Genomic DNA, 70,798 nt, shown 5'->3' on the forward strand with positions numbered 1-70,798 from the left:
GTATAAACGATCTCGGAGACGGCAGACAGGCGAAAGCCGGCGGCTAAATGGTTTAGGTGAGCCCAGCTGTGAGGACTAACGAGGTAGGGGAGGGATCTTGGCCGCGGGGGGGGGGGGGGAGGGTAATATTTCACTTATTTTCCTGGCTGGTCGAACAATTTACCTGAAAGAGGAGTTATACTTTAGTTCAATTTGATCACAAACAATATAGCAGCTTCGTTTTCGACCAATTCCGACACCAAACAAAAAAGTCCCCTTTTTCCCCCATCTGGCAGGTCCCTCGATAGAAAACAGATTCCGCTGCCTTTCTCCCATTCTTTTTTTTTTTTCCTTGAATTTATAACGGAGCCGCTTGGGAACCGGGAAGCCGATGACCGCGCACCGGGGACGCCAGCAGACCCGGGCCGCAGGATCCCGGCAAAGCCGCGACCGGGGCGGCTGCGGTGTCCTTTACGGCGCTGAAACACGGAGAGATCGCAGACGCGCGGTAATCGGAATCAAGTTTTCCATACGGATCGTCAGAATGGTTTTCGGAGAAGCCGATGCCATCATTAAAATGATATATTTCACTGGGAAACACAGCCAAAAAGAAAGGGGGAGGGGGTGGGGCGCATCTGTGAGAGAGAGTGAAAGAATGAAAGAGAGACAGAGAAAGAGAGTGGGGCCAGGGTCACATGGCATTAAACAGCCAGGAGAATCTGACAAAGGCTCCATCCCACCATTTAGGCAGCTATTAACAGAAGATGCACAATGTCCATTTGGGGACAAGTTTAAAGCACCTTTGGATTTTTTAACATTTCGAGTTTTTATTCATGTGACAAAAAATAGGCCGAAGCGCACAAGTGACTGTGGAACCCCGAGGACCGGATTGGGAAACTCTGCTTTAAAACCACTAAAAGCAGCTAATATTAGCTTAGCATCATTCGCAGTGCTAAATGTAACCCCTGCGCGGGGTTGGATATGTCGGCGGATGCAGGTAAGGCTAAGGGCCGCACTTTGGGGAGGGGGACAGTGGTGGGGTTATTGCTGCTATATAGCTACCCCCCCCCCCCCCCCGTCCTGGCAGAGAGATGCACCGTGAGCTATAAGACATAGATGTATTGTACCTGACTGCTACCGGCAGGGAATGAAATAAGTAGAGTCTGGGATTAGATGGCTGACATTTAAACAGGTAGGAGTGTGCCCCCCCCCCCCCCCCCACCTCCCCCCCCGACAGCCACTGGCGCAATGATACCAGGGGTTCGTACATTATTTACACTCCAACATACTTAACCAAGGAGATTTACACAGATCCAAAACATCACATGTCTGGGTGTGTTGATTCTCAGCCAGCGCCTCGAACCTGCGGCCGTGCTGGCTGTGAGCCCAGTGCCTTAACTGCCCCGACTTCGTGATGAGGCCCGATCTAAATCAGGCGCGTGGTAGAGATGATGAGAGGTCCGCCACCTACGTGAATCCATCACAGCGGGTGTTATTGTTTGGTAGGGTCTGTCAGGGTGAAATGTGGTAAACCCATGACAGTCGAAGGAGGTGTTGTTAATGAATGTGCGTGAGGCTGCACCTCAAAACTTCCTGTGGCATGGTGGGGGGCAGGGTTTTGGTGTGGAGGGAGGGGGTTTGATCAGTGGATTAAAGTTGATTCACTGCAGGCCTGATGAGAAGCAGGGAGCATGCCAAGAGACAGCTCTCGAACTGGGAGGGGCGGAGGGGGGCTGCAGGATTCGGGGGGGGGGGGGGCCGCAGGATTCGGGGGGGGGGGGGTTGCAGCAGCAGCATAAAACCAGCCTCTTGAGTGTAACGGTCACAGGGGCCTGGCTAGACAGCTGTGATCTTCAGCTGAAATTTATTTCCCCCTGAAGGATCCATCTCCGCATGGCCCGCGGCGAGATCCCGCACCCCGCCCGTCTGGTCCGCGCTATCGCCAGAAAAACCGCTGGGTCTCCGTGTGTGATTTGCATTTGTGAACCATCTCACGGCACCTTTTATTTCCGGCATGGGGCATACGGGTCCGCTACAAGCGTGACACTCAAACCCACGGGTCACAGTCGTCTTACGGAAAATGGTGACGTTTGACCGCAGCCTCAGTGCATGAGACAGTCAGCGAGAGGATTAATCCCTCATTTTGGTTCAGATACAGAAGGACATTTGTTATGGCTGCTGAAAATCTCTCCGCTGCGCAATTTAATAACATCCAGTTTCATCAGCTCGGTTAATGCATGGAGATGAGTGTAGCAACAGGGTACCTGGTAGACGGAAGGATACAAATACCCAGCATGGATGAGATCAGAGCGCTGGGTATATTTGACTGCCTTTAGGTGACGCTGCATATCGCAGAGAGGCTGCAAAGACCTTTCTGGAAACATAGCCTCTATTCCGTCACCTATTTTGGAGGCTGGTGTCACATCGTAAATGTTATCGGAAAACAATGCACAAATCGGTCACATGGGCCGGTCACCAACACGCCCCCATACAAGAACGAGGAGAACTTACAGTAAAGCCCCTCTGAAGCTATGTGGTCAGGGGGTGTGGGAGGGACTAGTGTAAGGGGCTAAAAGCCCGCTGGGGTAGACTGATGAACCGCTGATCTTCACCATCTCATTAAAGATGAGGTGCTACCTCCACATGGATGGCTGCTGCTTAATTGTGTAGGGGTGGAGGGTTGGAGTTGGGGGGACGTCCCCCCCCCCCCCTAGCCACAGAGCTTAGACTGACTTCCCATCAACTCCCAACAATTATCCAACACGGTAACATCAACATCGCCAGTCCCTCCAAAGCGAATCAATTAAAAACCTCATCCCCTGTCGACATCAGTTGGGGTAGTATGATCTTCAAAATGGCGTTGCAAACGCGGGAGACAATAGAGGAAAAAGCAGAAATGACACTTAAACAGATATGAGATGAAAGTCTTTGGTGGCCGACCAGCTGCGTACGGATGAAAAGGAGTTGAATAAAGTAGTTTGGACAAACACCGGGGTGAAGTAGCGGTCTGCAATTAGCTCAGCCGGAGACGGACAGCGGGTCGGCCCGTGCCTGTACTAACTGGGTCACCGCGGATCCCGAGTTCTGTGTGGCAGAACAGAAACCCTGGCAAAGCCGGTGTCTAGGTTGCAGAGGCTCATTCACTGCCCGTGGCGGACGCCCGTCCCCCTGTGGTTAAGTCTCTGGGCAGCAGACGACCTGCAGGACGTATCTGTGGACGATTGAGAGGGGCACTCGGTAAAAAGTAGGTTCGGGTAGAAGGAGTCACAACGACAAACGGTATCAGACAGGCTAAGGTCGGGGAGCGGCTAACGGCATCAACGTGGAAGAAAAATGTCAAAAACAGAGAGAATAAGACAAGAACACACAGACTAAGAGCCACAAATGAAACTACTAGGCTGAGCATAAGGACCGGTTGTTTCTGCGGTCGCACACCAGAAGTCAGCTAGCGAGTCAAATCGTAATTAGCTAAGCTGCTTAGCTGAACATGCAGCTTGGGCATCTCATTGCTCATTTAATACTCAGTGATCGTTTGTGGCCAGCAGGGGGTGCCACGCAAAGGAACGGTGTGTGAGTATTGCTGCTGCATTCTGGGGCAATGACCTTCTCTAAAGCCTTCTCCAAAGCACATATGAAAACAAGGAGGCATCTTCAGCTGTCCACACAGCCTTCCCAGTGCATTATGGGTGACAACCTCAATACCGCTGGCCCCCTGAAACAGCTTGCAACACAAAAAAAAAAACATTAATTCAAGATGGCACAAAATTTATACAACAAAGTAAATTAATGTCCCTGGAGCCCAGATGGTCAGAAAGACCCTTCTTATGTAATATCCCTAATGGTGCTGTTATGACGTGGGAACAACATGGAATTCCGGGCATCTGGGAATAAGGAACCACTATGTTTCACATTTTAAAATATTTTATCGGCTGGTGTTTGGCTGCCGTGCAATTTGCCGACGCGATCTGCTGTCTCCCGGCAGAGACGATACTGCTGACCAAGCCCAGGTCATCTCTTCCATGGCAGCACTCCAGATCCTCTCATGCCAGCTCCCGATCGGGCCGAGAGGAAGCCGCTCCATGCAGGCGAGCGTCACTGAGCCGTTTGTTCACGCTTAAATTACTCCTGCTTCCTGATACAATTCCTTTAGGTGCATTTTAAACAGCCCTTCAAGATTCCAATGCATAAAATTTTTTAAGGAGCTGAAGGCTTAGTCTTTGGGAAAAAAAAAACCGTCAAATTATTCGCATGAAATTAGCAGTCCGTCTCCGAACTCGTCTCCTTGTTTTTCTGCAGGCAAAACATGGTCAATGGATCTGAGAGGAACCAAATCAGTATTAATTTCTCTCCATCAGGTTAGAGGAGACTCTAGGCTTGAATATCTTTGTTCTTATATTCATATTTTGTCTCGTTAAAGTTATAAGTATTCATATCTGCGATTGTGTGTTGGTCTTGTGAGAAAATAGCAAGTAGTTAATGGTAACCTGCATATTCCAGTTAGTGAGCGACTGGGCCAATTGGAACCCATTTGAAGGAGCACTTAAAAAAAGAAGTTATCACCTTGTTAGTATACGAAACAAATTTCCGGGGATTTCCGAATAGATTGCACACACACCCCGCAAATTGACTGGGATAAAATCCGCAAAGGCCGCAGCCGCAAATCCAATCCCTACCTCCGCCGTGGAGGACACCGGCTGTCAGATCGATAGGAGGCTGATAAGCCATTCCTTGATTAGATGTGCAGTGAATAACTCAACAGGAAATTGAATCAGTAACCTTGCCCAATAACAGTCGCCACGAAGTTGCTCAAATTTCATTAGGGGGCCCCTTCACGGGGCTGCTACCTTTAAAGAGAGACGGTGGTGCTATGCAAGGCTCCGCCTACTGGGAACTTGTGAATAGGTCCACTGCTGACTGGGAGCAGGATTAGTTATCTGGACAAAAAAAGTAAACAAAACAGGTTTAGTGAGTTCTAGGTGTGGAGAGTGTGACTAGAAAAACAGCAAGCTGATAATAACTGAAGAGGTCTTCAGCTCCAAATTCCAAGGCTCGATTTCCTGCAAAGTGAGGAGAGCGAAGATGAGATCGATCGATCTCCCGGGATGTAAACGGCCGTCACGTCAAAGCGGTTCGGCTGGCGGCCGTGCACCAGTGTTGGGGGGTAATTAGGGAAAGCACACCCTCAATGAGAGATTATCAAGAGAACTGAGGGACTGGAGCTCTGCTAGCTCACATCTCTGGACGAGGGGTCAACATCTCCCCCTTTATCCTTTAATGAAGTATTCATATATTCATATGGAAAATATTATGTTTAAACTGGTTCTGTGGGTGAACTTGTTCAAGCTGAATCTCCTCCGGGCACTGATTATAGATCATATGAGGTTATTAGGTCAGCTGTTCAAGCTTTTGAAAGTATACAGATATAAAGATGTCCTGGATATGAACTGTTACTCACAAAGGCAGAATGGGCACATATTATAATGAAAAATTCACATAAGGAGTGAAAGAAATTTGGACATCCATTCAAATTTGTCCAGAAGCCCTTTAAACACATCTCTCTCTCTGTCTCTCTCTCTCTGTCTCTCTCTCTGTCTCTCTCTCTCTCTCTCTCTCCCTCTCTCTCTCTCTCTCTCTCCTCCCTCTCTATCTGTCTCTCTCTCTGTCTCTCTCCTCTCTATCTGTCTCTCTCCGTCTCTCTCTCCCTCTCTCTCTGTCTCTCTCTCTCCCTCTCTATCTGTCTCTCTCTCTCTCTCCCTCTCTATCTGTCTTTCTCTGTCTCTCTCTCTATCTGTCTCTCTCTCTCCCTCTCTATCTGTCTCTCTCTCTGTCTCTCTATCTGTCTCCCTCTCTGTCTCTCTCTCTCTCTCTCTGTCTCTCCCTCAATCCATCTGTCTATCTCTTTCTCCATCTCTGTCTCTCCAGTCAAGTTGTGAATTAAAAAAAAAAAAAGTTGGGGAACTTCAAATAATCCCTAAAACGTACAAGTAAATCAGAAGAGAATAAATATGTAATAAAATATTATCCAGGCCAAATATATTGTTCTTTTTTTTTATTGGGGGGCATGAAGAATGATGTGAGGGAATCGCAGATCCAAACGGTGCATTCATGGAGCCGTAATTCTGCTCTGAGCTCTACAGACGACACGCTGAAGATGCGTGCTGCAGAATCCCTCATTTTCTATTTTTTTTGTACAAAAAAAACTCTGTTCCCTAGCAACGGCAGTGACTAACCCCCAAGTGACAACCCTAAAATGTTTAATGAGGAGAACATGCACATCTCTCGCAGGACTAAAAGCGCCTGGCAATTTGACTTTCCTCAGGATGATGTAAAACACGCTCTCCTCCAGGAGAGAAACTGATGATGATTGTATTCCTGCAGTTTGATGGAACATCGTTCAGTCTATATAGTCGCACCACTCTCATCAAATTGCCGGATTTGCTCCCTGCTCGTGTCGTTGGTGCATCGGCCCTGTATACCATCCCGTCTTTAGATGAATGTCTCCACCTAGTGCCAGCTTCTTAAGGCAGGCCTGGGGATCTGCAGCCCCCTTGGAATTGAACGATGTTCACGGAGATAGCAGTCTGACGTTCCCCTGAGTGTTCCTCGACTGCTGTTTTTAGTGAATTTTCTGTCTTAATAAGACTCTGGTACATTCCGGGCTGTTCCTCTCAAACTGCAATCCTTTGTGGGTCCCCTGAATCGGCAAAGCTGTTGTGTGTTTTTAATATTTTTTTGGTCCATTGAACAGTGTGGGATGTCTTTTACGAGGAGATGTTTTGCAAGCTAGGCTATGGGGGTGGATGTTTCGGCATGAAAGATGGATGCTGGGGATGCGGTCCAGCACTTTCAGGACCCCTAGAGCATGCGGCAGTCCCCCATTTCTGGGAGATAGGGGATGCTACTCTTCGGTGTCATGTCGCATTTATCTCGTATCAGTCATCGGCACTGGGAGTGGACACTCTGTCGACCAGGAATCTCGCCAGGCACAACTCAGAGTCAAAACCCCTTTTATCAGATGGTTCATGTTCCCACATTCCTGTACACTTAGGGGCTCACTTGCTCCCAGTTCAGTTGTGGGGCTCCTTTCCTTCAGACATATTTCTGTCACCATTTGAAACACAAAAACATCAAATACATATTTAAACACATATTGTTAAAAACCTGGGGTTTGCATCAAAATGCAAATCGAAATCGATGTTTTACCATTTGAAAATGAATCACCTTACACCCAGAGCAGATGTGGAATTTCACAACTCTGATCCGTCCCACCCCTTTTTTGTCACCCTCCTGCTCATGGAAGCGAGGTAGGTAGGAGTGTAGATGTTAATGACAGCCGTCAGACGATTATCCGTGACAGCCTGGGCACCGGCGGTGCCTTCAGAGAACCAGAGAAGACCGCCTCAAACGGGTCCTTAAGTAACTCAAGTAACCTGAAGGCAGTTCCTGAGCATGTATCGCCAGGTCTCCTCATACAACGATGCTAGTTTTGAGGCAGCTCTCTTCAACTCTAACGAAATTTAGATCGACGTCACCCTATACTACTGCTCCTGGGCTCCCTACCAATTCACTTTTTTAGCAGGTGTTCTTGTTAACATACATGCTTAATTCCGCATCTACTTCAGCAAAGCCATATGTGCCTGACTCTTTATGGTTTTCTAGTTTACTTAACACTGAGTCGCTGGGACCTTGCCAGAGGAATTGTAGCCACGTGCTACACCCATGCTTACTTCAAGCTAAATGGGCAGAGTAATTTGATTATAACTCAGAGTTTTAATGCCGGACGTAAATGTTTTCCCCCTAGGATATGCAAGTTCCTTTTGCATAAATTAAAAATCTTATTTTTAAAAGCAATTTTGGTCGCTAACAACAGGCAGGTGTCCAATTCCGGCGGAATATATTAGGGGCAGATATTATCCCGGGAAGCAAGCAATCGACGGTTAGATCAGTCACTCGGATGATGGGTTTCAGGGAGTTGCAAACCACAGAGCTGGATGCCGGGCAGAATCAATAATTTGGTAATTCTTCTAATTGTCACGAGGCAAGGGATGGTGGAGAACGGCAGCTGAGGAACTGGACTTCTGGGTAAACAATTTGCTGGTTCGCTGTGGGAGTTTGGCCCGAACAGCTTTAATAGTTGAAAACTCTACTTCTAGAGCCAAAATAATCACGCTAGGCCGGAACTGTCCCATGTAACGCTTGGCCATTTTCCCATTTCTGATGTTTTAGTAGATTCATTCGACGATGTAGGCAGCCACCTAGAGCGCCTCTTCTGAGGGGGCATCAACTTAGCAAGTCGATTTCACTTTGTCTCACACCGAGGGCGCCTGTGGTGAAGCTTGCGTAGGGTGCCACATGAGCATCAAGCTCTACTGCTCCTGATCTTTGGTCTTAAAGAACACCTAATGGAACAAGCAATAAGCTTGTGGAAGCTTTACTTGTACATTAATGTTCTGCGGGCAGACGGAAAAATGATTGATGAGCAAACAGTGTCCAAAACTGGAAACCTGTAATAAACCAGCTTAAAATATCCAGATCCCATCATCACTCCCGTGATTCCGAGGGGCCAATTTTAACGCCGACGAAAGTGAATTTCAGATTTTTCTGTTTTGTTTTTGAACACATCATTGATGTTTTACAGACTGGACAAAAGAGAAGAAATTGAATGTAAAATCAGCTGGGGGGGGGGGGGGGGGGCTTTAGCTGAAAGAGAATTACACATTAAGTAGCGTTTAAAGTAATGACCCAGATATCATCCTGGATGGCCCCTCATTACAGCATCCATTAGACCCGTCCTGGTGATTTGTCATTCTCTTTCAGCCCCATCAAAGCCCCATGCAGAAGACTCCTCTGAGCCTCTTTCGTCCTTCATATGTTCTCAATCCCAGTGGTTGTGGTGAAATTTCATTCCCTTTTTTGAGGGGAAAAAAAGATGAGGAATATTGATGAACGGGGACCTTGGAGTGTTGACTGAATCTTCTGCAAACAATTTGGCATTTCGCGCACAGCTTTACAGCATCCTTGGTCGGGAATAAGGGCAAGAATTATGGAATCATCCATTATGGAATTTCATCGAGGATACTATCCATCCTTATGCCCGCTGTTAGCCTGTAGCCCCCCCCCCCTCCAATCTTGAACACGTGGCTATATAAGATGGACGGTGTTTAAATACTGTTTTTAATTTGATTGTGTTGGTTTTTTCATTAATTTCATCCTCGTGGTGCGATTGTAAATACAGTAATGTTATGTATCACCACAGTAACCAAGCTCTTGGGATTCCTTGCAATAAAATGCAAGGAGGGTGATCCCACTGTCCTGGCGTTGTTTGGTTTGGCCCTGTTCCCAGGGAGTTCATTAATGAGGACTTCGGTAGAGTTACACTCAGGCCTCCATGTCACCGTGGCGATGGAAGCGCAGGCGATGGGAGGGGTCCGTCCGTGTCGCCGTGGTCTTTCCGTGGGAGCCGGAGGTACCTGTGGGAGTACAATGTGCCACTTTGATCTCAGGCAGCGGGAACGAGCCTCTGGTACGAAATGTGGGCGAAACCGACAAACAGAATGCAGTAAGAGGGGTGGAGGGGGCTATTCGGGGCTGGGGAGGAGGGGACTTCAAGAGGCTGCCACTTCAGCGTCGGCACAAAGTCTCCAATCAGCCACACTCTGCTGTTTGCTCTCCTCCAGGGATTTCGGCCTCCTGAATCTGCCACCAATGAGAAGCGGTCACGCCAGGTCGACGACGCGTCTGCCACGGTGCGTGAAAGCGGCACGCGGAGCGAGCGCCCGTCGTGATTCTGTCACCTCCAGTACCCTCCTGTCACCTTGGATCCCTGCCGAATCGATACTTGATGAAAAAGAGAAGAAAGCATGGATGGGGTGGTGGGAGGGGGGGTCTTCACCTACCTACCTACGCTTCCATTCAGCTCGTCCACACCTTTTAATTTCACCCGGACCCTCCGTGTATTATTGCTTGGCGGCAGTATGGGTAACGCACCCTCCAGGGGTTGGTTTGCTGGTGATGGAAACAGAACACCTCTGTTATTACTTTGTACCTGTTGAGTCCAGGCCATCAGGAACGCGCTCGCCAGGGGGTGGGCGATCCCATGCCGGATCGATATCGGTGGGGGGGAAGGGGGCAGAGCTGACAGGCAGAGGAAACCAGGCACGGATCACGCCCGATGCAGATGGGGACCTGGATAATGCTCTCTCAGCTCGAGCCAGCTGGTTGTGGGGTCAAGCCCCACCGCAAGACGTTGGCATCCCTTTAATAAGAGCGGCCTCCCCCGGAGGACCCTCATTTTGAAAGGGGCAGAGAGATGCGAGGAGGGCAGGATATCTTCCCCCTCCTGGGTGGGGGCGGGGGAGTTAAAAATGAATCCGTCTGACCTCAGGAGCATCCGCACGACATACTCGATGAGGGAGGGGGCATTAACGGATGCTGTTAGGATGACCTTGTTGAACACGCTGCAAATGCGTAAAAACAAAGACATCTCTCACTCTGGCGAATCTCATATCTTCTTGAGATGCTCTGGATAAGAGGGGAAAGCGGGCGACGGCTGGTTACAGCTCACTAGCTACAAATTCATACATTTACTGTCTAACGGCACATGTCAGAACTGGTGCTGGGAGCCGTGATTTGGCCCCCCAGTCCCTGGGGAAATCTGACAGTGACAGTGACCCTCCCTCTACAATACACTGAATCAGCCAAAGAGGCAGGTGATGTCACATCTAGCCACAGAACATGTCTGTGAGGTAGGGGTAGATGAGGGATGCAGAGGGGGATTGTGGGATTTTGTACAATTTCCTGTTTGAATACAGCTGAGTCATTACATGCATCCTGGTTTTTAAAAATCTGTCTCAGACAGAGGTTACATGGTAACATTACCATATCTGTTATGAAGCATGGAACATGTCAGCTTCGGGTATGTTTATATATAATTTTTTTGCATAGTTTTTTTTATAACATCCTTGTCTTACAGTGGAACCTGTGTGTTCAATCATCAGTGTTAATCCACACCCAGGGCCCTTTTACAACACTGACTGAGTTGAACCTGATGTCCAGTGGACTGGGAATTGAGGGCAGGGCTGGTCACACTGTGAGTTGACCTTAGGTTTCTTGAACTTCTTGCTATTTTATGTTTTTCGTACGGATGTCCCCAGCCGCTTGACACCGGACCACAGGCCTCTGAAGCAATCATGTCATCCATTGTCACAGTACAAGTGACGGGTGACAAGTGACAGGTGACTAGTGACGGGTGACTAGTGACAGGTGACCAGTGACGTGCCACTTACCAGCCCAAAGGGTACCTGCCATTTTCCCACCTCAAGATTCGGTCGCATTTACAACCCGTTTCCAAAAAAAAACGGGTGGGGTGTGAAGTGTAAATAAAAACCGAATGCAACGATTTGCAAACCATATAAACCCACATTTAACTGAAAGTGGAAACAAAGGCAAGCATATCAAATATTGAAACAGAAATTTTTATTTTCAAAAGCTTTATGACAAATATATGCTCAATTTGAATTTGATGTCAGCAACACGTTTCAGAACAGTTGGACAACTTTTTATATGTTGTCTTTGTCCTATTTTTTAATTAAATATGAGTTATTATGATTTGTAAATGATTGTATTCTGTTATTTACATTTTACATAGCGCACCAAATTTGGAAACTGGGTTGTGTATTCCATATTTATAACTAATCTTTAAATACGCTACAGCAATCCAGTGTTACGCATAGATCTTTTCGGAAAGTTCAGGCCATTGGGTGCCCACTTCCATAATGGCAGCATTCAGAGGTGCACCCCCCCAAACAGGACCACTGCCCCCCTCCCCCCAATATACTGAGATGACTGCGGCGATATTATTTAAAGTGTAAATGGATAGAAACAGTGAGAAATCTCATTTATAAGCAGCAAGAGGGAAGCTGGTCTTGTAAACAAAATTCTATTTCACATTGTTAAAAAGTAATTGTCTTCCATCGAGCTTGGCAGAGCATTCATAAATAAAACAGTGATTACCTCAGGTGAGCGGTTCTCTCGTTTTTTTCGTCGGGCTTTGATTTCTCGCCTTCTCTGCATGTAAATCAGAGAACGAAGGTAGGAGATGAAAAGCGAGAATAGGGAGGAAGATCCGCAATCGCGTGCGTTATATAGTCAGCTTACACACTACATGCAGATGAATGTAAATATCCATTAAAGGGTTACATCTGATTATTCTGAAGGAGGATGAATGTACTTGTTCAAGCACTTAGCAAAAGAACATTAATCGCAGAATAGTCAAAGGAGGTAAGAACACTTCGCTGAATATGTAAAGCTCTCTTGGCACGGCCCTGAGGAAAATTTCTGTGAAAAGGCAGAGCCTGATGTATTTCCGTGTGTTACAACAAAGACGCGCTTCTTTGGGATCAAAACATCTTCCCGCCTTTGGTGGAACGTCGAAAGGTGGGATTCTAGATGCTTATGGAAGTCATCTAGTCGTCAAAGCCATGTATCAATGCCCACATTCGTTCCCCCGGGGGTCATGTTGCCGCTTTCTGTCGACGAGACAAATCTTCACGGCCAAGATGACCCTTTCCCACAGGGAACCCCCCCCCCCCCCCCCCAATGCTGACTTTCATGTCTATAATTTATTCTTTGTGAAATTGTCATTGGAACATAAAATGGGTTAAAACCCAGGTATCACGGGAGTTAGACAAGGACAAGGACCAGGATGGGGATGTGTAGCATCCTGAGGGAAGGTCAGGACCATCACAGGCAGCGGAGGGTTTGTGGTTTCAGGCCCCCCTCTCAGATGTTTCAAAAAAACTAAACTTAAACAGCCCATGAGTCAGAAGATGGTAGCTAGCTAGCTGGTTAGCAGAACATGTTGCTTCAGTGTCTCCTGAATAAGCAACCCCTTTATTTAATAATTAGTGTGGTGACTATTTGTGGCCAACAGTTTTGTGCCCCCCCCCCCAACACCGCCGCTGGTCATAGCTCTGGATATCACTGTGATAGCTGCACCTTCCGTGTCACCTACTGGTGCTCTGCTTTAGACCAGTGGTTCTCAAACCTGGCGCTCGGGATCCACCGCCCTGCTTGTTTTCCAGCTATCCCTGTCCTACACACTGCTGATTACCTGGATCAGGTGTGTTCAGTCAGGCACCTGGGACTTGTGTGTGGGGCAGGCATAGGTGGAAAACAAGCAGGGCAGCGGGGCCCGAGGACCAAGTTTGAGAACCATTGCTTTAGATCCATCTAAACCCTCTACAATATTTCCTACAATACCCCCCCCCCCCCCCCCATGAACGCTCAGCGCGGATATACAGAGTAAGCCTGAGCTTTGTGCTGCAGTGATGCTCTTTTAATACCACATATATCTCTGGATTTAGATGTCTGACTCCTGTTTTTATTTTTTTCTCGTTTTTATGTACATCTGTTCCATCCTTTTCATCCCTTCAATTTGATCCTGACCACCCACCTCCCCCCTCCCCCCGCCCACCCTGCCACCTGAATTATGTTTACTCACTTCCAACCCTCATTTCATGTTTTGTATACTTTTCGTCCGCTGGCTTCTTTCCTTCATCCCTTCCCTGCCCTGTAGCCCCGTGACACAAATAATCCAGTGTAGCCCCCGGCCCTACGGTTCAGCACGTCTGTTGTGTATTTGCATGGGGGCCGGCATCTTACTCAGAGGGTTAGACCGCTGAGAGTGCGATCATAAAGTCGCCGGTACGAGTCCCGCCGTCGGTAGACTGATTTCACACAAAGCAAGGCCCGGTCGCTCCCGGGAGGTTCTTGCGTTCTCAAAAATATAAATTCATTTTATGATGAACTGGACTCATATTGTCAGTGGAAGCTTATTGGAAATACATGAAACACATTGAATGCATGAGACCTAAGGCTCTCATGCCAGCATCTGGGCACTGATGGACATCCGTGTGTGTGTCCTTGTTTTCGGGAGACACTGACGAGCAGAACCGTCTGATCGGCGTGACGGGACATCTGACGGGCTCCATCCCGTCGACCCAAAAAAAATAATAAAATGTCGACGTGAAAAAGAACGCACAGCGCCTTCACAAGGATCTGCAGATCAAACAGGCCCCCTCTCGGTATCTGTGCTGACAGGGGAGCGACAAGCTTTACTCTGTGAGGGATTTTCATGCAATTTGCTTGAGCTTATTTTCTCGACAGCGCCCCCACATGTGGCATGTGTGTAATAACGGGTGCTGAAACATCTAAAGGAGGACCACATTTACATATAACAATGCCTTTCTGGAATCTTCTGATCTAGAGAAATAAACCAGACATGTGTGATCTCTTCCTCCCTCTGAACTAAAGATAAGATCCATTCTGGCTGCATAGTACAGCTCATCCTGTTCTTTTATTTAAATTACAGAATCACGCTACTCGTTAAATACATTCTCGCGGCTGCAGATTCGTCCTCTGCCAGGTCCTGGGATCTAACATCTTTATTATCCTCCTACCAGCAGTACTGAAGGCCCAGGCCACTCGAAATTGAGGTTTTAACTGCTATTATAATGTAGCTATACATTTGCTGATGGGAACCACACAGAAAGGCAAACAGCTCTATTTCATAATAACTGCTGATTGGAAAAGTGCAACCTTTTCCTTCACCATCTTAAGCTCAATAGCATCTCATTTCGATAGGCTAATGACAGGTTGGGTTGTCCCGCTGTCTGCCAATCAGGGAGCAGGAGCTTCTCCACACTAAGACTAGATATCACTGCGACCTAAAACTGAACCCTACTCTGAATTATAGTCTCATATTATCCTTTTTTTAAATGAACTATCATTGTTGAAAAATGGCAGAAGAAGCATATTAGGGTAAAAAAGAAATTCAAATATTATCGATAACTCAGATTTTATTAAATGGTAATTTAGCTGTCAGCTTGTGCTGGTCAATCTATCAGGCAACATATGCGGCCACCTAGGATTGTGTTAAAAGTTCTTGGTGTAGGCTGGAGAAGCCCTGTTCTCAGAGTAAACCTCGGCCCAAGGAGGTGACTGTATTTTACCAGCAGCCGGAATTTTTATGGAGAACTGCACATTATTTAAAGGCCTTGTCACTTCAGAGTAGCTTGGGGGGGGGGGAGCGGGGGGGGGGGGGGGGGGACATCACTGCCACCAAAGCGAGACGCGCGGGCAGCCGTGGAGATCCAGGCGTAATCTGTCAAAATGGCCGACAGGGATTAGCCGCATAAACAGCCGAAGACGGCTGTCGCGGGAGTCGCTAACGTTCTCGTGCAAGGTTACGAGGGACCCCGCTGTTTTTCAAACGTCCTGCTCGAAGACGGGGAGAGAGAGCGTAACTGCGGGAAGGCTGGAAGGGGCGACGGCCCCGGGACACTAATTCAACAAAGTCACCCTTAAACGACTCCAGTGTCAACATGCTAATTCAATTAGCGGGATTTACAGCGGTGAAGCCTCACCGATGTGGTTGATAGTACAGCTCTGTGACGGCTCGGCTTCCCACTCGTAGCCGGTATGAGACTCCGCACCCTGCCACTGACTCCAGGACGAGTGATGAATGAATATTTGGGAAGGCAGGGTTCATAGGAGGAAAGAAAATAGAAAGTGCTGTTAGTGCAGGACTGGGGCCTTCTGCTGCTGATAGAAAGAAAAAGTGTAGATGATGAGGAGAGAGAGCAGGCCTCGCACATTCTCTGAAGTTTTCAAATTTAGATTTACAGACACAGTCGGTGTGTTCCTGTCATTGGTCTACTTGAAATCACATAAAAATAATGTTTGGCCACAGCTTCCTCGTTAAGCGAAGCAGATGAATATTTTCGTTCAAGTATTTGAAATGGAATCAGCACCCCATCCGAGGTGTCCCCCTGCCTGGTGTTTTCTGGAATTGGCTCCAGGCTCACTGCAGTGTGGAAGATGGATGGACAGATGGATGTCTGAAACACTCACACTGCCTCTTATCTGTTGCCTGAAACTCCTTTGCGAACAGATGTTTCAAAATGTATGATCACGCCTGTGTGGTCTGGCTGGGTTTGGTTTCAGATTAATTAGAACCTGGATCTGAGAACGAGCAAAGGTCATGATACAGTTTTAAGAAAGTCCAAGATTATATATTGATGCACAAGTTGTGGCTCCTGCATATTAAACAAATGTTGTTTTTTGTTTCAAATCTTGCTGGTTTTCTCATTGATCCCAGGTGTACCCGTTACTCAGCTTGAGATATTTTCCCGTTAATGTCAATAAAAACAAAACTCAACAGCCACACTTTTCAGCTAAGAAAATGGAAAATAAATCCCTGAATTTCTACTCAGCCTTTCCCAAGGCACCTCTAGTCATCCAGTCATCTGGCTCTCTTCCACTGCCACCAGGAACTGAGCCGCGCCGGACCTGGGCAGCGCAGTGACGGTTTTTCCATCGCAAAGTTTGCGAGGTGTGAATTCATACAACATACCCGTGCTGACATGGCACTGCTAGGAAGCGTGATCAAGTCAAACTGGTTTCATCACCACCAATGGACTAGTCAAACTGGATGGAGTTTTCGGTGCTCTGCGCATGGATTATCTGAAGATAAAAGAGTATATTCGACATATTATTCATTGTTAGTAGTATTGCACATCGCGATGTATTGATGCACTCCCAAAACCCTGAACTATAAGATTTCCAACCTCCTACTTAAAAAATTACTATAGAGCAGCTGAACAGAATGATTTGTAATGCAAATTTACGCAAGCAAATGCTAATTCCGCTAGATACGTGCATAACATAGCGTAAGCTGACCCTTCTGCAGTGGAAAACCGAAGTGAGCTGGAACTGTGCTGTAACTAGTCTCTCCTCACAGTACGGCTTGTGCACGGGTCCGTTCCTGTATGCCAGTGGAAAAGTGCCATGATCTATTCATTGACAGTGATCCAGCACCCCTCCTCCTCTCCCCAAGGCCTCGAAGCAGGGTTCACCTTACCTGGGACATCAGCAGAACGTCAGGGTCAATCACTGAATGACATGTTCACATTTACCCTGGGATTGTCTAGACAGATCTGGAAGCTTAAGTCCCACGCCACTCTATACATGTTGAGTCTGCATGTTCTCCTCATGGTCACACGGGAGTCCCCCAGATATTCAAGTTTCCACCAAAGACATGCAGTTACCCCATACTGATGTCACCCCTTTACCCACAGTGCATGATCCCTGCAATGGACTGGCGTCTCGGCCCGCGCTGTACTCCAGCCAGGAGCCCTGTGCACCCTGGGATAGGTTTCAGGCCCGCCTCCAAGTGGATTTAGCAGCTGGAGAATGAAAACGATGTAATAATACTGCTTCTGCCACTGGTACGTTGCGTAGAGGCTCATGGACTAGCGCTGCCATCAGTGACAAACGATTATGAATTCATTTACATTTATAAGTCTACTTAAGTCCCCATTGCCAAGTGTGTAAATAAAACAGCGGCCGTCCCAAGTCCTGGCAAACTCACTCCCGGTTCATATTTCCGCGATGAGCTGCAATGGCCTTTGGGACCTCGGCAGTTCGGTATGCTAGCGGTCCAGTGGGCCGATCACTGCGGGAAGCTCAGGACCGTTTCCGTATCCAGCACGACAATGCCCTGATGCTCACCTATATCCACATGGGAGCCCAGGGTCTCACCTTGTAGCCGCTGTCCACAACACGGACCCCCACAGACCGTTAGGTTCACTGCCGGGTCCCCGTGACAGTAAGGGTGACACTCAGCTAAAGGCCGTGCCACGGATTAGGAAAATCTTCCCTGTAAACGGAGAATGACCCCCGCCACTGTACGAATGGCATCTGTGTGATTATGATCCTGCCGTTCGCCATTCACGGACAGTGATGCAACTAATAAGCAACGACAGCGTTTGTTTAGACGGAGTTCATAACTTTTTATGTTTTTTTTTTCTCCCTTCCTGTCACGTTTACACATTTGTTTCACAAATATGGCTTAAAACAGAACCCAGCAGATGTGTGTTTGTATTAATTTGATTTAAATGTGCGTGAAGATAGACCAGAGCCTGCCCCCCCCCACTTCGGCCGCCATGATCAAAGGAAAAAAAAAAACAAAACCCTTCTTGAATATTTTTGCTGTTCCATAAACAGGATCATCATGTAGATGTTTTTGTCGATTTCTGATGTGTCGATATATATGATCCGCTGTGGACCCCCAGGGCAGCAGAGTGCCCCGTTCAGAGCCCCCCCCCCCCTTAAGTAATTACAGAGGTTATTGGGAAACGGCTCGATGGCCTGTCCAGCTCAGGCCTTTTTTTGCTGGAGATCGATGACGTACAGACTTCCTCTCACACCACTTCATTACATCCACGTAATAATTTATGTCAAATTATCTACGCCCTAAGCTGATTGATACACACAAAGTTTCACTGCCACTGCTTGGCCAGCTCCATACAGGACCTTGGGGGCCCCATGCAAATGAGTGGTAACCCCCATGGTTGCAGAAATCAGACGGCCAAGGGTGAGGGTGCAGGGAATGCTGGGTGAATGCCGAACATGAGTGTCTTTATTCGTTTCCCTGGCCTCCCCCTTCCCTAGACATAAGTTGTTACTAAGGGATTTCCCCCGAGTTAATTGTGCTCATTTACTTCACTCATCTATATTTCTTTCTGTCCTTGCTACTCACTCATCATGTTCTTTGCCTCTCATACAACTTACTCTCCCCAAGCCGTCTGACCCTGGCTGCAGGAGTCTGTACGAAAACCATAGATAAAGGGCCTGCTTCCCTCAGTGGGGGCAGAGACAGACACAGACAAGACAGTGAACCGGCCGTGTGAAACATCTTCCTGTAACATCTTCATTCTGTCTTAAAAAATGCTTAAGGTTAAGGAACCTGCCTCATCATTCAGCTAAAAGAACCTGAGGTTTCACTGAAGAAATGGATCATTACTGTAATTGTGTCATATTGTACTAGAACACCAAATTCCTCATTCAAATAGGCGAGACAATTTCAAAATAGGCAAGTTGATTTTAGGAGTAATTGAGGTACAATTTCCTGATAACATTAATCTGGGACTAAGCTTGAGCCGCAGTCATCGATGGCAAACCGGTCCTGAAACATGTCAGTCATCCTAATGCACACAGCCCCCCCTCCCGCGTATCTTTCCACACGTCATCAGGGGCGCCATGTACTCCAGGAGATTACACATCTGCTTCATACAAGCACACCCTCCACGAAGTGCGGACCCCTTTATGGCTGAACTGGCAACATATGATTTTAAACGCACAAAATTGCATGCGATCGAATGCTCGGCAGCTGTTGGCTGGCTCATTGCGTGACGTCATCTGCCCAGAGCCAATAGCAGCATTTAGAGATTCTCGTAACCCACAATGCATTGCGGCTGCAGTTTCATACAATAATGTGAATATTACACAGTGACGTTATCGGGAATGTCAAACAATCTTGAGGACTGAGAGGCAGGCATAGCGATATTATTGCGATGCATGGTGGGATGCTCCTGATTGGATCATATTCATGAAACTGTTAGACCTGCAATGAGATTGTGTCCTATAAACTAATACTGTCTAATAAACTGGACACCATACTGTAGCTACAGGATTCAGTTCATGCGATTATCTTGCCGTGTGAGATCCGTTCGTGAATTGTATTTCCGAAGGTACCCAGCTGCCATACCCTCGAAAAAAAATTATAAACAATGGAAACTGCCTAAATTGAAAGTGTATACCTCAAGAAATCTGGAAGTAAAAGCTTTTTAAGAGGTTGAGAATTGCTGCCCCAGGAAAACACACAGTTGGATATGAAAATACCCACCTCAGAACTGTACCGTGAAACAACACAAAGTTCGTAGACTGCAGTACATAATCGTCTTAGCCGACGTTCTCACCTGTTGATTCCACTTCTTTATAGTTCAACGAATTTTCACCGTGCTCTCTTTGTCATTTTAAAGGGCCCTACACTTGCTGAAAGCAGGAGGTTTCTGATATCTCTGCTAGTCATGTTCAATACTGTCGTGTCATTTTTTAATACTTTGTGCACAGAGATCAATCAGCCAGATATAGCTTTGGAGGGAAAACAATTTTAGTGAATCCGTCAGAGAATATCTGCGTCCGCGGCGGGCGAGACGGCAGTGGCGCGATCCGGAGACATGCGCGGCAGAAACGCCGCTAACGTCACCCGCGGTCCCCCTCTGAAGATTTCCTGTCGTCTCCCTCGACGGTGCCCCTTTCGCAAAAACAAGCCAGGCCCGCTGTCCCCCCTCCCCCCAGCGTAAACTGAGAACCAGGGTTCATGATGGAGGGGGGAAAAGGCCCTGTTTTTTCCCATTCATGATTATTTCACGGAAAGGAATAACATCAAAGAGCCCATCTCTGAAAAGCCGGCACCACCAAGTCCCCAGCCCAAACACCCGCTGCAAGTAAATAGCATCAAATGAATTGCTAAGGAGGAGGGGGGGGGGGTAGCAAATAACTTTCATTAATATTAATTTTCCTCCTGCTTCTATTTTCACTGACAGGTCTTCCTAATAGACATAAATTTGTCAGGTTATTTAATATACTTTACTCGGAGAAAAGTCGATTTCTCCTGGGAAATCACACATCGGACCATCTCCTGTAAGCGTGTGGGTCAGTACTTCGGCAGAATGCATGTGGCAAGTAATTTATTGCGGTATGTTTATGAACCAACGAAGATAAAGTGGCATTTATGACTGCACAGGACATTGATGATGCACACATGGAGAGGAAAGACGTGAGAAGACACCAGTGGCATTTGTTAATTTCTGTGTGAGGTTTTCAGCATGACATGGGGAAAATGTGGCAACTGGAGAAAAGGCCCTTTAAGGAACCTGGAAGTATCCCGTGGTAAATGGAGGCTGTGAATCCCCACGGGTTTGATTGGAATCGGCTGCTATATCTCACCGTGGAGTCTCAGGGAGGCCCAGCCCTCGAGGTATCGCAATCTTGAAGCCCACCCCCAAAAGATGCAAACCCCGCTCCATAGCTGGTGCTAAATCACCTTTATCTGGATCTTGATTGTATTGTATTTCTCGGGCCTTGTAGAGAGATTGCGCACCTGCTACACGAGCACCTACGATCTGGTGTCCCTCAAAGACGTGTGTCCGATCACGCAAAACGCTAACATGAATATGGCCCAGTCTTCTTGGCTTTCCCATAAACCCACCATGACGACAAAGAGAAGAGGTCCGGATTAAGCTGAGGAGTTAAACACCCTCAAGAAGTATGAGTGTCAGGGACAGGCGTCTTGGGATCTGGGGGAACGTCAGGAATGCTGCTGGTGCGGTTTTCAGGAGGACTTCGCCTCTAGTTCATAGTGAAAACGTGAACGTTTTTGTCTGAGAAATGCTCTGGTTGGTCCTCAGGCAATGTGTGACCACTGGGAATATCTTTTGCCAGGTGGACTGGGTTACAGACAAAGTGAGGTTCCTTCTTGGGACATCGTGCCCATGTGTGCTGCTAGACACCAGGGCCCAGAAGAAAGGCCTGGAACCCACAAGGAGCACGAAGCCCTGAGGTGCAGAGTATCGGTGCTCCTCCCTATCAGCGCCTCCCCTCAGGCTGTTCAAGTAAATACCGCGCATTTCCATGCTGGTAAGGCTAAACTGCATTAATAAAGCTCAGAGTCCAGGGCACCAACTTCTAAATAAGGGTAGAGGGGGGAATGAGGGAGATTTCACTATTTACCGTACGCTCCAGAGATATGGCAGGAACCTTCTTAAATATTGAAGGGGGGGGGCAATCATGTCACTGAGGTCTGCAGTGTTTTATTTATGTAGAAATTTAATTTCCAGCAGTGGCACTAAACGGTGCTTCGGCGCTGATGGATCCACACCCGGGGCTGTCCTCAGAGGGCCCGGCGCACGTCCTGCTACTTGGGCAACATTCTGATTCCTTTTGCAGCGTTTCGAGGTAAAGCCACGCCGGGGGGGGGGGGGGGGGGGGAGAGGGAGCAGCAGCTGCATACAAACACACCGGCCAAGGCGGCGCTAGCTTCAAGGTAAATCCGCGAAATCCACCGGAGCATCTGGAGGGAGAGCAGACCTGGGACGGGGGGAGGAGGGGGTGCAGCAAGACGCGGATTTAATGCACAAACATCTGCTCAGGCTGAAGTACAGCTCAGCCCGGGAGTGAGTTAGCGCCCCCTGTGGGCTGAATGGAAATCAAGGCTACTTAATTTGGAGCCGCAGCACGGACTCAGACCTCTCCAGACTGGCTTTTCATAATCTGCTGGCCTGTACCAATCACACTGGAAAACTGGGGGAGGGGGGGCTACTGGACCAGATCTCCTGTCACTGGTATAAAACAGCATGAGTTCAGTAGGTCTGTTATTTCCCTCCAGCGCCCAAAAATACCCCCTCCCCATCAAGGAATGGTTTAACCCAATTTACCCATCCAGCATAACATCCCTTGTTCACATTTTATACATTTTAGTACTTTGGCATGTTTTAAATAATACTGACAAGGCAGTAAACTGTAATATTAAAATCAATGTTACTTTCATTTTGTTCATAACGCTGCTGTGCATCATTTTCTGGACTGAAGGCAAGGAGACCCTCCCAAGGAAATAAAAACTGCAAGGGCCACACTTTACGGCTGATTCTTAACTCAATTCCCTCCCCGTAACATTTTCACACACTTCATTTTGGCCTCATGCGTGCGTTGCCAGTTGCTACGAGTTAAATTGCAGCCGCGATAATGGACGAAACAGAGCCCAAAGAAATAATAGCCGTTATTTAAACGCTATTAGTGCATTTAGCGGTTAAGGCGGGAACATAACTGGCCTGTTGCCGCTCATCTCTATGCCGGCAGCCGGAAAACGTTTAATGTTCACAGCCCTGCAGAATAAACACAGAGAAAGTGCACTGAGCCAAACTGCTTGTCTGTATGAATTACTAATGCTCATAAGTTGGTTTTTGAGGTAATTGAGCACCTAGCTAAAATATTCAATTAAAAGTAGACATTGGTTTAAACCTCTCAGCTGCTTTGAAACAGCAGGTGTTACTTGACCTGAAGGTTTTACGGTAGCACCCAACATATTTTAGCTCTATTGGAATCTTCCTCGAGGTACACTCATTACCGTCACCTTGCATGCTATCTTTTGCCTGCGGGTGCTAACAGTCTATGCCAAACCTGTTACTGTCGAAGAGGAGAGTGGCGCTGCAGATCCACAAACGCCATCCGGGATGTAAATCGATGCACCTATTTCCATTCCGGCAGCGAGGAGCGGAGATTTGAAAAATGCTGCTAAATTATTCCATCCCAATTGGTTCTCTTGTGATACGCGATTACCCAGAGGCCCTCATTTGTGGAACGGGCTTGAAGGAAATATATAACAGCTTGCGACGAACCCGCCTTTAATAGTTGGGAAACCCAGCAATGTGACAATTAGCAGGTAAAAATGCGACTGTCTCCATCCCAACACCCAGACCGTCGCTGCAGTGTTTTCTGACAGTTTCTATGTATCTGTCCCTGGCCCATTGCTAGAAGTTAGTATAGAGTTGTTAATTGCACTGTGTGACGTCTGCGAGGGTGGGATTTCGCACGTATAGTTTGCCAGACCGCGATGTGCTTTCGACAGCCACTGTGCTTCCGGAAACTTCTAGGCTGAACTGTTTTAGAGCTAAAGGGGCTTGTCCTGGTCAGAGACACAAGAGTATGAGATTGAGGTACACCGTTGTCCGGATGCCAGTCCATTTCAGGGAACAGTATCAGGGTGGCTAACTCACGCATCTGGCGTGACAGACTCCCTTTCAGACTCTTACCCTCACACAAGAAATCTATATTATTTCATCATGAACATAAAATTAGCTACATCAGAAGTGTTGGGGCAGTTTGTAAACCCTACAGACTATTTTACAAGGTAATAAAACTGTCACTTACAAGTATATCCGTGTGAATGTGTGTGCAGACTTGTCCCGAATTGAAAATCGCACGCCAGCCAGATGACCAAAGTTGGCAACCCTGAAGTATGTTAGGCACCATATATGAAGGTGGTCATCTTGAAACTGAGATCGAATTTGCTTTGCATCCTGAAATGACACTTTTCATACAACAAAACGCCGTTGATACTCTTGCAAATTGCATTAGAAAATTTAAAGTAAACACTGATGTTTTGCTGACAACTTTAGAAAGAGTGGGACTAACCAGCGTGTTTAAAATGCTCGTTATATTGTCACTGGTAGCGTTCAGTGAGCAAACATCCAAAGTAATTGCGGGGCGCATTTGTGGCAAAATGACCGAGTGTTTATCTAAATGGTGTCATTACTCCGCCAGATCTTGAAATTTGGGCTGTAATAAATGTTTTTTATGAATGTATCTGTGACAGAACAAGACATTTAAATTTTAATGTCTTTGCTTGGATTTTCCCTCTTTCGCAGCGCATCCATCTGTCAATCAGCCCCAATCTCCAGGAAAAAGGCACAAAATGACACCTCTTATATAAATCCCCTAATCCTATTCGGAAAGCCTATTTACATGCCCGATGCTTTGATTAAAATGTTTCATGTTATTTATTTATTTTTATTCAAACTAGGCATTGTAAAATATGAAAGACGTTTTGTGGTCGTTTTGCAGCCGCTGAATGAAATACACATTCAGATACCCATTGAAACAAATGAATATGTCATTCAAAATAACACTGGTGTCACGCCCCCAATGCCTGACCCTCCTTTCTCCTCCCTAACGTGGTCCTGATGAGCCACAACTGTTGCTTGTTGTCCCTCGTTAGTCTTTGTATTTAAGTACGTATTTGTTTCATCATCCCCATTGACAACGAGCCCTCCTGTTCTCAGTCCCAGTCCTTGTTCTCGTTGCCAGTCCTCCATTTTGTAATCTCTCACGGTCCTGTTTGTTACCGGTCTCTATTAATTTAGTTCAATAACCCCCTTTTTTGTTTTGCCGTCGTGCCTGCCCTCGAGTCCTTTGGTCTTCTAGTCGTGACAACTGGTCTAAAGGTGATAAACAAAAGCTCTGAAAATACTCACTCAAAAAGGAGCATAATTTAATTACTGCGTACTGAAATTGGAATAACTCGTAATAATCCAGATTTTACTCAAAATGGTGAGAAGGATTTAAATATGAGGCATATTTAAATTTGAAAAGAAAATGAAAATCAATTGAGTATATTGGTAATTCAAGTCACCACATCTAGAAAAAATATATGGAAATGAAATGTATAAACTGTTTAAATTATTTATACATGCGGCGATAGTTTCACAAAGGTCCACTGCCGTGAGTTTTTGGGTCGTTCACATTAACATAAAGCGGCGATGAAGTTCGCCAGTTCGTGTCCGGGAGGTAATCAGTTATATTCTTTTGTATATATCCTCTGTAACCCTGAAGCGTTTGCTCGGGAGCGGGAGGGTTGGAGGTGGGGTGGTGCTGATGATGAAATGTCTCAATGTTAGACAATCGGGCTATTTTAACTGCCAATGTGAAATAAAAAAAAAGCAATGTTTTAATCGAAAAAAAATATTCATACTGCCAGAACACATTTTTTATTTTTAAACCTTTAAGTTACAATGCATTATTCATTGAATTCGACGTGGAAGAGGTTTAATACATTTGCTCTAGCGGTAATGTCGATTAAATTTTCATGCTCAGGAAATCAAAACACTGGTACGGGGACAGAGATTAAAGACTTAATATTTACAAAAGAAACAAATAATCTGAAGAATAATTTCTTTGGTTGTTCCATTGTAGGATTGTCAGCCAGTCCAGTGGGGCAGTTACGATAAGAAGGTACAAATTGTACAATTTAGCGAACCTGGGTTTTGTCACATATGGAGTTCTTGTAAACGTGTGTTTCGGTTTTTCCAAAAGACAGATGTTGTAATGCGTCCAGTGCACCGGGAAAACTCGGTATTCCCCTAAAATAGTAACACTCATTGAGGACACATCAGACAGATCATTGGTAACTATAGTAATGCTCACGTAAGCCGCTGCTAACCCTTCGACCACGATGATGAACATTAATAAAAACTTTTATTAGCGTTTCCTGAATACTTGCTCTTGACGCGGCGTAGACCTAAGCAAAGGTTGCGTTTAATCCGCCGAGATCCTTTTCAGTGAGTGTATTAGCAAATCATTTTCAAAAATATCAGGTTCTGATCCTACTGGATGAACACCATTCAGTTAAGAAGCTTAATCCAGATTACTTCAGTAAATATCCACGTATAAACACTATTTTATTTCGGGGCACACTGACGGCGCCCCTTGTTTGCTCAGGCTTTTGAACTTCCTTAGTTAATATTCAGTTGTCTAAACTCATTATAAAATATACTTGATTAGGGTAAACTGAAGCGGCCCGTGAAGTTCTGATGTGGAGGAGGACTGCACTGCGCCTCTCCGGAACAAACGTAACATCTGGTCGCGCCGTAAGCCTCCACTGGCGCAAACCACAATGTTCAGTTTGTTTTGCATTTCTTTTGTTCATTTGCACTCCACCATTCCATATGATAATACTTTTTTCCCCCACCACATTATAAAAAGGAAAGTGGTTGTTGATAGCAGGAAGGAGTTTAAGAAGGCGTTTGAATAGTATTGGAAGCAATACAAATTGAAGGTATTTCAGAAAATTTCCGAGGATTTTTAATGCACTCGAGTCATTATTTACACACACAAAGGGGAGCTATGCGATGGAATTCGTCTGACTCCTTCTGAGTCTCTTTGCTTATATCTCCTTCATAACCTGAATAGTTATGAATAGTAAGGATCTAATTGCATAAATGGATTATTCATGAGATTTGATTTCTGAGCTACGTTGCGGCCTTCACCCCTGAACTTGGACTCATGAAATCATAATGTGGTGAGACATGAACAGTTCTGCCAGGAAAATCAAGGAGTGTAATTTATTATGATAAATATTATACATTTGAAAGTGTCGGCAAAAGTACATAAAATACCAATATCATGAATACAAGTGTTGTTTGCCCATAACTCTACCAGTTCCATGTTTCTATCTGCCCCTGAAGGTTTCCAGTACACTGGTAGTTCTAAACAATCTAATTCATCCGTCACCAGGCAGTAGACTTGTGTAGCGTGTGGTGAGTTCACTTGTCCTCTAGAGGGCAGCACAAGAAACAGGTGTAGGTGTGAGTCTCTGAAAAGCCTTGTTTCTCGTGCTTAATTAATGCAGGAGCCAATCATACTTGGTGTACTTGGCTGCCCGTCATGGCAGACCTCTTTATGTCCCTCCCATTACCCCTTTGAGCTAGACACTTCAGGTGATGCACTCCTGCGGAAAACACCAAACTGTGTCAAAAGATAGTGTAAAAGCAGAAGGGCACAGTTGACGCGTCTCGTAAAGTTGCGAAATGCGAACGAAAACTGTCAGGATGGGGCAAAAAGTCTGTGGGTGACGATGCGTAAGAAGGTGACTCATTGTTTCTCGTCCTGGTGTCCCTGGAAGAATTTTTAAACAGCTGTTTCTTTTACGTCCCTAACAAATGTTTTGTTTGTTCAGATATGTAGATTTTTGTCATGGGGTTTGTGCTGATGTAAACAGAACAGCATCAGGGACCGACAAAATCGCAAGTGTTTTGTTGTTTTTCCGGAATTATGGTGAGGGGGAGGGGAGGTAACAGCCATCACACTGTCTGATGTAATCTCGAGATTTGCGAAGTACATGTAACCGTCATGTTATATAACAACGATGGACAAGTGGAAAAGGTGTCGCTAACGAAAGGACCGTCGAGATGCGAAACATTGCACGTGCAGTTGCCGTAGCGATGACTAATGGAATTCCTTTAAATCTGCAACTGCTCTCAACTTAACAGGATAATATTAGTACAAAAATGCAGGAGAGACAAACCAGCAATCAAGATAAATTATATCCTTGGGGAAGAAAGAGGGTGGTGGCAGGGTTATCCGTGCCTTACCACTAATGAAATATCAGTACAATTTATTCTGTATTTCATAAATATATTAGCCAACTTCTTTTTAAAAAAAACAATGCAGGACAGCAGGTTTGAGCAGTAAATGATGCTTGTATGTTTTTTCCCAGAATGCCATATTCGGGCAGATAAAAGGTTGCAGTATAGCCCTTGCAGGCCTGCCTTCGTTTAATGTAGAGCTTTATGGCACATCAGTGATCTGTTATTAAGAATATTAGCAAAACCCAGGGAAAAATGAGGAAAACCAGTGAGTCGGATTCTTCGCAGTGCACCGGGGAGAGCAGGAGCCCTGCCACCAGACAATTCCAGATTATTTATTTTGCCGTTTGCTAAAATCAAATGAAAGTCACCACCAGGAAGGCGTGCGTTCACCCGGTCACCGCAGGCGAGGCCCGCCGGGCATATCCCCGAGGGAAGCCAACAGAGCCGGAACAGATTCCACCTGGGGAATGCCGACATCTCAGGCCTTCCTGCCGCACGGAAGCTAAGGCTGCGAGGCGACTCTGCAAAGCGCCGGCGAGCAGGGGGTTAACTAAACGCAAGAAGAGCAGCCGATCAAGCCGACTGCTTATGAGGGAGATCATGCAATGGACTCAGGGGCCTATGCCGGGGGTGGGGGAGGGGAAGATCTCACAGCAGCAGGGGTGAGGCGGATGTCCTAAAATTCTTTTGATATAACTTAGATAATTTGCTGACCGGGGAGGGGGAGGTGCTGTGTCATCGTCTATTATCAAAGGGGGCACTCGACCACGGGGGTCCCTTTTATTTTCACAGGGGCTGGAAGCTTCCCCCCCCCACCTCCTCTGACGACTGACACTCAACGCTGTCCTAATCCCAAACGCGCAGTACAGAAGTCAGCGAGACTTTTGCCCCCCAGAAGAACTTTATCACTTAACGAAACATAAACACTTCTTTGGGGGTTAAAAGCTCGTTTGTTAGAAACAAGTTGAGGCAGCGTTGGGGAATAATCACTTAAAACATTTAACGGTTAACAGACTCTGAGCGTCTATTTGGAAATATGTCTTTTTCGTCAATTGGCAGCTGCAAATACACTTGCACACGTGACACATTCACAGAAAGCATTTTCACAGCCACAGCTAATATACCGAATCACATCGTTACAGATATGGTAAAATTGTGGTACGTGTATAAACCAGGTAGTCATAATGGCGATGCCTGTTAATACTGGAAATAACTGTACATTTATGATCAAAATCACCCTATATGGGTCTTGCGGTTATACCTTAATAAGTTACATAAGTTACATGTGAAATATGCAGTCACTACGAGCAGCAGCACATAGTAAAGCATTAGCTAAGCATTAGCTGCTCTCTGAGGCATCGTTCATTGTTCCATCCAACCCCAAAGTCATACTGCCAGTCTGCAGTGCACATAAACGCCACGGAAACACTGGGACCCTCATAATTACAATTAAAATGGCAATTATACAAAATAACCAAACATCATTACATACGGCAACAAAGATTAAGATTCTCAAATTAACGACCTGGAGAACAATTAAATTGTTTTGAAAAGCACAAAAAACATACACATTTTTATATCGCATTGTAATTTGTTTATTGTTTTTTAGACTAAAGGCAGGATGGTGTTTTCGGTATAATAATTAGCGGTTGTGTTGTACCAGTAACAGGTAGTGGAAAATCTTTTTCTGTCTGTGTAGTACGACCTCCGGCCCAGAGGAGGAGCTGTTTGTCATGTTGGGGTTCATAATGCCAAACACATACACCAGTGGGGTTTGCATTGAAGGTGTCGCCAGAGTTTCCAACACTGCTACCACTACACTGTACTTATGACGGGGGTCTGCGGGAGGCAGGGCAATAAAGCCACTGTACTTGTAACTGTCACTGTAGCTATCATTGGATTTGACTATCGTATTCTTTTTGGTTAATTAAATCATCAGTGGTTTATATTTAACAGAGGCTGTTAAATGTAGTCATCATCTGGAAGATAGTGAGATCTGAAATACCATTCCACGCAATGGCGCCCCCCTAGGCAGAATGTATTGCGAGAAGCCACATGACATGTGCACCTTGACTGAGTGACGAGGGGCCAGCGGTAGGTGGCACCACCCACCCCATCCGTCAGCCTGCAAAAACTCCTTCTCCATTATCTGGTTACCAAGGAAATGCACCTTTGATTCCACAGCTCTTCTTGCAGGACGTAAAAGTAATATTTCCGAAGATTTTATGTCTCATGGGAATGATTTCTGCACCTATTGTTGAGCATCATCTCTCCTTTTTTGCCAAGCACTTGAATTAAATGGTAATTACTTTAATTGAAGAAACATGTACAGCATTTAATCGGCAATCATCATTTAATAATGCAACGGGCACCCTAGCACCTTGGTTAGTGTCTAGGCATGCTCAATGTCTATTAGAGACCGCCTAAGGCCCCCTGACAGTGGCGGGGTCCTGAAGAACAGCTGGCCTGATATTGCCTGACTAATTAGTAGTCCTGCTGATGCAGTGTGGAGGTTGGCCACATTATCCTCGGCGGTGGTACCTGCGGTTGTTTAGCTTGTTAGCATGCTAGCATGAGACACTTGTCAGCGGTGAGTTTTTGGAGAGTGCCTGCCTGCGAGCGTCTTGGGCTGAAATTGGTGTCAAGTATTTCTCTCCGTGACTGACAAGAAGAATCCGATGAATGGCTGGAGCCCCCCCGGTGGCTGGCATGACACGGCACAGGTGCGAGACGGGCCCCAGGGTGGCGGATTCAATCCGCTTGTTGACACCATCCCCGTTAAATAATGGCGGGGGATGGGGGGTGAAAAATGGAGTCTTCTCTTTGAGCAAGATCTGATTCCCCTAAAGAAAGGAGACAAATCCGTACCGCGATCCACCCCCTTCTCAGCTAGGCAGACCTCCCTCCTGGCCGGTGCAGGCTTAACGAGGCCTCGGCATCACCTCATTAGCTATGCGTGGAGATAACGAGGATTGCGGCTGCGCCAGGCCGCTGCCACGAGGCAGATTCGCGGCGGGTGCCCAGAGCCCCAAAATAAATAAAACCGCCGATTCCACCGGCAATCTCTATTATGGTAATTCTCTAATGCCGATTAAAAGTAATTGCTAACAATGTGTACACAAAATAATCTCTCTTGGCTGACGACCATGGAAACAGAGATAAGGGCATTGTCTCATCCGCAAGAGAAAGCCGTTTTGCGGGTGATTAGCATATTCCCTCCTGGGACTTTGCGCCGCATTTTGCAGCAATGGCGTCCTCCGGATTCAGGTCCAGGTGTGGTGTTGACGCTGATGAGGAAATCCACCAGCTAAGTGGTTTGCTTGTGGCAGTGAGCGGGCCGCGGACGTCTCGCCCGAGCCGTTGCAATGGTGGCGGCGCTGTCGTGCTGAATTGCACTTTAGCGTTTGATAATGCCGCTTCTCAAGGGCCATTAAGTATTCCGGCTATCGTTTTTGCTCGCCTCTTAAACACTTTAGTTGAGGAGCTTCATATTAAGCTACCTTTTGCAGCATGTCAGGTGCTAATTGGAGCGTACAGAGAACCCTCCGCAGTCCGCCAGTGCAGACCGACCTGCTTGGCAGCTCCTTTCCGGAGTCCGAGTGTGAGGAGAAATGCCTCACTGGCAGACCGCGTGGCGGACATTGTTGCTTCAGAGCACACTAGGAGAGGCAAGCTCACACAGTACACCTCATCTTTAGAGTGACCTCCTTTCCTCTAACCCCTAGAGGGTGAGTGATTGGTCCAGCCCCCTAACAATTCATTTTACTAACAAAAACTGACCCGCACTTTCCCTAGTGTCCACCGGAGGCACCACCCAGCTAACACTCACCATGACAAACGATTTTCATGTATACCCTGGGGGATGGGCTATTGATCACAGCCTCTAACATTCCAGCATCACTAGTCTACCTTCCCCCAGTGGGCTTCATTTTAATAATAAAAACCAAGCCTTTATTTTTAATGTCCACCAGAGGCACCTCTGAGCTACTATCTCTGTAACGAACAATGCACATTTCGACCCAGCCTGCCCCCGACCAGCCTGCTTTACTGTCGGAATGATCGACTGCACTCAGAGAGTGTAGCGGCTAATGCTAATTGGCTCTAGTCCCAGCGTTGTCTACGTGGGCGTGCTCGGAGGAAAGGCGAGGTCAACGCCCATTTGGAGCGCGTGTCCATCAGCTCAGATCCACGCTTTTATGCACCGATAAGAAATTATGCAATGTGCGCTAAACAAAAACCTATTCGGGTGAATCACTGATCTGTCAGGCGCTTTCTGATGTGCGGTAAACAGAGGCAGATTGACAGCATCAGACAGCCCCACATCCCAAGCAATTACCCCCCCGCAGGATACGTCTTCATAGCGGCCTTCCACCTAACTTCTCCGCCACCCCCCCCCCCCCCGCCCCGCAAAACAAACAAAAAAAAAAAACGTGTCATGTGAAGGAAATTTACCTCAAACTTCATAAATAAAACAGGCAAATACATCACTGTCAAGCGCTACTTATGTGACAAGGCATCCGGAAAATAATTGACTCCAGTACGTTTGAGAGATGCTGATGAAACGGAATTAGCATTTTCATTTCTTATCTGTGTAAAATTTAAATGCATGTCATTATACAGGAGGAACGCAATTACGGGCCGGAGCAAGAGTTCCCCAAAACCTCTATTTCACTCCGACAACACAAGTCAAGACTTAATACGCTTGTGTACAACGCAGGGCATCTCCGAAGGCATCAGACTGAGGGACGAGGGATTCACGTTGTCCTTTGATGGATTATCCATCTGTCACATCAGCCACCCACAGGAAGCTGAAGGACGAACAAAAATGCATAAAAGTACTTGATTCCTATTCTAGCTTCTGCAGAATAAGCATCACCATTAGCTTGGTCCATGATGATCACCTTCGCAACATGGCCTCCGACATGAATTTCTTGAAAATGCTGCTAATCTCCATTCAGGATGGACCCAGCATTACCCTCCTCTCCCCCCGCCCCAGGAAGAAGCCCCCACCCCATGACCCACAGATGCTTCTCCTTTCATCAGAAAAAGTGCAAATTGCACAAAGATAAAAAAGCATGTTAAGGATGCGCCCGCGAGGCCTCTCGGAGATCCGTGGGCTTTAAGCCAAGCCGGCCTTTTGATGCCGTCCCAAGGCAAACGGGCTGAGTGCCCCTTGACCAATTAAGTTATGCAAAGCCCGAGGCATCTCCCGGGAAACGAGGGGGTCACGGAGTACTGAATATGATTCTGAAGCCCTCGATTAACCATCCCAGATCTCTGTTTGAAGTGAGGCCATAATGCGGCCAGCGACGTGGCCGGTAAAGACTTACAAGCCCTTGGTGCAGCCTTGCTAGGAAACAACTGTAAGCAGCATTAGCTGCAAATAAAACTACACAGAGCTAGGTGTGTCTAGGTTAATGTACGGGATCCTGTGAGGGTCAAACCTCATGAAAGGCAAAATGTAGATTTCTAGAGTTTAGCAAGATTGCAAGTCCCTATGCTTGCCCCACGAGATGTGAGTGAGATTAAACCACCATAATACCTCCACCCTCATCCATCTTAAATCACCTGCTTCGGTTTTGCCGGTCCAATTTAAGCAGTGCAGAGTACGTTACGCTAATTCCTCCAGTACTCTGCAGCTCCGATCCACATAGGCCGGTCATTCTGACTCAGCTTCTTGTCTCCACGGTAACCATACCCCCTCCTCCTGACCACCCGGCTAGTCCCACCCCACCTCTGCTTGCGCTTCCCTGGATGCAGGGCAGATCCGTTTTCCAAACACCCAGGAGGCAAGCTGAACTAGCAACCGGCAGCTTTATGGAATGTAATATAATCCCCATCTGTACCTGATCAACTAGTTCAGATTAACTATTTAACAGCACAGAACATACTGAACAGAATAACAGACAGAGACAGAATCGAGACGATAGATTTATTACATTTTCTGTTACATTTAAGATGAAATTAAACAAAACATCAACTGTGCGGCTTGAAGCGACAGGGAGGTTTCTTGGGAAAGACATCAACACCAGGGTAGTGACCACCTTGTGTGGGGGTAGCGGGTCCTGGGTGGTCTCGGTCACATTTTATAACATCTTCCTCTTCTCAAACTCCTAAAATCAAAAATTTATAGGGGAAGAAGGACAAGGTTCTGCTTAGTCATTGTTAATGGTGAAGAAAAAGTCTCTAAAATGGCAACCCACCCACCCACCCCCCCAACCCGGCACCATTACCCGATTCTGAGCTTAATTGTGTCACCACGTAATGGGGGCTACAGGTAACGTTACTGGGAATGGTGGATATCACTATGCCGAAGAAGTTACGCTATAGTCTGAAATTTCAATGAGAGGCCGATCCTTCATTCAAACGTTTTTCAGGGGTAGGAAGTCGACTTCCCCTCTCCCAGCCAACACTGTCTTTGACTGCCATCTATTGGAGGAACATGGGAAGCGCATTGTACTTGGCTGTGTGAAAGCGGGAGGGCGAACGCGGCGGGCCGTTTCGGGGGTGTCGGGAGAAGCAGGAACAGGTCCACAGTGCCTCTAGAGCATCATTCCACAAGAAAGCCTCTCGCCAGCCTGCAAGGTGCGAGCTAACGGCTCCTTGCAGCATCGCATGTATAAGCTGCTTGAACACAGGGCAGCTTACATCAACATGCCATCAACTCCTCGTTAGATCATCTCTTATAAACACGGAGAGTTTGAGATATCGATCATTTAAGTTACTGTTGTGGACCATTAACACCTTAATAACAATGCAGAACGCCACTGCGCCCTGGGGTGGAACATGTGGGTCGAAGTGACCCCAAAGGCATGTAATAGCCAGCACCCCCTACAGGATGGGAGTGGGAAGGGCAATCTCCATTTTATCGTCACACATTCTGTGCGGGTTTTGTTGAATCAATATAACAGAGATAAAGAGCCAACGTCTCCAGCTGCTGCCTACCCTCCGCACACACCGATCTCTGCAACCTACACCCCGAGTTACCGATGACCTTCTGCACCCTATTCATACGCTCAAGAGGTCAGCGAACCTTAAACATAGTGCTGCCCAGCTGAGCAGGGGACATGCTGACCACGACGCCGGCGGCCTGCAGAGCGGCAATCTTCTCCTTAGCTCCACCCTTCCCACCGGCGATGATGGCACCGGCATGACCCATTCGCCGGCCAGGGGGTGCTGTCAGACCCGCGATGAAGGAGACCACCGGCTTGGCCTTGTCACCCTGCAGCGGAAAGACAGACCGAGGGGTTTGCAGAACGAAGGCAGAGCCAGAAACCACAGCAGAATGCACCAACAGGAAGACTAATTAGTCATTTCAATGGCTACTTATTATCCTACCTTTGGTGACAAATGGACATATTTAACAGCTAACGTTTTCGGGAGGAAATTTCTCGCAGATTCAGAGCCATTTATAAGTTGGGCAGAAAGAGGAAGTTGGATTTAAATTGGGCTTTTAAGTGCGGCACTGCCGAGTCTTAAAAGGTCCGTTTGAGATACAACAGGTTTTGAATTCCTGAGCTCCAGCTAAACGCTAGCCAATTCATTCCCTAATAAATGTAGTAACCCTGTGTGAACATATTCTTAGATCCACCTAAGCAGTTAATGTAGCAACTAATTGAGTAAAGCAATTAATTCCTGTCCTCCCAGACAGCCACCTCAAATGAAGAGACTGAAATTAGCATTACAATGGTCGCCTATGCCCGCCCTCCATCCGAAGGAGATGTACTGCTTTAATTACGGAAACAGAGACAGCCGCCGTACCCTACCATCCCATTCCGCTACCGCCGGAGGGCAGAATGATCATCCGGCTCTTTTGAAAACGGAAAACTTGCTTAAGGTGGCTCATTCATCTAACGAGATCAAGACACCGAACCGCCAGACGACCACGGAGCCACGTTAGAGGCAGAAAATCCATCTCCAAACAGCGGAGTGCGAGTCAAATAAAAGCCTTGCCCATAAGATTACGCTCCCCTCCATCTTTGAAAGTAATTGACCTTTTTTTAAGCAGCTTGCCGTGGCTTTCAGGAATAGTAAGCACTTTGGGGGGGGAATCACAGCCAGGGTGTTAAACGGGGAGGTGATGACTCTGGGGTTTTCATTTCCCCACCCTAATACTTCTGGCAAACAGAGAAAGCCCGTCACACACACATGCTGGGCGATAAATGCAGCACATGTGACGAGTCAAGCAAAGAGCCATTCACGTTGTACGGACTTCTTAGACTCCGCCTCTTAAACTCAGGTTGCTCTGTGTGATCTCGTCTATCGCAGTAAATTTAGGACTTCTACACGGATTGATCTCATTGGCCGGCATCATGTCGATCGAAATGGACCAATCGCAGACTGTTTTCCATTTGCGTTTCGGCGCCTCTGAGCAAATCGATTCACGACACTTTGCCCCGCTGCCAAAAGGCATTTTCCGTAGCCCCGCACAAGAGGAGGGATTTTCTTCACCACGAAACACTCATTTCGGGAAGCGATAAGAGGAATAAACGTTGTGATCCTTTAATCAAAAAAAGCAACAGCACTCTGGCACACCGTGTCATTCCGGTCGTTCCGCCAGCCAAACTCCCATCATTCCTGTCTCCAGCTAGGCGGAACAAAAAGTTCTCTCCTGTAATATGCATGGCTGACTAACTCCAGATTTATTGCTTTAGAAGACGGGGTTCCTCTTCCTACTTTTGACAGCCCTGCTTCACCCGTCTCAGGTGAATTTAAGCACCCGAGTCCCATTCAGTATTAAAAAGCGTCGGCCTTAGGAATCCGCCGCCGACAGACTCCTGGGGGGGCACCAGCTTACGGAATTGTGCTCCTTCAGGTACTCGGCCGCGTTCTCCTCGGCATTGCCGCCAATCTCCCCAATCAGGATGATCCCCTCTGTCTTGGGGTCCTTCAGGAACACGTCCAGGCAATCGATGAAGTTCGTCCCATTGAAGGGGTCGCCGCCGATTCCTGGCAATGGCATTAACAGAAATCACCCGGCTGCTTTTTCTCAGCCCGCCGTCTAAAAATAACAACACCCCAAACAAGGCACGGAGACACCAAGCTCCACAAAGACCAGAACAGTCGCATAATCTCAGAGCACGTTCCCCCAAATTACCCGATGTTCTGCCCTACTTACCAATGCAGAGGGACTGTCCCAGTCCGACCTGCGTGGTCTGGTGCACAGCCTCGTACGTCAGGGTGCCGGATCGGGACACGATTCCTGAAAGAAAGTCCATTAAGTCACGCACGCGTCACCTGGTGGGTCACTACCACACCACAAACGACCGGTATTATTGATGACCCCTTACATAGGGTGTATCTCCCTTCCCAGAGACCCCAGTGAGGTGTGATCCCAAGCTAACTACCACCGCTGCAATCACCTCACATCGATTTTTTTTGAAAATCACACCTCAACACACCCCAAATGTAAAACTCAAACGGAGAGTCTCAGGATCGTCTCCTTGAGGCTTTCAGAGTGACGGGTTCATGTACAGCATGGAAGAGAGACGGCGGGGCGATCTCACCGATCCTTCCTTTCTTATGAATATGACCGGGCATTATCCCGATCTTACATTCGCCGGGCTGTGGAGAGAAGCAGCAGAGGGGGTATTTACTTCGGTCAGCCAGGACCGAGGGCTAAAAACAAGCCTGCCACGACTTCTGGAGTGTCACTGTTAGAAGATGAGGCTTGTCGTCATACTAGCTGACGGATGGGCGTGTAAATATGTCCGGGGAAGGGGGGGGGGGGCTCACGTTGATGACGCCAGGGCAGTTGGGCCCGATGAGGCGGGTGGCACTCTGCCGAAGCAGCCTGTGCTTCACCTTCACCATGTCCTGCTGCGGGATGCCCTCGGTGATGCACACCACCAGCGGCATCTCGGCATCGGCCGCCTCCAAGATGGCCGCGGCCGCGAACGGGGGCGGCACATAGATCACGGAGGCCTCCGCTCCGGTGGCCTCCTTCGCCTGGAGGCATGGGGGCTGCATTAGTTTATACAAAAACCACCACCTTATAAAACACAGAAAGGAGACGACGTGCCATTACCTCCTTCACGGAGTTAAAAACTGGCAGGCCGAGGTGAGTCTTACCCCCCTTGCCGGGGGAGACGCCTCCCACTAACCTAGTGCCATAGTCCAGCGATTGCTGGCTGTGAAACGTACCCTGGGGAAGGAGAAAGGGAGGGAGAGATGGGCCTTTCAGGAGGGTGACGGATTGAGCGGGCGACGGGGAGCTCTCCTCTGGCGCAGTGCTGCGCTGACCTTGAGATGTTATTACAGGCGGCAGCAGCCATGATGAGGAAGACCACGGTCAGCCATTAATCACACGTGTGCGGCCCTGCGGCTGGCAGGTCGTAGGGGATGGGAGACAAGCTGGCCGAGGCAGGTGTGGCACTACACACACAGACCACATGGGGGCGCTACTTACCAGACAATCAGATCTAACAGAAACAGAGCCTTGGCACCTCTGGGATATGCAATACATGCACAGCAAACTCTACAAACTGGAGTCTAAGGCAACTGGAAACACTGGAAATAATGCTGAATAAGCCGAAATGTGTCCAATTTATATTTGCACCTATTTTGTAAAATATTCAAAATATGTAAAACCCTCTGTATAAGCATTCCTATAGTGAAACATAGCAGTACACAAACTAATCACAAATATCATCGTGTTTAAGTGCCTTTATTGCATTTGTCACGCTTCGTGTTACTGTGTCCCACTGCAACAGGGTGGTTCATTTTTTTTTCTTTAAAAAGTATAGAGTTTAGGTCACAGTTTATTAATAGATTGAATGTTCATTTCTAACCTTCTACATCACAGCTGCCCGTGTTAATTATTAAAGATGGATGTCGAAACAATAGAGATAAGCAGTATGCAGAGTCAACTAACCCATGCGCAAATCAATGCGCTCTGCAGGCAGCTGTAATTAGTGACCTGAGGAATGGCAAATCAGCACTTTCCTCTTATAGATTTTGTTAGCTGACAATCATCCGTCTTTCTCTTCGTCCTGAGCGAACAACAACAACAATGTCCCCTGTCCTCTTATTTCAGTGTTAACACATCTAAAGTGTTGGCCTGACATGGTTAAGAACAAGAAAAAAAAAACTTCTATAATGTTTCCTTCTTCATTCCTAAATTAAGTGCCTTTTGGAAAGTCAAGGACTTGTACTAGACTGTCATTACGGAAATGCAAGCGATCAAGAAACGCAGAATACGATCACATTGGACAGGGCTCACAACAGAAAGTGGGCATCAGTCAGAATCTATTACACCTTCCCTTCATCCTTGACCAAAGTACAATTTAAGTTATTAGAAAACTGTTCGATCTCATTAAAAGGACCACTTACATATTCAAGAATGAGGCATTACATGCGACACATTGTTTAATAGCATAAACACAAGATAACTTCTTACTGCAACAGCCTAAATACTACAAAACATGAATATTTTTTCTGCCAATAAATACAAATATCACACAGCTATTTTCTAATTCTTGTACACACGAGACCAAGGAGCAGGGGAGTCAGACTTTTATTCACGTAAATTCCTCAAGTTACTAAATTCCTAAAGAAAGGAATCCGGGACGAAATCTGAAATTAAGAAGGCGAGTGAGCACTCCAGCGAACAACAGCTCTGTAGCAATCGTGAGTATTACAGGACGAACTGTGATAAGCAGGAGTCTATTGCATTCTAAAGATGTAAGTCTGGAGAACAGAACCAGTTACCCCAGTGCTGGGAATATGAATTCAATAGCTTGCACTGGTCATTCCAACTGTGACCAGTAAAGAGGTTTGAAAAATGTAGACAAAAACACAACCATGCATGTAGAGTAAAAAGAAAGCATGTAGAGTAGCAATACAGACCTGCTTCCCAGTGAAACCCTGGCATATAACCTTAGTGTCCTTATTAATGTAAAGGTGCTGCCGGGATGCATTGTAACAGTGTCTCACTCCACGCTGCTGTACTGCAAACAGGGAATAACAACAAAGTTTTAGTTTTACGCCCCAATATGTGAAGGACTGTCCGCCCAACAACGGCAGCCTTGAATTTCACATCACCCCACTCCCACGAAGCAAAGTATGACATAAACCAAGGCCTATGGTTACAGCTCCCCAAGTAACCATAAACTAATACCCTCATCGTCTCCAAAAACCTGATTACTAAAGGACATACGCTGGAAAAACAAGAGCACCCTAGATAAACTTACTGAAAAGCATGGCTTGATCTTTAGGATTTTACAGACCATCACATGCTCTTCGACTCTGTATCAAGATTTTTGTTGTCAGGAAAAAAGTCAAAGCACTTTTAATATTGCACCGCTGAACATGCAAACAGCTGGATTGAGCAGTCAGACTGGATTGCGGGCAAGTAATTTCCTCTAAATAATATGTCAAAGAAACAGCACATACTGGATTTCTGGGGCCGGATAATCAACGTATACTGGAACTTACTGCAACATTGTTTAAACTGAATTGCAGTTTGGACGTCTTCCTAGCAATAATTTTACGCAGATCTAATACTCGACCCTTACTGAACAGTATAACGGTAAAGTGGGGCAAAGTTCATGTCTGGCCTACGATCAGATACTGTATTTTGGGATCCTGTACTTCGCTACAGGTATGGATCAAAGCAGCCGGTTAGGTAAAGAAAAAAATGGCACAGATAGGACACGGGTGTATAAACCAAACGCTAGCAGATTTTCATTAAAAAAGAGGCGGTGGGTTTTAAGCAGAGAGCTCAGAATGAATAGAAGATAGACTCACAGAGCAGCCGAGCGAACAACCTGCTGTGGGACATCTTCGGTCACTTAGCAATGACACGGCGGCGGAAGGACCTTAAACGGCAGGCGGCGTGGCTGTCTAAAATTATGCCTGACGGAAAAAAAGACGCGTAAACCCCGCTTTCTTCCTACCGGTTGACCTTCAGACTCAGGTTCAGTTTGAAAACATTCCGCTGACACATGAAACACTGGTTTAGGGAAACATCTGACAGTAAAGCCTAGTCGCACGATTAGCTGCAGTGCAGCCTATGCAGCTGACTCGCGGACAGATTTAAAATTTTAACTCAAAATAGAAATTAGCTGGGGCTTCTGAGGGATTAGTTAGGAAAATCGACAAGGAATTTTCGCCGATTTTACTGTTCCACCTAAAGGTCCGTTCATTTCTTCTTCTTCGCTGGAGTTTTAATCGGAACTCAGACAGAGAAGTGCATAGTGCCCTCTACTGAACGAACTGTAGGGACGGGCGTAAGTAGTAAAAAGTCCGTACGGCATTTTTGTTGCCATTGCAAACACGTGACAATCATACAACAGTCCCGCTGTCAGTGATCTCTCTTGCCTTCTAGTACAGTATGTGAGATTTATACTTGTATTTTCAAACTCCACACACAGTGAGGGCGAGGAGGGTCTGGGACAACATGGACACCCACGTCAGCGCTGTCCCATCCTATGTATAGCCAATGTATATTAAATCGTATTTATATTTGCATCTTGGAAGCTAACCTTTGACTCGGTTTCATATTAAAGTGCAGCATGTGACTGCTGTGAACATAAAAAAGTTGAAACGTTTCTCATGTTTAGTAATGAATAGACTGATTTTGATGTCTAAACGGTACATAAGGAACACAACCAATATAAAATGGAATTTATATGCTACAAATAGAGTATACACGTATTTAGCAGTTATAATCGATTACTGTGATTCGGTTATGTATAATGTATTAAAATTAGACGTCTGCTTTCTTGTCTATGCCCGAAAAGGACGTGCAAATCTTCGCTCTTTTGACCTTCCCATTGGAAAGTCCCAGCGAGCTATATTTATCCAACCTGAACACTGCACTTCAAACAGGTCATCCTTTAGAATAACTCGTTATCCAGTTGGTCTTCGGGGAAAGGAGCAGTGACGATTCAAAGGAACGGCCATTACTTTCAACCGTATATATAAATTATAGTTAGCTTTAAATACTGAAAAGCACTTCTAATTATAGCGTTAAAACGCATTTTTATGTTTTTAAACATTTTAGAGCGGGAAAATGCGCAGCTGGACGTCTTAAATCATATCTTGACATGAAATAACCCTCCCACTACCGTCCAGGGAGAACTTTTTAAACTACAGACGTGTCGTCAACTCATTCTGACCAATTAGATGACACCAGCTCTCTCAATGCCCATTGGCTGTCTGCCGCTTTGTCACGTGAAAGAGACGCCATTATTCACCAACCATTTACGTCACGTCGTCAGTTTCCGCAGAAGTATTACGGCTTTCAGTTACGCTAACCAGACAACGCAAAGTCCGTAATAGGGCCACCCCAGGAAATATGCCCACTGCAACGAATTAAAAGCTGTCCGCATGTTCAGTTCAAGATGGTGCTAGAAGGCATAGCGAGGATCATAAAGCACCAGCTTCCAGCCTACCTCAAAAAACTGCCGCTACCTGAAACTATCGGAGGCTTTGCGCGTTTAACGGGTACGTTCATTGCATTTCATGTCTGTTATTGCCAACTAGGAAAAAAAGTCATAGGCGAGTTACAATGCACTTATCTACGCGCTCTCAGCTAAACAAATTAAATAACTTTCTTGATATGTGCCTTTTTGTTCCAGATCATAAATATTCGTTGTTATAAAGGTCGTTTTTAAATATAATAATTTCCTTGAAGTATGCCAGTGCATTGGGGGGCTCTTTAAGGTAGAGCCAGTGTTATTTGCAAAAAAAGACAGTCATTATCCTTGGTGTGTTCTAGAAAGTGAAGCATTTTGCAGAACCGGTTTTTTTTCCTCTCCGGATTGCGAGTACCTTGTTACGTTTCATTAGCTTATATTGGTTAGAAAGGTATTTTAAGAATTGTTAAGTTTAGAAATGTCCCAGGCCCTATAGGTCACACATCAGAGCTTTAAAATGGTTTAGAGGAAGCAACACATCATGGCATTGGTATAGATAAAGGCTATGTTGGTGGGGTGGGTGCGTCTTTTAAAGGTTGTGTTATTTGATATATAACATCGCTGTAAAACGCTCTGAGTCAGGACCAGAGCTGTTTGACTCAGGGTTTACAGTGATGATATTCTCATGAGGATTCTGATGATTACTGCAAGCTAGACTTATAAGGGGGTGCCAGTGTGTTTTTGGGTTGCAGTCCTAAGTGATGCAGCTGGACAGTTAACTAAGGACATAGTGAAATGGATTTCAGACTATACTGCCCGCTGTCCAATATTGTTCAAAATCACACATACGTGAAATAGTGATTCCCCAGAAGCTGCAGTGGTCAGAAATGGATGCTGCCTTCCTCCTTTGGCTGACGGCAGAGGGACCTCTCTGTTGTTCGGCCTGTCTAGGTAGTAAGCCTCGCATGATCTGCCAGTTGTTCCTCAGCCTGGGTCCGCTTTCAAGGTGGCCGGTTGCGTGCAGATGTAGTGCAATCTCGGCGATTCCCTGAAAGGCTGCGTTTCATTTATCTTAGTTGAGGGGTATCATTGTGCAGTAGCATGATCCTGCAGTTTTTACATTATGAGAAATAAGATTCGACATTTTGCAGAACTAACAGACTGTGTGTTGTTGGAAAGGTAGCAAGTCACTGCTATTACTGACAACCCCAAACACTGTTTTGGTGGTTTTTAAAACATTTCTGCCTCCTGTAGCTTTCCTGAATGTTGCAGGAGTCACACAACATACAATATATTGGCTCTCTTTAGGTAGTCTGGAGTGAAACTGACACAAATTATGTTTAATTGAAGTGACTCTGCCCACGGCGAGAGCAGATTAGGGTTTGGTGCTAAGGGTAGGTCACGCCTGAGCGACTGGTGTGAAGTTTATCTTCTGAGTCAATTTTACTTGTAAAAGTTGACTTGAGAGGAAAAACTCCCAGGCTGTCATGAAAAGCTTTGAACTTCCTCAAACTTTTGACATGCAGCCCCCCCCCCCCCCCCTCCCCCAAGAGTCTCCTCTCTTGGTTTTCAGTGTTTATCGTGCTATTGCTAACCCCCTTCTGCCCGGACGCGCTTCCCCAAACTTTTAGCATAGGCTAATTACTGACCACTTTGCGATCAGATGCCAAAATGCTCGTTTTGTCTCGAACCCGGACACTCACTACCTGCCTACTTTCAGTTTCAGAGTGGCTGCGATTGCTCCCCGTCCTGGGAATCCTGGCCCTGCTGGGCTACCTCACCATACGGCCCTTCCTACCAAAGAAGAGAAAGCAGAAAGACAGTCTAATCAACCTGAAGATCCAGAAGGAGAACCCCAAGGTGGTCAATGAGATTGACATTGAAGACCTGAAAAGCCCAAGTGCTTGTTACTGCCGCTGCTGGCGCTCTAAGACGGTAAGAGGCTGTGGGTCGGACTTCACAACATACAGGGAAAGCTAACGGCGAGCGAAATGAGCGAAATGCTCGCAAAACAAGCTCTGCCTGGTTTCCAGCTTTTCAACGGTATTCCCGTTGAGTCTTGGAAATGGGGCTTGGTTAGTCAATCACAGAGAATCGCATTCATTAATTGACATCTGTTTTGTGAGAAACTAGAGCGCAAGGGTCTGACATGAAGGGCTCCCCAGAGTGCCATTAGTCATCCTCCATTGGCTGTTCGAGACACGTTGTTTGTTTTCTGTTCCAGTTTCCTGTCTGCGACAAATCCCACATAAAACACAACGAGCTGACCGGCGACAACGTGGGCCCCCTCATACTGAAGAAGAAAATTCTATAATCCACACTCCCGAGTGGAGAGGTGGTGCCAGTTGTAAACCCCGCCTCCTAGTGGGAGGTATTTGTAGTTCTTGCATCCTTTAGGGAGGGGCCAAGTTTTCCATTTCCTGTAGTTTTTTTTTCTTGCTAGATTAAATACATATACAGCATGTGCATTTAGACTTGTACTATATTGTGCAGAGATAAAAACCTCCGAAAAGGAATTATGTCATTAACTACTCAGAAATGCTCTTATTTAAACAGCAACATTGACTCTTGCTTTTATTTGCTGTTAAACGAGAACGGGCACAGCCCGTGACGCTGGTGTTCCGAAACACCAGGGCTTGAGAGTTGCGGCCTGGATGTACGGAACTGGCATCTTATTGAGGCCATGGACGTCTTGAACCTGAACACTTATGGATCAGCTGGGGGATGTTAAGCTGGATTTGCGCTGGGCTGTGTTTGTGTGATACTGAGTAGGTCTTTACTCTAACCCATTTGATTTTTATTTGTTCCATAATTATATTGGATGTTTTTTTTTGTGTGTTTTATTTCCAGTACGTTCTGTATCTTGGTTATAGATGGGGACCACATTTGGTAGAAAAGGAGTATATGTATCATAATTCTTGGTTTGTAGTCTGTTCAGGGGGCTCTTGGCTGTCAAACAGAATCCGGCTGCCCTGATTTTTCCTTGTTTTCCTCTATTCTGTCTGCCTCCTTCTGCTGGATTTCACACTCTACTAACACGCGACGGAAATGCCGCAGATGACCGACCCGTCCGCTTAGCGCGGGGCGGGACTGCATCGGCTTTGGGTTCCGTCTCTGTCGTTCTGAGCTCCCGCGCTGAATGTTCTTCTCATGTGTCCCTGAGAGAAATAAATCTCCACCTTCGGGTTTTTAATGTGTCTTTGTTTTTTTTTTTGTTCTACTACATTTTTAAAAACAAGCGATAGAACGAAGAATATTTACATGAGCTGACACGTCCTCGTACTTTTAAAGACTGAATGAGAGCAGATTATTCCTAATAAGAAAAGATTGCAGCACTTTAGGGAAAGGCGTGCTTCAAAGGAGCATGATTCGATTACAGTAACGTCTAAGCGAGGCTTTTTTTTGGTCGATCGTTCCTTTTATTCCATCGCATCAAAAAAAATATGTATAAAAAAAAACTGCAGATCTCTCACAGAACCTTTTAGTGATCAGAATAATGCATTTTTTTATTGCACCTCAGCTTATCAGTACGTGTAGAACATGTGACCTTTATCAGTGAGGACCTAGCCGAAGGTCACGGTGATGTTGCATTAGCCCAGTACTGCTAACGTAAGAATGACTGTAATTTTTTTCCGTGTTGGGGGGGGGGGGGAGTCCCTTGTTAGTCATCCTGCTGCTGACTCTGGTTCCACAGTGGAAGCTTTTAGAGCTGAGGGTCATCGCCCTCACACTTTTGACCACCCCCCCCCCACACACACTATTCTGTTTATGTCCAACGTGTCACACTAACTGTGCATTGAAGTATTTTAACATGCAAGCACGTCACCGCTGGGGAATTGACCGCAGGCAGCCTGCGTGTCGGATGGTGTGACTAAGAATTTCAGGGAATAAATAATGTTCTGTTACAAAAAAATAAATAACTTTTAGCAGGGCTAAAATATGTTTAAGTATGAGCAAAATGAGGGAGAGAAACCAGCACAATCACCATCCAGGTTGTCAGGATATACACCTAAAAATATTAATGCCATAGTTTCACTGAAAAATAATTTTATCTGTTAAATATAAACAACTTTTGGTTGTTTTTTGGTGGATCCTCCTCCTCAGGAGGGGTGGGGGGGTTTCTACTGGGATTTCTCAGTTAGCTGGATTAACGTAAGTTAGAAGTCATTACTGGCCAATAGGAATTCTCGTTACCTGAACTCTTAGCAAGAAAACACGCCAAATGTAAGGACTGCCCAACAGGAGTGTCACTTACCTCTCCTCCTATTGGACAGTTTTTATGTTTGACATTCTTATTGGACAGCACTTATATTTGGCTAAAATCCTGCTTTGCGGCGTACCCCACAAGTCTGTAGTTGACTTCATACATCATGGGTGGTGTGGACTGGAGTATGGGGGAGGAGTCGCTGCCTTGTACTCGTGTAACTCTCCTGCATAATTAGCAGAAGCTTTAAAAGTCATTTGCACAATGAAAATGTTATTTATATTGCAGGAAAAAAATAAACGTTACCTGATGCTAGCAGCGCTGTAATAGTCTGTAATTCAGTAAACGCTTCTAGCTCACGTCACGGCGTACAGGGAACCAGAGCGTACTCATGCACCTGATGCGTATGAGGGTGAGGGGCTGGCCGCCATTGGCTGTAACTCTGCCGATGGGTGTGTGTGTCTGTCACACCGTCCATCCTAAACCTCACCGATGACCCTGTCCTCTTTCCAGGCAAACACATTTGGTTAATCTAGCAGGAAGTTGCCTATGTAAACCCAGCTGGCCCACAAGGCTGCCATTGTCCTGGGTGCCACTCTGCCGGCCTGCAGATGCAAATTGTACCCCCCCCCCTATTCTCAGAAAGCCTGTCCAAAGGCTTCATATCGCACATGCTAATGTCATATTCGCGAAACAAATGGGGGGGGGATGTTTCCACTCGTCGCCTCGTGTGGAGCTCTGGAGCGGTGGGGGTTTGAGGGAGGGGGCTGGTTAATTTCCAAAAATAAACAATAATGTTTTCAAGCTGTGCCTTTTTTTATGACCCCTGATATTTGCATGTTCTGATCACAAGTGAAGAGACGGAAACCAGCGAAAGTTAGCAAACGAGATCGTAAGCGGTTCGCAGACATGGTGTAGTGTTGGTGGTATTTTCCGGTTAATTGTGTGTAATCTGGTCCATGGTCATCAGAAGGTTTTGAGCTCGTGGCCTCGAACCCAAAACCTTCAGGTGCCTATAATCAGCAGAGGGAATTAAGTGAAAGGCTGCGGGTTCCAGTCCCTGGAAGGAGAGTTTATCATCTCTGGAATCCCATTCAAAAAGTCACTTTTGAGGCGCCAGTATAGTGTTGGTTTGTGGGCAATGGGGGCCCCAAACCAGCTTTTTCCAAGCTTTAGCAGTCAAACCACAAAGCCTCGCCTACAGTAGCTGGATCCAGTGTCTTATTTCTGGCTTTTTCAGTCCAAAGAGCAAAGGCGGCAAGACATCCCAAGTCTGACCCATGACATCTTCCATGCAGACCGGGGCAGGGCGGGGCACAGGACTGGGGGAGGAGGCATGTATCCCTGAGCGACCGTGGACGTTTGGTGCAATGCGGGGCTGACATCCGCAAACGGACATTGTTATTTATTTTAAAGATGCTGGCGAGTGGGAGGATTTTGCCACCAGGAAAAATGTATTTCAACATCAGGAAGGCCCCCATTTCCAGACCCCGGTCAGGGTATGGTTAAGAACATAGACATTCAGATCTGAACTTTTCGGTAAATATAAAGCCATCTGTGAGAGCAGAGTAGTGCAGTAAGCCATCAGCTAAAAACAACTTCTCGTTTTCAAATTAAGTACGGTTCACACTCTGACTAAAAATACATCGTTTTCACGCTGCATCCAGAAATGCCATAATCAGACACGTTTGGTCTGGGTGACTTTTTACTCCCCCTAGGTTGCCCCCCCCCCCCCCAACCACTGTGCTGCCGAAAACGATCGATGCAGACTGTGAATGGGCAGGCCGGCGACCAGGGAGGAGGAGGGTGAAACACACACAGGTGAACCTGCGGCTCCTTAGAGCTTGACATTTAAATATGTGCAGTGCTGAGTGGGATAAGATAAGAGATGAGCTGAGATAAGAGATGAGATAAGAGATGAGATAAGAGATAAGATAAGAGATGAGATAAGAGATGAGCTAAGATAAGATATGAGATAAGATATAAGATATGAAAGTCTTTATTAGTCCCACGGGTGGGAAATTTGCATCTTACAGCAGCAAAGTGGACAGTGCAACAGAAATAAGCAGAATGCAGAAAGTCCTTAAGCAATAAGAGTAGTTTCAAACAATAGAAAATAAGAAATAAAATACAATATATACATTTTCCAAACCACTTATCCTACTGGGTCGTGGGGGGTCCGGAGCCTATCCCGGAAGCAATGGGCACGGAACAACCCAGGATGGGGGGCCAGCCCATCGCAGGGCACACTCACACACCATTCACTCACCATTCACTCACACATGCACTCCTATGGGCAATTTAGCAAGTCCAATTAGCTTGAGCATGTCTTTGGACTGTGGGGGGAAACTGGAGTACCCAGAGGAAACCCCATGACGACATGGGGAGAACATGCAAACTCCACACACATGTGACCCGGGCGGAGACTCGAACCCGGGTCCCAGAGGTGTGAGGCAACAGTGCTAACCACTGCACCACCATGCCGCCCAAGAACTGTACAATATAGTGAAAATAAAGTATAAATGTAATGTAGGTTATGTTGATTGATAAATAAATGTGTGTATGTATATATACATGTTATTAGCAGGAATAAAACGAATATTATAACATAAGAACAGTCTCAGTATATGTGTGGGAGTATATGAGCATGGGATTAGGTATGTGCTTATTGGTTGTTGTAAAGTCTGACGGCAGATGGAAGAAAAGACCTGCAGTATCTCTGTCGCACACCTTGGATGCAGCAGTCTGTCGCTGATGGAGCTGCTCAGTGCTGATAGTGTGTCCTGTAAGGTGTGGGAGATGTCCTCCAACAGGGAATGTAGCTGAGCCAACGTTCTCCTGTCGCTCACCACCTCCACTGAGTCAAAGGGACCTCCTAAGACAGAACTGGCTTTTTTAATCAGCCTGTTCAGTTTTCTCCTCTCCCCAGTAGAGATGCTGCTGCCCCAGCAGACCACAGCATAGAATATGACTGACGCCACCACAGAATCATAAAAGGTCTTCAGGAGTGGCCCTTGCACTCCAAAGGACCTCAGTCTGCGTAGCAGATACAACCTGCTCTGACCTTTACTGTAAATAGCATTTGTATTGTGGGTCCAGTCAAGTTTATTGTTCAAATGAACACCCAGATACTTATAGGAGTCAACAATCTGAATGTCCATCCCCTGGATGTTGATTGGTGTGGATGGAGGACGTTTGTGCCTACGAAAATCCACTACCAGTTCTTTGGTCTTTCCAGCGTTAACCTGGAGGTAGTTCAGTCGGCACCATTCCACAAAGTCTTGCGTCGTTTCTCTGTACTCCTTGTCATCCTCATTAGCAATGAGGCCAACAATTGCAGAGTCATAAGAGAATTTTTGCAGAAAACTGTTGGTTGCATTGTGTGAGAAGTACAGTATATGGTGTAGAGAAATGGGGCCAGGACTGTTCCTTCTGGGGCCCCTGTACTGCACACGACACACTGTCCTGTATCTTCACACATTGCGGTCGGTTTGTCAGATAGTCCAGAATCCAGCTGGTGAGGTGGGGGCCCACTCCCGTGTACAGTAACTTGTCCCTCAGTCTTGTGGGTATGATGGTGTTGAAGGCACTGGAGAAATCAAAAAACATGATTCTCACAGTGCTCCCAGGCTTTTCCAGGTGAGAGAGGGATCTGTGTAGGAGATGAATAATATCATCATCTACCCCAATGCCAGGCTGGTAGGCAAACTGAGGTGGGTCCAGTGAAGGGCTCACTAATGGTCGAAGGTGGACCAGGACCAACCGCTCCAGGGTCTTCATCAGATGAGATGTCAGCGCCACCGGCCTGTAGCTGTTGAGGTCTTTAGGCTGCGATGTCTTAGGTACTGGTATCACAGAAAATGTTTTCCATAGCTGTGGTACCTTCCCTAGCTTCAAGCTCAGGTTAAAGATATACTCAACTATCCCACACAATTGGTCTGCACAGGACTTGAGAACTCCTGAGCTAATACCATCTGGACTCGTCGCCTTCCTTACTTTAATCCTTCTGAGTTCACACCTTACCTTGTGTTTAGTGAGATACAAGTCAGGGCAGAATTGCTGTGTATTGGGGGTAGTAGCTAGGGGTGAGAGACAGTATGCAGGGTATGTGGTGGGGGTGTGAAGTGGTGATAAGGTGGGGGAGGGGGGGCAGTGGCTAGAAGGCTCAGATGAAGGTGAAGGTGGCAGGAACACTGGGCAGCATGTATGACATATGAAGATGATGTGAGCATGAATGAATGACATGAGTGGGGGCGTGGCCCACAGCAGTGGAATGAGGAGCTGCTTACCTGATCTTCAATGGGGAAAACTCAGAGTATATATCCTGGCTGAAATCGCCCACTGTGGCCCTATCAATCGCCACTGTGGCCCTCAATGAATACAGGTGCAGTGGCCAAGTGGTAAGGCGTCGGTCTCGTAAACCGAAGATCACGGGTTCGAACCCCGTCTGTGCCTTTATGTGGGCGGTAGTGGCTTAATGGCTAGGGAAGCACATTTGTAATTAAAAGACAGAGGTACTGCTCCTCAAGTGCTGAATTAGCTGCCCCCTGCTGTTACATATGGGTTAAATGCAGAGAACACATTTCATCACAAAGGCTGCCCCCAGTCTTAGAGCAACATAAGTGCTGATGCAAAACGAGGTAGATGCATTTAACCTGAATTTAACCTCCAAATAATTGGCCCCGTAAAGTTTTCCACCCGTTCACTTCAGTATTTCACCACTAGGGAGAGATGACGGTGGATGTACGCCGTAACGGATGATTTACAGATTCTCGCTCTATCAGAATCGTCTCGAAGATGGCGTTTTTTGTATGGGCACAGAGTTGCCCAGTACAACTCTATTTTCGCTTCAATTAGGCCACACGCAACTCTTCTGCAATTTTGGAGTGATATTCCCTCAAGGCACCCTGACACCAAACCTGTTAAACCTGTCGCCGTATTCTTTTAGTTTGAACGTGAATAAATGTGAACCCCAATTGTGGTCCTTTTTGTGCCCAAACAGGTTATACTCAGGTGACTGCGAACCACCTAAACTCAATTCAGTTATCGACTGCTCCAGTTGTGTCAGCAGTCATCTATTATACCTAACAGCAGCTCCACCTTATGGAGGCGGGGTCTCCCCCCAGCCCCGCCCAATGCCACGCCCATTTCTAGGAATACGCAGTGTCAGCGGTCACCCCCAGGCAGGTGGTGAAGCCTGTGATAGCCAGGAGATGTTGAGGCTCCCGTCCACCACCGACAGGATGAGGACTCGATCCCTGCATGATTATACATCCGTAGCCCTGAATCTGGAGGACCAGCATGATAGGATCCACCTATCATGTTGGGGGAGAGACGACCCCCAACCTCAACCTTGAGTCAAGATTGTGGGGGTGGAGGGACTCACCCGGGACGAAGCTGATCCTCTCCATCAGTGATGGACCCATGAATCACGTTAAAGAAGGCAGTGCCGAAATGACCCCCCCCCCCCCCCCCCCCCCAGTGAAAACAGCAGAGACGCGATTTTGTAAAAGAAAGCGCCAGAAAAAAATACGGTAAATCAGCACTGGAACTGGGAATTGCAAGTGAAAACTCATGCATTTTATAGTGACAAGATTTAATGGTTTATGCAACCTGTTCTGTGCAAAATACAAGCAACAAAACGCGCGTACTGTCGGGGAGTCCCCGGCTAACGATATGCATGCTTGTCGCGCTGTAGTTTTACGTACTGCAATACGCCTACGCTGAATTATTTTTTAAGGGTTCGTTGGTAAATGCTGCCACCACATTTTCCTGATTTCTCTGGGGAGATCCAGACACATGAGACAGTAATACAGAAGGTGTTTTTTATTAATACATTTAGCTGAGAGCTACAACCTTCTCTAGAGGGTGTGGCAGTATGACTATTTTAAGTACCTGTGCCTTTAAATGGGCGGGCCGATTTGTATTGTAATTCGTGGTAGCGCCCTATAAAAATGGCAGTGGTTGGCTGGGGGTCGAACGCTGGCAAGGTTCTTCCGGTTACCTGACTTCGTGGTAAAGATCTGCATACGACGGATTTATTGGAGGCGGCTGTTTGGCAACGTGGAGGGAGTTTATCCGGCTGGTTGGAGATCACTACGCCATTAAGCATTGCTGTTCTGCCTGCTTTTACAGCTGCGGTCTGGATTGCCTGTCCTGCAGTTGCTGCTGCTTTGCCTCTTTGCCTCTGCTCTTGTTTTCTCTCCTTTTTTTTTGTATTGAAAGTGAGGGATTTTATTTTGTGTGTTTTAAGATTCTTTGGGGTTGGGATGCCATAAGGGAGGAAGGGAACTTTGTGGTGGCATGTTGTATTGCGTGTATGCATGGGAATTGTAGTGTTTTGTTTCAGGATGCCATCTGCTGTTTAACTGTTTAACCTCCTACCCTGTGTGGACCAGCCCCGAGGTTTTATCTCGTCGTGTGGATGGTGTTTTTAATTTTGTTATAATAAAAGATTGTAAGTGGAGTCACGTCTCTTGCTGCCGTGTATAACGGACCTGAGTACCTTTCTCTTGGAGTTTCATTTAGCTTAGGAACTATTTCCCTGGGCGCAATTCCCAGGGTGGCGTAGTCGGTGTCTTAAGGGGTGGTTCCCCTGAACTCTGAGCCCAGCGCTGCGACAACTTGGCGTAGTCGGCAGGATTTACTTCGGTCAGCAGAGACGTGTGCTCCACTTTATGTTTTTTTTTGGAACTGTAATTTGGGAGAGGCAAGGCAGCAGCAGTTGGTTTTGTGGCTATTTTTAAGTAATATCTGGATATTTGAGTGACCCATTGTTTGGTACTCCAAGCTACTCAGTTGTGCAGCCTGGTCTCTATGGTGCTATTATGGAGGAAGAATTGCAAGAATTGAGGAACCTAGTTTTGCAGTTGCGGACTGATAACGAACAGCTTCGCCAGCAGCAGGTTGCTTGTATATTTGAACCGGGTGCTACACCTTCTACCTCAGCACCTCATGCAGCCCTCTCCAGCCCTATAGTACCTGCAGGAGAGCGAGTGGTGTTTGTACCTCGGGAGCGCAAGTGCCCCATGTTCAGAGGACGTTCTGGTATAGGGTTGAATGAGTGGCTTGAGGAGGTACAGGCATGTATGCGGGCGCGGCATTTAGCTGTGTCTGATCAGGCGTTCTTTTTATTTGACCATCTAGAAGGGGAAGCTCGTGAGGAGATAAGGTACCGCTCTGGTGTAGAACGAGGGGATCCGGCTTGCATAATTGATGTTTTGCAGGAGTTGTATGGGTGCTCGGAGCCATATGTAGCTTTGCAGGAGGCTTTCTTTTCTCGGAGGCAACAAGAAGGGGAGACACTGCAGGAGTTTTCCCTTTCATTGATGGGCCTTATGGAGAAGGTGAAGCAGCGGGCCCCCAGTGGCACATTGAATGCTGACGTCTTGTTGAGGGACCAGTTTGTTGAGCATGTTTTGGATGGTGCTCTCCGTCGTGAGTTAAAGCAGATGGTGCGTAGGCAACCCACGGCCACCTTACTTGATGTAAGGGGTGAGGCGATTAGGTGGGAGCGAGAAGGTTTACCGAGTAGTCGTGGCCGAAGTCAGTCTGTTCCATCAGCTTGTGGTATCCAGTATGGAGTACAGGGTAATCCCCGGGGTGTGGGTGATTCCGTCCGGGGTTCTGAGATGCGTGAGCTGAGGGAACTACTAAAGGGCCAGCAAGAGCAATTGCGCCTACTTACCCGGAGTGTTGAGCTCTTGCAGAGCTCTCATCAGCGTAGTCGTTTCCCTCGCAGCAGTTCCATCATTTGTAGACGCTGTCAGCGGCCTGGGCATATTGCTATGGAGTGTGATGGGGTTCAGGCTCCGTCTCGGTTCCAGTCTTCAGCTGCTCCCCCATTTTCTGGAGGAGAGCCTCACCCACAGCCAGCGTCGGGAAACTAGTGCCCACCGGATTGCAGAGCCACGGTTCGGATGGGGCTCCTACTGGCTCCAGGTTGGTTCCTACAAGTTTAGGCGCTGCCTCTCAACTGATGTCCCCATGTCCACATCTAGACGTGGTGTTGGGTGGGGTTATAGTGCCTTGTTTAATCGACACTGGGTCTATGGTGTCTACCATTACTGAAAGTTGTTTCATTCAGCACTTTGGACAGTGGGGTCAAGAGCGCCTTCAGGCTTGTCACTGGCTACAACTTCGGGCGGCCAATGGATTAACCATTCCTTATATTGGCTATCTCGAGTTGGAGGTTGAGCTTTGTGGTAAGTTAACGCCACAGTGTGGGGTGTTAGTGGTTAGGGACCCCCCAGGCGAGTCATCCCCCCAGGTCCCTGGTGTTTTGGGGATGAATGTGATCCGGCGGTGCTATCAAGAGCTTTTTGGACAGCATGGGCTGGGTCTATTTGAGTCACCTGCAGTATCTGCAGCCCCAGAACCTGTTATGCAGGCATTGCAACAATGCCATTGTTCGGAGGTGCCGTTCTCCAGTGGTACTCCAGGTAAAGTCAGGGTGCGTGGCCGGAAGGTATGTCGTGTCCTAGGTGGTACGATGAAGTTGGTAGCAGCTACTTGTTCAAAGCAGTATGCGAGTGCTACAGTGTTATTTGAACCTACCTTCTCTGGCTTACCAGGTGGGTTGCTGGCTTTTCCTGCATTAGTCCAGGTGAGAGGAGGTACTGCTTCTGTACCGGTACTAAATGTAGGTTCTACTGACGTGGTGTTGTATCCCCGTACCATTATGGGTACTTTGAACAGTGTTCATGTGGTCAGCTTACCTGCTGGTGTTGTCGAAGTGCCCTCTGTTACTGCGGATGTAGCATCTCTATCAGTTGCCCCCGCCATGTTGGACCAGGTGGATAATTTGGACCTCTCTTCACTGTCTGCTGAACAGCAGGTTCAGGTGAGGTCCCTTCTTAGGCGGTATATCTCTGTCTTTTCAGCTCAGGATGGGGAGGTGGGCTGTACCAACTTGCTAGCCCATGACATTCCCCTTTTGGACGATGTCCCTGTTAGGCAACGCTATAGGCGTATACCCCCGTCTGAGTATGAGGTGGTCAAGGAACACATTAATCAACTGTTGGAGACACAGGTGATCCGGGAGAGCTGTAGTCCTTACGCTTCCCCAATTGTCCTTGTTAAAAAGAAGGATGGTAGTCTGCGCATGTGTGTAGACTACCGCCAGTTGAATGGCAAGACCAGGAAGGATGCATTTCCTCTGCCATGTATTGAGGAATCCCTGGATGCGCTTACTGGTGCGTGCTGGTTTTCTACCCTGGACTTGGCGAGTGGTTATAACCAGGTCCCAGTTGCGGAGGAAGATAGACCCAAGACGGCATTCTGTACCCCCTTTGGGCTGTTTGAGTGGAACCGGATGCCCTTTGGGCTTTGTAATGCCCCCAGCACCTTTCAGAGACTGATGCAAAGGATATTCGGTGACCAGCAGTGTCAGTCGTTATTGCTGTATTTGGATGATATTGTGGTTTTTTCATCCACGGTGGAACAACATCTGCGGCGGCTGGAGTTGGTGCTGGGACGGCTTCAACAGGAGGGCTTGAAGGTGAAGCTCTCTAAATGTTCATTTTTCCAACAGAAGGTGCAGTACCTGGGCCATGTGATTTCCGACAAGGGCGTCTCTACTGATCCTGGCAAGATAGAGGTAGTAACTAACTGGCAGCGTCCCACTACTGTCACGGAGCTGAGGTCCTTTTTGGGCTTCGCTAGTTACTATCGTCGGTTTGTGGAGGGGTTTGCTAAGTTGGCAGCCCCTCTGCACCGACTGGTGGCTGAGTTGGGAGGCAAGAAGCTAAAGGGGGCTACACAGGGTGCGATTAGCACTTGGACCGAGGAGTGCCAGAAGAGCTTTGAGGGGCTGAAGCTGAAGCTTACTACAGCACCTGTGCTTGCCTATGCTGATTTTTCTTTACCATTTATCCTGGAGGTGGATGCAAGCCATGCGGGCTTGGGGGCAGTGCTATCCCAGGAGCAAGGAGGCCAGGTGAGGCCAATTGCCTATGCTAGCCGAGGTTTGAGACCATCAGAGCGGAATATGTCCAATTACAGTTCTATGAAATTAGAATTTTTGGCACTCAAGTGGGCTATGACGGAGAAATTTAGGGAGTACCTGTTAGGTCATAAATGCATTGTTTATACTGATAATAACCCACTCAGTCATTTGTCATCTGCTAAATTGGGTGCTATGGAGCAACGGTGGGCGGCGCAACTGGCATCTTTTGATTTTGAGATCAAGTATCGGTCTGGGAAAAGCAATCAGAATGCGGATGCGTTGTCTCGCCAATACCCACTGGGCCGACTAGAAGTGGATACCATGGTTCCTGGCAGTTTACTCCCTGATTCCTTACAGCAAGTTTGGTCATGGGGAAAGGCTGAGGTAACCCAAGGTGCTATTACAGTTTTTCCTTGCTCTACCCCTGATTTGTGTGTGCTTCAGCAGGCAGACCCAGTTATTCAGGAAATCTTGCCATTTTGGACTCGCAAGGAACATCCTAATGCAGAGGAACGGAAACAACTTTCAAGGCCAGCATTGGCCTTGCTCCGACAATGGGATCGCCTGGTTGAAAAGAACGGGCTCCTGTACCGTCAGGTTTGTCGCCCTGATGGTGCTGAAACTACTCTTCAGTTGGTGTTGCCCGATACCTTAAAGAATAAGGTGTTGACTCAAGTACATCAAGACCATGGCCACCAGGGCGTGGAAAGAACATTGGAATTGTTGCGCCAGCGGTGCTATTGGCCAGGTATGTCCTCCGAGGTAGCCCAGTGGTGTCAACAATGTGAGAGGTGCCAAGTGGCTAAGGATACACATCCAGCAGCTCGTACTTTTATGGAACATTTGTTGGCTTCTCGGCCCAATGAGATTTTGGCAGTTGACTACACTGTGTTAGAGCCTGCCCAGAATGGACTTGAAAATGTCTTGGTCATGACTGATGTTTTTAGTAAATACACTCTGGCTGTCCCCACCTATGATCAACGCGCCTCCACCGTGGCCCAAGTTCTGGTAGCTGAATGGTTTTCAAAGTTTGGTGTTCCTGCCCGGATACATTCAGACCAAGGCCGTAACTTTGAAAGCTCCCTTATCCAGCAGCTTTGCGGTCTTTATGGGATCGAGAAATCTCGCACTACTCCATACCATCCGGCGGGCAATGGTCAGTGCGAACGCTTTAATAGGACTCTCCACAACTTGTTGCGTACTTTGCCTGTGTCCCGGAAGAGAGATTGGGATTCCTGTCTGCCACAGGTGCTTTATTGTTATAACACTACTCCCCATCAGGCGACTGGGGAATCTCCTTTTTTTCTTATGTTCGGTCAGGAGCCTAGGCTTCCAGTTGATTTCCTTCTAGGCAGAGTGGCGGAACCCGTGAGTGGACATGTCCATGATTGGATTGAAGAACATCGGACTCGACTACAGTTGGCCTTTGATGGGGCCAGGGGACGGTTGAAGATGGCGGCTGAGCGCCGGAAGAAGAACCATGACCAGCATGTTCGAGATCGCCCTCTAAGTGAAGGCCAGCTAGTACTCATTCGTGATTGTAGTACCAGAGGGCGTCATAAAATTAGAGATTGGTGGAGCTCTGTGATGTACCGAGTTCTAAAAACGCCTAAGGCTGGTGGAGCAGTTTACGCCATCGCACCTGTGGATGACCAGACCCAGGTCAGGCACGTCCATCGAACTTTGTTGAAGGCCATAGTAAATGTCTCTGGTGTCTGCCCTGGTAACCCTTTGCCTATGGAGTCAACATTTTCATCAGATGAATCTTCGGATGATGAGGACCTGGTGGTGTTGAGGCAGGAAGGCCCGGGGGGAGTGTCTGGTTCCTCACTGTCTAGGCCAGTGGCAAGGACATGTGCTGCTCAGAAGTCTCCTTTGCGGCCTGCTGAAGTCCCAGGCCCCTCAGTGGTTTCTCCATCAGTAGTGAGTCAGCCACTTGGTTCCAGAGTGGTTCCAGCCATGAGTCATCCTTACTCCCAGGAAGTGGAAGTGCGAAGGACAACCCGAGCAACGGCAGGCCAACACTCTAACGCTTACCATCTTCCGAGGCCTGCGGGGGTGATGGCACAAGGGACTGTAAGCTCTCTCGACCCTGTGTCTAATGCAGTTGCTGCCCTTTTTAGACCCTGGAGTTAGACCTTGTATTCCATCGTCGGGTCGACGATTTAAAAAGGGGGGGGTAGATTGTGGCAGTATGACTATTTTAAGTACCTGTGCCTTTAAATGGGCGGGCCGATTTGTATTGTAATTCGTGGTAGCGCCCTATAAAAATGGCAGTGGTTGGCTGGGGGTCGAACGCTGGCAAGGTTCTTCCGGTTACCTGACTTCGTGGTAAAGATCTGCATACGACGGATTTATTGGAGGCGGCTGTTTGGTAGGTGGCAGCGGGTACGTTTTATTCCATTCTGTTTCGGCTCACTTGTACTCAACCGGTGGGTGCACGTTGCTGCGGGTAAATGGTGGGGCTGGCGACTTGTAATGGGCTTGTGTAAAATCGCCCGTAAGTTCGCTCTAGGTTTGTGATTGTGGGTTTTAATTAACTTGTTTTGCCTGGCGCCATCCTTTGCAGGCAACGTGGAGGGAGTTTATCCGGCTGGTTGGAGATCACTACGCCATTAAGCATTGCTGTTCTGCCTGCTTTTACAGCTGCGGTCTGGATTGCCTGTCCTGCAGTTGCTGCTGCTTTGCCTCTTTGCCTCTGCTCTTGTTTTCTCTCCTTTTTTTTGTATTGAATGTGAGGGATTTTATCTTGTGTGTTTTAAGATTCTTTGGGGTTGGGATGCCATAAGGGAGGAAGGGAACTTTGTGGTGGCATGTTGTATTGCGTGTATGCATGGGAATTGTAGTGTTTTGTTTCAGGATGCCATCTGTTGTTTAACTGTTTAACCTCCTACCCTGTGTGGACCAGCCCCGAGGTTTTATCTCGTCGTGTGGATGGTGTTTTTAATTTTGTTATAATAAAAGATTGTAAGTGGAGCCACGTCTCTTGCTGCCGTGTATAACGGACCTGAGTACCTTTCTCTTGGAGTTTCATTTAGCTTAGGAACTATTTCCCTGGGCGCAATTCCCAGGGTGGCGTAGTCGGTGTCTTAAGGGGTGGTTCCCCTGAACTCTGAGCCCAGCGCTGCGACAAGGGCAATACCAGAAACAACGGGAGATTATGAGTTATTAATCATGGCAGTGGGTGCCACAACCAGCAAGGGCACCCCCCCCCCCTTCAGGTGCAGCTTATCCCAGGGAGTAATTACTCTGAGCGCCGCTTACTATAATACGTGTCTATCCCCTTTACTAATTACAATAGTGATCCCAAGCCTACAGTAGGCTATACGCTGGTGACAGCTCCTCTCGTGTCTTGGTTTATGAATACCCTAAATATAATTTTACCCTGTAATCCACTTTTAATTTACAAGTCCATTTAAAATCCATTATTAGGAAATAATACTTTATTGAAGACAGGAGAAGCTTCTAAACATCTTTGGTTTTGCTCTTGAATGCAATTAGGTTTTTACCTAATTATGCATTACTCGTTTGTAGCCCTTGGACAAAAACTGTAAAACAAATTATACAATATATTTATAATACTTTCATAATTATGTTTGTTTCAAAAATCAGTGAAGAAATATAAATTATTAACGCAAATATGTCATTTAGATTTTAGCGTGAGCGATCTTGGTAAAATTAACTTTAGATCTGCAAATCCACGCGATCGTCTCACGTTATTATTCAGGAGATCTGCATACCGTGCATATGGGACAAGGTTGGGAAACGCTGTTCTTACCAGTTTCGCTAGATAACCGTGGCTGTGCTTATCATACTGAGTACTATCTGGGGGCATCAAGCTTCTATTGTCACCGTATCTGTAGCCGTATCTGTAACCACGGCCGTAGACACGATTTTTGAAATATCGAGGTGCAAATGTTAACCTTGTCTGTCATCTTGCTGAGTATTTATCCAACCCCGTACCGACACGGTCCGCATCGAGCTCACCATGTTGCTTTTCAACAGAAAAATCGACAGAATATGGATACAGGTGATTGTTATACGTTATCAATATAACTAACCCCATCAAATTGTCTACTTGCTGCGCAATAATTATTCAATCACAAGTCAACTGCGATCCGTGCTTTTAACTAAAATGACAGTTTTATGTTCGTTTTTTCGGTCCCCTAAAAACGCAAATATCAACGTAAATATGCCAACAGAAAGAAGGGGCAGGTAGACCGACTAAAAAGAAAAACGAAATTATGGTCAGGGTTGCCAGATCCTGACAAAACATCCACCCCTTTCTGTTTTCTTTATTTTTTAGACCTGCACGTTTCATCGTGTAAGTAGAATAGAAGAAAAACAACATTGCATCCCCAAGGACTTCATACTTAGTAATTATGCAATACGCACAGTAAAGGCAAAAGCACGAGGCATACTTATTTATAAAAGCATAAAATAGCCACGGTAATTACTCTGATTGATGTTTATGTCCAGTGAACAATTAGCCTTCTCCTTGACATGTCCTGCTTTATTATGAATTTTTTAAAATGTATATGGTGCTCTAAGCATTTTGAGTAAACACGATACATTAACAGTCTAAATGTATATCTAGACGGTGGAAGTTTCACAAGAACTGCTCTCGGTATTCTTCTCACTGAAAAGTCCCCAGAACAGCCCAAGGGGCAGAAATAGCATTCTTTCCAACAACAGATGTTTCTTTTGTAGCAACAGACCACAGCTCCAGCTGTTCCGAAGACAAAGATATAAATACGATGCTTCTTTAACCTGTGCGGTCCCAGAAGCTTAATTTTCTCTCCCAATCCCAATTAAAAAGCAATTAAATATATCGTGGAAAATTGGCTGGCGACAAGCTCATAATTCCATAGTTCAGTCATTCCAGGGAACACCTCTGCACATCTGGCGATGATTTGACATGTCAGCATAGATTCAAAATGGCTGGCTTTCACCAAATGATCGATTACATTTCATTTCACGGTAAAGTCCTTTTTAAATCTCACATGAACAAAACAAGCGTCCAGATAGAGATGTTTTGTTAAACTAACCTTTAATTAAGCAGTTTACATTTCCGGTAAATTATGGGAGAACATGTTCCAACAGAAAACACTTAATCTTCTGGAAAATTCTTTCGAAGCAAACATTCAAGTTCATTACAGTCCGTTTGGTGATCATATTATGAGAACATCCAGCTCAACAAACATTGGTCCATGGAAATAATTTGCTTATTCGACTGTGATTGTTTTATTCCAAAATCAAATGTTCAGATTCTTACATTCGTGTTAGTGCACCAGAGGTGCTAATGCATTGCTAGCATGTTAGCCTAGTTCACCCCCAAGATCAGGGCGTGTCCACAATGCCTCCCTCACATGCTCCATCCTCCATCGATGATCTGCTCCGTCCCAGTGATGAAGGCAGACTGAAGGAGGAAGCGTCCGTCTCGTAAGCAGACCTCATAATGATATCCATCGCAAAACCACTCACCAGAACACCAAAGCTCGTAAGTGTGTTTGACCTGCTTTTTAACTCCCCCCCGGTGTTAGATCACATGGTTCAGTCCGGTGTGGGAGCCACACTCACCTCGTCGGCGGCCAGGTACACGCAGAGGTGTGCCACCTCCTCAGCTGTACACATCCTGCCCATCTTCTGCCGGGCCAGGAAGTCCCTCATGGCCTGAGGACGCATGGAACGCAGCCCAGGGAACTGGGTCAGGACTCGGGTTCGAGTCGTCTGGCTGTACCCCTCAACAGACAGCTGAACAGATCACTCTGACAAATATCAGGACTTGTAGGCATTAGCAGGCCATGGTACACTAGACTACAGTGCCGTTAAGGACGCAAGACTCCGTTAAGCCATTTACAAACATTTTAACTCCAAGTCACATCAATGATTGTACTGTGTCAGAAGTTTTAATGCAGAGAAGCCTAGTGACTGACTGCAAAGTGACAGACCTGCTCAGGGTCCGGCCGGGCCTGGATCCTCTCTCTCAGTGACGGAGTATCTACAGTCCCTGTCGCCAACAAGGAAGCATGTGGGAAACATTTGTAAGTAGTGATATTTGGTTTTAAAGGCTTTTTAGAGCTAAAAAAATACCACATTCAGCGATGATTTTAAAAGAACAGAATTAACGAGGAGAGTCCTGCTTTCTCAGTGTGAAATAGGTACTTCTGGGGAAAAAATTGAGTTTACCGGGACAGATGCAATTACAGCGGATTCCTTGTTCGATGAAGTCGGCAGCCACCGATTTGGTGAGGCCGATGACAGCGGCCTTGGAGGTGCTATACGCACACCTGTTCACCACACCTGCAGAAAGGAAAGGGACATATTTTACTGCGGTAAAGACATGGCTTCAAAATGTACAGTGCACAAGGTCACTGTACACTGTCACTGATCAGTTTAGTCTCGTGAGTACCACTGAAGTCTCCAAACAGGGGATGATTAACCCATCTGAAGACGGACAGCACTCACAGGCCTTCCAGGGTAACTCCCCTAGTTTCCTTTTACCCCAAAAACTCCAAGCACACAACTACTGATCAGCCCAGATAGGTTATGACTAGTTAAATTAATCACTGTTCTGTTTACCGCGAGGCAAACTAACCAGAACTAAAGAGCGCCTCTCACCCTTTATGCTAGACGCAACAGATGCCATGTTGATGATATTTCCAGATTTCCGAGTCAGCATCTGCGTGGACAGACCGGTCAGAGAGGATGTAGGAATATCCGGCAAAATAACTCAGGAGAATCTGGGCATACATGGGATTGTTAGGCGAACTGGACTTTAGGTTTGTCACTTATTAGCAGGTAGTGAAATCCAGTTTATATTTGGTTCACTGCACATAGCTTACAGTTTACCCAAGAATAATGCTAGAAATGACTTCTCCCAAGATATGAGCCAAACATCATGTTATAGGACACGGGTCTTCTAGTGAAGTTCTACCTTGGGCAGGAAGGCTTTTATCATCAGGTACATGCTGCGAACATTAACGTTCATGGTGAAATCCCAGTCTGCCTCCTCGCAGTCCAGGATGGACCCATGATGGACAAACCTGGAGGAGATGTCATTAAACGCCGATGCAGAGGGCATGCGAGAAGATGCCATTCGGTCACATGTTCTCCAACCCATTTCAGCATGGTAACCATACCCAGCAACATTGAACAACACGTCAACGTGGTCAAACTCCTTAGCAAGAGCTTCAACCTGATCCCTCTTGGTTACATCAACAACCCTGGTCTTGATGCCTGTAGAACAACAAGCGAGATTTCATAAATTGTCCGGACATTCAAGCAAGGACACATTATGCAGTTTGGATGTTGAATAACTAGACCAACTTGTCCACAGTGTAAGTAAACTTTGAGGACCATTTATTTAACGTAGACTAGGAAAAGAAAATCAAGACCCACCAGACAATTCGCGATTTTCATTATTAATGTGGCACAATAACGTCCGCTAGATGGCAGCACACACCCACAGAACTAAACAGCCATGAGCAAATTCAGGGATCACCTGGGTAGCTGGCCAGTTCCTTCAGCTTTTCCTCATTAATATCGGTGGCGGTGACCAGCGCACCCTCCCTCGCAAAGGCCTGTGCATAAATAATAATCCTCTTACTGACAAATGGGGAAAAGCACAAAAGTTAAGACTTAATATACGTTTAAATGCATGCAAATCTAATTTCCCCTAGGGATGCTATTAAGTTTTATCTATCCATCGAATGAACACAGGTCAGGCAGGAATTCGTTTCCTTCCGGGAAAGATTTCACACTTTGCTCGTCCAGAATTAACAAGCAATAAAATTACATTATCCCGCGAAATGTCCTTTATTAGAACACTACCTGCTCAGCCTGCATGAATCTAAACGTTTTCCTTTGCTTATCGACATTCAAATCACGTGTGGGTCCGCCGAGGACTGAGGGACCCCTGCAGGCCACAGACTGTCACTACACTAAGTGAGGCAAGGGACTCCGAAAAGATTTTTTTTGAATGGGGCGTCAGACACGACGATTCCGCCTCTGCTTAAAAGCATGTATTAATGCTGAAAAAAATGTGGATTACATTTACTGGCACGGTTAAATGCTGGTGTTAATGTTAACTGCATTATAACGAGTGATGTTACAGCTAAAACGATTTTCCCACTGCCATTATCGGCAATTATGATGCTACGATTTCAGCGTTTAAACACAACGATAATCTATAATTCTTATGAATGACTGAGATAGACGGACTATGATAGAGGGGAAAAACACTTTACGGTAAATGAATCAATTAACGTTACACACATAACTTCTTTCTCATTCCAAGTGAATCGGAAAACCTCTTTCCCGCGGGAAGGGAGGGATCGGGGGGGTGTCGGGGTAACTGCAGAAAGGCTCAGAGATACCGCTGCAATGACATGCTTTACCACAAATGCTTTGGTTTGTAGGTTGAAAACTTGCTGCCATTGACCAAATGCCAATTGTCGGTGTAGTTTTTTTTTCCTCCAATCAATATATTCAATTACAGCCAAAAGTGGAGGCGAAGGTAATTACAAAACAAGCATTAAACGCGCTTGAAACTGCATCGCTCAGTCGCGTCTGACAGTGTCTTTTTCATTGTGGCAAATGTGAACAGCAATAGCAATGCTTATTCTTTGTTACAATGAGTGACATTCTATTTATTGCTCTATATTGTCCTATGCTGCACTCCTGCTTGTTTTTTTTTACCCCCCCCCCCCCCCCCCCCCCCCCCCCAATTTAAGGAACAGGCCTCCTGGTGATAAGAAAACCTTAAACTTGACACAGTACGATGGCCGCCGCTCTTCCGATGCCCTGGGCGGCCGCCGACATCACGATGACTTTCCCGTCCAGGCGGCCCATCGCGCAGCGCCGTATCTGCAAAGCTGGGTGATGCAAACTGCCACAATGACAACGGTTTCATCACTTTTAGCTGTTTGGCAAAGTTTAGTTGTTTCTTGTCTGCGTGTCTCTTTTCGGATTTTTACACGTTCGCATTCAAGAGTGGGTGATGAGAGATCATCTCCAACATATTCATGATACATACACTATTCATGAGATATATATATATATATATATATATATATATATATATACACACACACACGCACACACACACACACACAAACATTACAGTTCATTTCGTGTTAAACCGAAGGCCTCCCTCACAGCAGCCTGGCTACGGACTCTGTCCTTGTTACAGCTTTAGCTCCAGAGTTTGACACGATAAGAGGCGTGATCCGTACACTAAACCGCACAGATTAACACTTACTGTAGGGGGAAAGTTAATAGTTAACAAGTTCATAAATTTTGCCGCTCGTGATATTTGTCTAGTGCAACTATGCATTCGGAAATTTAAAGAACTCATGAAAGGATATTCACAATAAAAACTTGAATATTTGATTAATATTTTATTTATAACGTAAATATTGAAACTGAGCCGCCAGCGTCATAAACACTGTTTAAAACAGTATTTAGTGTAACGAAAACTAGGCTATTTGGCCAGAATGGTGTTAGGTCTATTCTGGGCTGAAAAAGATAACTGTTTAGTGGGTAGGCTACTCTCTGTAGAAAGTAAAATACTTAGGACTTCCAAATATGGACTGTCACGCATTTTATACTCATTCAAATAATATTTGATTCAGATGATCAACACGCAAATCGCTAGTGGTCATTCAAAGAAGTGAACCGAAATGCATGAACTTCAAAGTCATACGATCATCACCTTCTTTACTATATCTAATAGGATTTGGTGTCCTGTACGTGTAAACAAATGAGCCGGCGCAAAAGCCTCCAAAGAAACATCTTACCTCTCACACACACTGGCAGACCCACGCTGCCGGATACGCTCTCGGCGTAAGGGCTCTCTGACTGCGGAAGGGGAAGCGCATCGCAGCCTCGTCCGCTTCCTCCACCAGATCCGTCAAATGCAGCCGCCAAACCTGCGCCAATTCGCATGGGACTAAACTGAAAATGAAAACCTGCCCCGGGACGTCGATTAATGCACTTCCCTAGTTTATACTCTGCCCGTGCATGAAAGTTAACGTCTTCTAAATCGATTGCATGCATTTCGTTTCTTTCGTAACCGGTGTGGCAGAAACGCTTTACTGATATTTGAAAGGACTCGTCATGTTTATAGACGTGCAAAGTCGTTGTTTACAAACAGTCTTTATAATAACTTAATTGTTATAACCGCTATGTGTGATTGACCTACTCCGTCATACTTAACTACCCCTTACCTTATGACCTCATAGTTAAGACTCCATCTCTACATCATCTTGAACTCTTTTTTTTTTTTTTTTTTTTGCACGTTTTGATAGATTCAAAGTCAAAGTAAGTCAAAGTAAACTTTATTGTCATCTCTGCTATATACTGTACAGGTACATAGAGAGACGAGATGACGTGGCTCCAGTTTTTTTCAGTGCAATAAATATAAGGTATACAAAAAAATATACTATACTTGGAGATAGAGGTAGAGATTCGTTTCGCTATATATGACTGAGGATAAACCGCAGAAACTGGATATCTGCATTATTTGTCTCTCTGTTTGTTTAGTGCCCAGCCAAACACAGAATTTAACAAAACTAATTTAAAATAATGCAACTCATTATTAGGCCAGATTTATCCTGCAGAGTCCGATTCACGAGATATCTGGACAGTGTGGATCTCACTACAGAGATGCCGAGCGATCCTAGCCAGACTCTGGGCAATGGGGAGTACATGAAGGTCATGCTTAACCTGACTCGCCAAGCCACTCCCTCCCTTTATTAAAAATAATAATAAAAATCCTTTATTTGTCATCTGCACAAGTATGGGTACATTAGAATTCGTCTCCTTGCCTGCCCCATCTTGCTTGAGGGTCACAGCACAGGGTTAGCCAACATTCAGCACCCCTGGAGTTGGGGGTTAAGGGCCTTGCTTGAGGGCCCATTGACATGTGACTGCCTACTGAGGTCAGGGCTTGAACCAGTGACCTTCTTGATCACAGGTTTACCCCACCCGGCCACTCACCTATCACCTCTTTAATAAAAAAAAATAACCTATTTGTATCTTCGACCACGAACAACACCTCTCCTTCCCCCCAAATATCTGCCAGAGAGCTGCCTCTCACACTGGCCAGTGTAGCACTGTTTCCGAAAGTGCCCAACCTCTCCCCAGAGCAGATAAATATGCCCATTAAGCATACATGTCCAGGCAAATTCACTCCATTAATTAATTATCCATTAATAATTGAACTGGGGGGGATCATGGTAGTGAAGTGGTTAGCCCTGTCATTTCATACCTCTGGGACTTAGGTTTGAGTCTCTGCTACGGCTCTGTGTGTGTGGAGTTTGCATGTTCTCCTCTTGTCGTTGTGGGGCTTCCTCCAGGTACTCCAGTTTCACCTCACTGTCCAAAAACATGCTGAGGCTGACTGGAGTTACCAAATTGCCCGTAGCTGTGACTGGTGTGTGAGTGTCTGGTGTGTGTGCCCTGCGATGGGCTGGCGCCCCATCATGGGTTGTTCCTTGCCTTGTACCCATAGATTTTGGGATAGGCTCTGGACCCCCCGTGACCATGAGTAGGACAAACGATTGCAGTACATGGAGGGAATCGCACTGGGCCAGGACACTGCAGCTGCCATGACCTGCTAGTCCGATCCTCCTGTGTGCCACGCCCCCTCGCTACCTCGTGTGGAATCCCGTGTTGCCAGCTGTCTCTCGTTGTTGTTAATTAGTCCTGTGTATTTTAGTCTGCATTCGAGTGTGTTTCCCCAGTCCGGTCATTAATGTTGTGTGACGTCGTTTCATGTTTCCGAGTGTTTTCGACCCGAATAAATCCCACGTTACCCGACTCCACAGCTTATGTCCTGCTTCTCCGGTCCGTAGCCCAGCAATCATGACAGCAGCCAGTCTGATACATGAAAAGTTTACAGGGATCAGGTTTATCATCTTGGTTAAACATTATTTAGGAGTTTAGGAGGGGGGATTGGTAAAGCGGGGCTTATCACTCTGTGTGGTCTGAAAGGAGCAATGCGGTGAATCCCTCGGATTTTTACGGTCATGGTTATGGGCATGTCTGAAGAATGAGCAGTTTTTCATTATGTATTACCCTGCTTCAGATACCCTGATCCCTGGTTCCTTTGAAAACACATTAGAAGTTTTTATTTTTATTGTTTTAATGCCACAGTATGTAGTAACTGTGTATGCATTTTAATAGAGCTATGTGGTCACCTTGCAAACACAACAAATAAATATGCCTAAATGCCTGATTTGTAACATGTTGCATTATGGGTCATCATATCATAACTAGCTTAGCTTAATTAGCGGTGATGGAAGAAATTCCTGCTTTTTGTTATATTGGGACATGTATGTATCAGTCACAATAACGTCTGGTAGGACAATCACAGAAAGGTAAATAGCTTCCGCATAGGCTATCTGCTAAACGTATGCAGGAGTGGGTCGGTAAAGGGAAACTTCAAAAGTGCGATTAACACCTTTGCGTCATGCCTTCCAAGATTACAGTCAGTCACCGATGCTGTCTGTCTGCTCGCACTGAAGCGTTCTGCATGTGTATGTGTGGACACTCAAACGCAAGAAACCTCTCAAACGTAAATGATACCTTTGAAAGCGCCACTTTCCCCTCCAGAAGTGCATGATATAAAGGCAAGGAGACATTATACTTTTAAATGGGGGCGCCCATTTCCATACACGCCTCCCCGCCTTTGCCCTTTGATTAATGCATTCTGAAGGTGGAATTTGACGCTCCCTGGATCAAAGCGAGAAACACAGCCACAGAACGGATCCTCAGAAGCGGCTCTACTGTACGTCTTTAGCGGATAATTGTCCTTGTGCCTTAGAAGTAGGAAAGAAGAGAACTCATATCATAAAGTCAGCTTGTATTATTAAATGCTTTCCTTGAGGTACAGTGATTCAGCATTCAAAAATGTGTTCTGAATAATACATGTATTCCATATATTTAATATGTGCCGTAATGGCATTTAACTTCGAATATGTTTCACCAGTAATGCTTTCAGGAGCTCACTTCCGTTACAGAAATAATTACTGTAGTAAGTTCTATGTTGTTTATGACTTTTGTAGAACCCATAGGTTTGGATACTATAAAGGATGTATATGTGGTTGGAGGCTCAGGTGAACCAATAACCGCCTCCCCAATAGGGCCTAAAACTGCGCTAGCAAGACCCTGAGGAAAACCAGCGCTCATTACCATACGCCAGCTGACTCAAAGGCTCTTCCATTTATCTCGCTTACCCATGCTTACACACTACCACACTTGCGTGTTGGCTTGCGTGTTAGTGCAAGTATTCAAGGGTGTTTCTTTTCTCAAATAAGCCAATAAGTGCAGTATGCCTGACATGCACTTTCGTCCACACTTTGGTAAAAACCACATGGAAGCGTCTTTCGCTAAGTATATATTCCCCAACACGCTGTGTCCCTGATGACTAATGTTTACAGTGAACATGAGTAAGTCTGCCGGCTTATCAGAGCCCAACATGCCTCCAAAGATGTTTTGTTGTTTACATCACCTAGGCGACAGTGAAGGGCAGCCTCAAACAGAACCAGCGCAAAGGACAGCAAAGGTCTAGCGTGTCTCATTTGCCTCTTCAGATATCAAGTGTGTCCCATTGTTTTCAAGAAATCCCTGCACACTCGGGCTCTTTGTCATATGCCAAAATACGTCACCACAGCATGTAGTATCTCCGCACGCCTAAACGTGCTAAATGGGATGCAGCCAGAATATCAATGGAACGTAAATGGAGACATGGCTTAGATAGCCTATTAGAGCCGTCTCCCATGCAGCCGTGTGATTGGCCAAGAGGGCTGGCTTTTCACTGTCCATTAGGAAACAGCGGTGTGTCCACAAAGCAGACAGCAGGAAATGAGACTGATAAGACCTTAATGGAAGTTTTGGAAAGCTGAATGCCATTAGCATAATGTTTATTACTGTCAGGTACATAAAGAGAGCGCGTTTTCAAAATCACGGAATAGGATTCAAACCCAAGGTTGCCCCAAGATGAAAGCCCACTGCCCTACTGCCACCTAGAAAAATGCACTTAACCCTGTTGTCTTTGTACATAAATGCATGCGTCCATTTTACCGGCACCTGGCGCGCATGACTTTGCCTGCATGGTTCTGTGAATTCCCCTTAGACACATGTCTGCGTATAGGATTGGTGGACACATGCTTGGACCCCTAAACTACAGCTTCAGAATATAGTGACGTGTATGGATCGGACAGAAAATAAGTGCATTTTAATTTGCAGGCCAATTTTCATGCAAATTTACTCACTTTATGAATGGAGATATATTCTTAAATATTTCACATGTTTTCAGTACACATTCAGGGCCCTTCTGATTTACAAATTAAGCACGGCATACACCCATGCAAATATCACAGATTAAGAGGACATAACATCGCAAAAGCAAGTGCATTAAAATGTTACAGATCTGCAACAGCAGTAGCTTAAAACTAATCTGAGCACGCCAGTGAAA

At 46.4% G+C, this 70,798-nt stretch overlaps 3 protein-coding genes, 2 long non-coding RNA genes and 1 other non-coding gene across 7 annotated transcripts; 3 read left to right on the forward strand and 3 right to left on the reverse strand.

The window, feature by feature from the left end:
• Positions 1–21,675: 21,675 nt before the first annotated feature.
• Positions 21,676–23,371, reverse strand: LOC125720685 (uncharacterized). The gene is made up of 2 exons (XR_007385536.1): positions 23,062–23,371; positions 21,676–21,972 (listed from the first exon to the last, which is right to left on the reverse strand). It is a non-coding gene; the product is annotated as an uncharacterized LOC125720685 (long non-coding RNA).
• Positions 23,372–33,724: 10,353 nt separating this feature from the next.
• Positions 33,725–41,418, reverse strand: suclg1 (succinate-CoA ligase GDP/ADP-forming subunit alph). Its single transcript, XM_048995952.1, has 9 exons — positions 40,554–41,418; positions 39,654–39,754; positions 37,834–37,950; positions 37,542–37,754; positions 37,313–37,370; positions 36,925–37,008; positions 36,604–36,755; positions 34,840–35,028; positions 33,725–33,919 (listed from the first exon to the last, which is right to left on the reverse strand). Exons 1-9 carry the CDS (start codon positions 40,585–40,587, stop codon positions 33,893–33,895), a joined length of 975 nt encoding a protein of 324 aa, XP_048851909.1. The 5' UTR covers positions 40,588–41,418; the 3' UTR covers positions 33,725–33,892.
• A 605-nt stretch (positions 41,419–42,023) lies between these two features.
• Positions 42,024–45,359, forward strand: cisd2 (CDGSH iron sulfur domain 2). The gene is made up of 3 exons (XM_048995953.1): positions 42,024–42,254; positions 43,887–44,101; positions 44,391–45,359. The coding sequence occupies exons 1-3, from the start codon at positions 42,152–42,154 to the stop codon at positions 44,478–44,480; spliced, it is 408 nt and encodes a 135-aa protein (XP_048851910.1). The 5' UTR covers positions 42,024–42,151; the 3' UTR covers positions 44,481–45,359.
• Positions 45,360–50,753: 5,394 nt separating this feature from the next.
• trnat-cgu (transfer RNA threonine (anticodon CGU)) lies at positions 50,754–50,825 on the forward strand. The gene has a single exon. It is a non-coding gene; the product is annotated as a tRNA-Thr (tRNA).
• Positions 50,826–58,473: 7,648 nt separating this feature from the next.
• LOC125720776 (uncharacterized) lies at positions 58,474–59,292 on the forward strand. Its single transcript, XR_007385571.1, has 2 exons — positions 58,474–58,690; positions 58,886–59,292. It is a non-coding gene; the product is annotated as an uncharacterized LOC125720776 (long non-coding RNA).
• A 2,055-nt stretch (positions 59,293–61,347) lies between these two features.
• On the reverse strand, positions 61,348–66,217 carry bdh2 (3-hydroxybutyrate dehydrogenase, type 2). Of its 2 annotated transcripts, none has more exons than XM_048996480.1 (10): positions 66,117–66,217; positions 65,098–65,206; positions 63,821–63,899; positions 63,459–63,555; positions 63,254–63,362; positions 62,938–62,998; positions 62,506–62,619; positions 62,268–62,326; positions 61,897–61,989; positions 61,348–61,735 (listed from the first exon to the last, which is right to left on the reverse strand). In XM_048996480.1, the coding sequence occupies exons 2-10, from the start codon at positions 65,167–65,169 to the stop codon at positions 61,682–61,684; spliced, it is 738 nt and encodes a 245-aa protein (XP_048852437.1). In that variant the 5' UTR covers positions 65,170–65,206; positions 66,117–66,217; the 3' UTR covers positions 61,348–61,681. The 2 variants fall into 2 exon arrangements, with proteins under 2 accessions (XP_048852437.1, XP_048852438.1); XM_048996481.1 differs by having other exon boundaries at positions 65,098–65,192; positions 66,117–66,182.
• Positions 66,218–70,798: the final 4,581 nt, after the last annotated feature.

This window comes from Brienomyrus brachyistius, chromosome 25, assembly GCF_023856365.1.
Source record: "Brienomyrus brachyistius isolate T26 chromosome 25, BBRACH_0.4, whole genome shotgun sequence".
NCBI lineage: Eukaryota > Metazoa > Chordata > Actinopteri > Osteoglossiformes > Mormyridae > Brienomyrus > Brienomyrus brachyistius.

Bases quoted from the DNA above. Each gene is read 5' to 3' on its own strand.
- suclg1 (XM_048995952.1), bottom strand. From the start codon at position 40,587: ATGTCCCACAGCAGGTTGTTCGCTCGGCTGCTCT. The intron at 39,755-40,553 runs GTGAGTCTATCT...CCCTGTTTGCAG, and splicing joins GTTGTTCGCTCGGCTGCTCT to TACAGCAGCGTGGAGTGAGA. The intron at 35,029-36,603 runs GTAAGCTGGTGC...TTTCCGCTGCAG, and splicing joins ACCTGAAGGAGCACAATTCC to GGTGACAAGGCCAAGCCGGT.
- cisd2 (XM_048995953.1), top strand. From the start codon at position 42,152: ATGGTGCTAGAAGGCATAGCGAGGATCATAAAGCACCAGCTTCCAGCC. The intron at 42,255-43,886 runs GTACGTTCATTG...GCCTACTTTCAG, and splicing joins AGGCTTTGCGCGTTTAACGG to TTTCAGAGTGGCTGCGATTG. The intron at 44,102-44,390 runs GTAAGAGGCTGT...TTTCTGTTCCAG, and splicing joins GCTGCTGGCGCTCTAAGACG to TTTCCTGTCTGCGACAAATC.
- bdh2 (XM_048996480.1), bottom strand. From the start codon at position 65,169: ATGGGCCGCCTGGACGGGAAAGTCATCGTGATGTCGGCGGCCGCCCAG. The intron at 63,900-65,097 runs GTACTGTGTCAA...ATTTATGCACAG, and splicing joins TCGGAAGAGCGGCGGCCATC to GCCTTTGCGAGGGAGGGTGC. The intron at 62,327-62,505 runs GTAAACTCAATT...TGTTGGCGACAG, and splicing joins CTGTAATTGCATCTGTCCCG to GGACTGTAGATACTCCGTCA.